Raw genomic sequence first — 72089 nt, forward strand, 5'->3', positions numbered from 1 at the left:
ACAACACTAAAACAAATTACAATTGGAATAATATATTTATATATGTAAAATAAAAGAAGATAAGATAAAATCAAAAATAAACTAACCAGTCGCAAGCCTAAAAAGATGAGTTTATAGCTGTTTTTTAAAAGACACCACCAAATCCGCAGTCCTTATACACAAGGGGATAGAGTTCCAGAGTCGGGGAGCTACTGTTGCAAAAGCTCTATCACCCTTAGTTTTCAGCCTTGTGTGATGTACAGCCAGTGTACTCTCTTTCAGACTCTATCCTTAAAACTGACTCAAAGTTTATCTGTTCTTTCTTTCTAGATGAAAGGACTAAAGGAGCTACATCCACTAATATTTACTTTTCCTTCCCATATAAAGTACTTCTGGATCAGTGCTTCTGTATTCTTTGTGTGTCTCTGCTCTGTTCTCTCAAACCCCCAGTCGGTCATGGCAGATGGCCGCTCACATTGAGCCTGGTTCTGCTGGAAGTTTCTTCCTTTCAAAAGGGAGTTTTTCCTCTCCACTGTCGCTACATGCATGCTCAGGATGAGGGATTGGTGCAAAGTCAATGCCAGTGACTGTCCACTGTCTCTACATGCTCATCAGGGAGGAGTGAATGCTACAAATCTCTGACTCGATGCAATCTGCTGGGTTTCCTTAGATAGAAAAACTTTTTATCCAATTTGAATAAATAACTGAATCTGACTGCACTGTTCAATGGTTAGGATTAATTGGAATGTATGTACCTGACTGTTATGAAGTGCCTTGAGACAACATGTGTTGTGAATTAGCGCTATATAAATAAACTGAATTGAAATGGAATTGAATTTGCATTTCAGGTTACTTTTTTAAACCACATTCCAAGGAACCTGTAGTTCATGCATGATTAGTTTTAACCCAGCATACACACTGATCAGTCAATACAAGTTGTAATTTAGTCAATAGATTTTGTTTATTATTGGATAGCATCTATGCAACTGTGCTCTTGTTGAAAATAAAATTTTTTTTCCTGTTTTTCCCACAGCAGTATCAACATTGTACTCTAGTTTGATGCTACTTGAATCATGCTTTTACTTGTGCAATTAGGCTAACTCAAGTCTTGAGGACTAATGGTAAGACGGTCGGCTCAGGGGATTAACTTAGTCATGTTGGAGAGTTAGTGGAGGGTCTGCTCATGAGAGGCCCATTGTCCTCCCAGGTCACTGATCTAGGCCTTCATACCCACTCAAGATCAAGACTTTTCCCTCTTTCTCTTTCCACTCCAGAGAGCAACAGAATTGGTGGCATTGTGTGATATGAGGTGGAAAAGAGTTCACTGCCCCACCCATCCACTTGGATCCTAGAGTGTGTTTTGAACAGCACTTATCACAACACTGGCTGTGCACATGCACACACTCATACACACAAATGCACAGTTGTGTCCCATCTCCACTCTGAAACCTAATGGGAAACTCCAGCTGGGAGATCCATTGATAGCTTCGTAACAGGTCAATTGTTTCCTATAGGAGAAGGAGTAGTAGGGTGGAGAGTGGGCAGTTCACAAACTCCACCCATAGGCTTTGAGTGGGACTAGCAGGTGAAAACATCCAGAACTTTAATTTTATGAGCGGAGACGTGGAGAAGAACTCCCAAGTCGACACAGGATGCTGCTTCGAAGGAATTGCGAAATGAAAAGCAATGAGAAAGACACTCAAGAAGTGGTTAGGCTGGTCACTTGGGCCAGGTGTTCTGCTGTTAATATGATTTTCCCTGCTGTGAGTGGCAGATAACCCCTCTATTGACCACTGAGTTTGGATCACACACTGATGACTGAGCAGCTATAGCACAAATTTGGAGTAGCAGCTCACACAGCTCACGCAGGAATTTCTTTTCTGGCATCTAAAACACTTGTCAGCAAAGAAAACCTTATATGATTGGAAAGAAAAAGGATCCCCCATGATATATCTCTATTTTCTTTACTATGAGCATTCTATCCCTGCCAAATTTTGAAGACGATTTTCCACAAGAGCTTAGTTTGTCCATGAATGGGCCTCTCAGAGAGAAGTTGATATATATTTCAACTGCTTGTGTTGCACATGATGCATACTTTTTGGGTATCGCTTTTGGGATTATAGAGTAGAAAGAGGTAAATATTTTAACCGCCATGCTGTTTATCCCCTAGTTCTACACCCTCCTAACACAAGTCTATTACATAGGCCAGTTTGGAAATGCTTAACCTGTTTTTATTCTTTTTTTCCAGCACATATAAACTCATTTTCCCCTCCCTCTTACTTACTTTTTGTCTTCCAATGCAAAGAGGATGAAGCCAGGCGAAAGAGAAGAGCTCTATTATTGCTGTATTTTCTTTACAGAGAAATGTTATTTACTAGAAAGATATCATCCCAGCTTTTAATCCTCTTAGCGGTGGATTGTGGTTGTATTTACAGCGCCATGCACCTGCTAAACTGCCTTCTCTTAAAGCTGTATAAACACAGCCGCAGGAGCATTGCCTTCAAAACTGAACCCGTCAGCTTTTTTTCCTTTTTTTTCTATGAGAGTTAGATAGACGTAGGGAGCTTACACAAAGTTTAGAGGACAACGAGTTGATGGGATGATGCTTATGAGAGTAAGACATGCCCTCTAACATGTCAGATGTGGTCAGACCCCAAGAGCGTCAAAATGACTAAACAAAAAGAGGGCAGTGTGAGTAGGAATGTTTACATGAAGCCTGTGAGCATGTTAACATATCTTCATAGTGCTTGTTCAGAGGAGAAGCCTTCTTTTGCCTGGATTATGAGGCACTTAAGGGAATCTTTTTCTCCATTGCAGCAAAGTGACTTTAAGTTTGTGGCTTTTGTTCAGAGCTGACATGTTGTGATTTTACATTTACAGGCCACTTTTTTGATACTGCCCTAATTCTTAATGGCATTCGAAAAAAGGTGTCAGAGAATGGAAAGAGAGCAGACTGATCCCAAAGGTGTTCAATTAGATTGAGATCTGGTAAACGTGGAAGAAATTGTTTTACATCAAACTTGTTACCATGCTAAGAAAATCAATTTTAGATAAAATGAGCTTTGTGACATAGTATCCTATTTGAAGTAGCCATCGGCATATCGGTACATAAAATGATGTGCATGGTAGGCAACAAAACTCAGGTAGAGTGTGGTGTTTAAATTATGCTCAACTAATACTAAGGGCCTCAAAGTGTGCAAAGAAAATATTCCACAGTGCTTCATACCACCGCACCTTGAAAGAACAAGCCAAGTTGTTTCCATGCTATCTTGTTATTCACACAAAATTCTGGATGTCATAGCTGAAATGAAAAATCATCATACCAGACAACATTGTTTTGGTCTGTTACAGATCAAATTTAGTGAACCACTGTGAATTGTAGCCTCAGTTTCCTGTTCTTATCTGACTCAAACGGCGCCTGGTATTGTCATCTGCTGCTATAGCCCATCTGCTTTAAGGTCTACATGTTGTATGTCCAGAGATGATGTTAGTCATGTGTAATAATTCCAGAAGATCATCAGTTTCTGAAATACTTAAACAAGTCCGTCTAGCAACAACAAACATACTACATTCCTATCCATTTTTTATGCTTAGTGTAAATTTCAGGAAGTTGTATTCACCATATATAGATGCCTAAATGCATTGAGTTGCTAACATGTGATTGGCTGATTGGATGTTTGTGTTAGCAAGTAATTGGACAAGTGTATCTAATAAAACGGCCAGTGAGTGTAAGTAAATTGCATTGAATACTTTCTTGATGCTGCATCAGCTCATCTGCAGCTGTTTATGAGGCTAAAATAAGCGTTACTTCTGAGCTTGTGTGTATATTTAGAAAGTTGAGATTGAGGTGTGTTTTTATTTTCTTCTGCATAATCCTTCTTCCTCCTCCTTACTAAAGAACATTATGTCTTGCTGGCATGACAGGCGCTGCTCTGTGTTAACATTACCTCCTCTTTTCTAACAGGGTTAGAGAAACCGCTTGTACTCTCACTCCCTTTTGAGATAGAAGCTGAAAGTATAGCGTAGACAGAAGAAGACAGAAGCAGAAAAATAGTAGCCTTATGCGTCTGAAGTGTGTATATATGTAGACTGAAGGGAGGAAACTTGTACCACAGAAAAACAATATCGAATATGAAATATTGGCCGGTGTAGTGATTGAACATGACTCCCTTATCACTGGGTTGCCAGGTTTTCCAGCCATAACGATGACTTATCACTGGGCTGAGGAACGTGGAGTATATAACAAGATTCCTTGACATGACAAACACTGCCCTGAGGAGACACACCACACTCTCCAGACCGACCCCATCCAGGGCATCTGGCTCTGAAAATGGAGGATTCTCTGAGGACTGAGCACAGGGCTAAAGTGCATCTGAGAGCAAAAAAGACTCCACTATGTTTGCTTTGTATTATTAGTTGATATGGCAATTGCAATGCACACTGATAAATGTTACAAGTGCAGCGACATTTCATAGAATAACAGGAGTATAATGTATGCTTGAAGTTTTGGTCAGGTTATTTGTCACTGTCAGATTTGGAAGCAATTATTTAACAAGGTGTGATATTTATGGCTTTTGTTCCCTGACCTGGGGTCTGTTCTTTTTTTTTAGCAATACTTATACATGTTTAGAAATGACTATGAAAGAGAACATTGTTTGGTAAAAAACAAAAAAGTGAAAAGTTAATTTATTTCAGTAACTCCATTAAGTGAAATCTTACTTTTCAGATTAGAATAGTATCAGACCAATAAAAATATTAATAAAGAAATTTGGGCTTGATGAAAAGTATATTCAAACCTGCTATTATTTTGAAAAATTACTTTTAGTCTGACAAACTGTCATCAGAGCACATTGTCTAATTTATGGAATATTACTGTTAATATATTTTAGTCAGCTTTATTTGCCAAGTTTGTGCACACAAACCAGGAATTTGACTTGCTCTCAACAAAGACACTTTAAATATACATATTGTTGTGTTTCTAAGTCACATTCTGATTCTTCATTAAAATCGTATATTAAATTACATTTTATCAGTACTGGATGGTGTGTGTAAGTATTTTGATTGTGTTGCACTCATCTCTAGGAAGGCCTCCCTAGGAAGGCCTATACCAGGGTGTTGAAAGGAGAAGCTGGCCGATAGTCGAACCTTGGCTTCAGAGCCGGACCAGTTCTTCACCCTTACAGGGTGCTCAAGGGTTCATGGGAGTTTGTCCAACATGTGCATTGTGACTCTTTCTTAGGGGTCATCCGGTCTCCGTACAAGCAGAGGAGGAGTTTGATTTGTATTATTGGCAATCAGTTAGACCTGTTCCCGGTGCTTGTTGGACTCTGGCAGGGCTGCCCTTTGTCACTGGTCCTGTTCATAGCTTTCACGGACAGGATTTCTAGTCGCAGCCAAAGGCGAGAGGAGGTCTGGCACTGCAGCCGAGTGCGAAGTGGCAAGGATGAGGATCAGCTCCTCCAAGTCCAGGCCATGGTTCTCAATAGGAAAAGGGTTGCTTGCCCTCTCCAGAATGGAGGCAGTTCCTGCCTCAAATGGAGAAGTTTAAGTATCGCAAGATCTTGTACCAGTCGGTCTATATTCATAAGCTCACCTATGGTCATAAACTCTGGTTTATGACCATAGCGGCTGTAATGAGCTTCCTCTGCAGGGTGGCTGGGTAGTCCTTTAGAGATAGGGTGAGGAGCTCGACCATCTAAGAGAAGGTTAGAGTACAACCACTGTTCCTCCACATCGAGAGGAGTCTGCTGAGGTGGCTCAAGCATCTGTTCTAGGCCCAGGACATTTAATTTAGACAGGGGAGAGGTTAGTTGTATTTAGGGTTGAGGATCTTGTTTTCCATTACTGATGGCTATTGTGGCTCTTTACATTCAGCCACTGTGATTCTAAGTGATGTTTTGTTTTTACCTTGAAGTGATGGATATGACATGACAATCCTAATCAGTTTAATAACTTATTTATTCTTAGTTATTTTTCCTATCACCACCTTAAATGCTTTTTGTGGACAATTTTTGGTTTTTAACCCCCGGTGGTTGCAGCTTTTGTAATCAATGCCATGTACTCTAGTTAAATGTTACTTTGCTTTCATATATTTCCATTGTGACTTGAAAATTAATTGCCCATTGGAACATGAATAAAGATCTGAATCTGAGTCTGGAAACTGCAAATTAAAAGTACACATGATTCATATTTTTTTTCAACCAGCTGCATGTGCTTCTGTGGGTCCTCTACCATACCAAGCCACTCAGTTGCCATAGTTCTTAAGGCACCATCCCTTCTGTATCCTGTTACTGTGCCTTTTTGGTACATTTGGATAGTTAATGTAAAATATATAGTAAAAAAATAAAAAAATGTTATTGTTAAAATGTTCCTGTTAAATATGCCTGTCTTCTTTCAGGTTCATAAAGTTAAAAACTAAACCAGACTCAGGAAACTTTTTTACCTTTTTTAACTTAAGAAAAAACCAAAAGATAAAGTCTCCTTTGTTTTTCTATTTATTTTATTTTTTTTTATTTTCAAGTCCCAAACCCAAATGAAGGAGAAGGATTGAAATTGACAAGTATTGATATTGATATATGTGTAGCTCTCAACATAGGTAAGGACCTTTTAGACCTATTTAGATAATGTCTCTCCTTTCTCCTATTACAATTACATAAACATGTCAGATAACGCATTTTGACTTCTCATGAATTTTAGGACAGTGAATAGCCACTACTTTTCTCAAAGGAATTGGCAACACCAAGCTTGGGTCACATGACAAAGACAGAGAAAGACAGGCTCTTTCACACTATGTGGATTTCATCATAATGGATAAAAACACTTTCAGGGAAACACCAGATTCATTTGATTAACAAAAGAGCACAGCTATTAATACAGCTTTGCAAACCATGCTGATGAAAAAAAATTGATAATGCTATGGGAAGTTGTGTTTGATACCTATCATTTAAAAAAAGCCTTGATCAGGACCCCAGGCTGATAACTGGGTTCAGGAAATCCCTTGTTCAAACTAATAATAGCCTTGTGTAGAATCTATAACAGCAGGCTTGAAACAATACATTTTACACTTATCTGCCGTATTAAACTTCATGGTTAATTATTTTATTCTAAGATATTTTTTTTTACCATGTGTTTCAGTTTCTTTCCTGGACAAAAATACTAAATACATAATCTCCGTCTGTTGTTAACTTCCCTGTCCTGATACCTTTTAGCTTTGGTCATTTCACCTCTGTGTGATTATCATCCTGGGTTGAATATCATAGGTAAACACTGATTACAACTGTGGATTGAGAAGCCATTTAGACCATACATGGTATAAAACATAATATTATAAACTCCTGTCTATAGTTTAACCTAAAACTGCTGATCAAACATTCTTCCCTAGGTAATAACCTTGCTCCTTTAAACCTGGAAACCATGAACTTTCACCTTTGGGTTAAAAAACAACAGATCCCAAGCGAGATGATTCCCATCTGGCTTTGAATACACTGGTGAGGGATTTTTCACCCCATTCACTTTGGTGTTATTACTTCATCTCCTCCTCCTCCCTCATTTCCCAGCTACTAATACTCTTTGTGATGAGAGAACCACCCCCTCACTGTCTCCTTTTCTCTCATATTTTCTTTAAGGAGTTTTGATTAATTAGGTTCCTTTTGGCAGAAATCTTGTATGCTTTCTCTCTTTATATATGTACAGTATGTGTTGCTGGCATCGAAATAGATTTGTTTATAGTTGTGACCTTTGCTGCTTGAAGTCTTAAAGCAGCTCTGCTGTCGAGAGCCAAAACTCTGGCAAGGTCAGCTCATTTCTGTTTACTTTTTCAGCACTATTTACCCTCTGGGGCTTTTAAAGCACTTCTGCAAAACATCACTAACAGGCAGGCAGGAGGGAGAATGGAAAGGAAGAGTGGAAAGAGAACAAGGATTAAAAGAAAAACTGAGAGGATGGTGATAGGATTCTGGTCTTCCATCAGACACTGTCATACTCCCAGGAAATTTTTGTAATCCCTCCTCATGGTGTATCGAAACATGCCGATTTATACTACCTGCAGTAGTATAAATAGTATATTGATATAAGTATGATACATTAAACAGAACAAGTCTAAGATTCTAAGAGTCTTAGATATAAGTATATATACATATACATATATACATATATATATATATATATATATATATATACATATACATATATACATATATATATATATATATATATATATATACATATATATATATATATATATATATATACATATATATATATATATATATATATATACATATATACATATATATATATATATATATATATATATATATATATATACATATACATATATACATATATATATATATATATATATATATATATATGTATATATATATATATATATATACATATATATATATATATATATATATATATATATACATATACATATATACATATATATATATATATATATATATATATATATATATGTATATGTATATATATATTAAGAGAGAGAGAGAGAGAGAATGATAGACCCTGAGACTGTTGCCTGAATGCAAAGCCATGGACTTGGGATTAACCCATCAATAATCACTATCTGCCGTGCCATGCATTTGCCCCTCCAGAGCTAATGATTAATCTCCCCTGTATAGGGCTGATCACTATCAGATTGATGAATGCACCGACCAATCATGTTTCGGCAAAGCCACAGCATGTACATACAACAATAAGTGATGATGAACAACTTGCGTTGTTGGTTATTTTTTGTTGGGCTGCTCAGAGTCCCTGTGGTTTTGGTAAACATATGTGGTCACACTTTGTTTATTCCTACAGGAGAGGTAGAATGTGTACTCTTTGCTGGTGTTGAAAGGTGTTGACTAATTTAATACAAAGTACACCTTTGAAAAGTGATTTTAGTTAACCCCCGATTCAAGTGCCTTCAAAAGAAATTCACAACTCTGTGTCAGGTTACAACCACAAATGTTATTATATTTATTGCTATTTTATGTAATAGACCAACCTGCAGGTTTATTGTTGACGTCCCAATGAATGGTGAGCCTCTGGTCCAGTCTATAGTCTTTTGCAGCCTCTCACAGGCTTCTTCCAGTATTGCCTTGTATGTGGTTACATACAACGTCCCATAAACTCTGATAAGTTTTAATGTTCCTGCTAAAGAAAACTATCCTCACCACATGATGCTGCATCCACCAGAGGGAATGCTGTGTTCAGAATAATGGTATTTGAGTTTCCCAAGGTATATAGTTTTGCATGTAGGCCTAAAAATAGGACTAATAGTTGCCCTGCCAACAGGACTACCTGAGGTATGGATCTCCCCAGTGCCTCCAGAGTTTCTATTAAACGCTTGACTGCTTCTCCATCCAATATCCTGCCTCTTGGTTTAGGAAGATGGCAACACCTTTATACACTTCCAGTTTTGCCATTCTCCTACCATTTTCAAATTATGGATTGAGTTGTTTGTAAGATGATCAAAGATGGGGAAACAGTTTTATAACTGTATTTTAAACTTCCCCATAAATTATCCCAGACATGTCTGGAGTGTTTCTTGGTCTTGTGAAAATGCTTGTGCACTAATGTTGTCTAACAAAGCTGTGAGGCTTTCACAGAACAGTTGTACTTATACTCACATTAAATAACACACAGGTTTACCCTGTCTACTAAATAGTTGACTTCTAAAGGCAGTTGGTTGCAATGTATTTTATGTAGGGGCATCAGATGAAAATGTTCTAAATATATATGCAGTTTCATTTGCACAAGATTTTAAAGTATGTATCATTTTCATTTCACTTCACAAAAAGCCACTATGTATCTCATAAAAGCCAAATAAAATACATTAAAGTTTTTGATTTTATCCTGACAAAATGTGAAAAAGCTAAAGGGTTGCAAATATGTTTTCAGGGCACTGTCTAACAGACCAATAATATTAGGTGCTCACTAATTCCAGTGCCCACCTTGTTTCTTAAAATTGTGAGGGTCTTTGAGTAAAATTAAAAGTAAAGCAAAGCCATTATGGAAATGTGTGTCCCTCTATGTAAGATGTACTGTATCTGCCCCTGAATGATAGATGTAGATTTTGTCCGTGTTGCTTGTTGCTTTTTCTTAGCCTAGGCCTCCGTGTGTTCCATGAAGATGTCCTTGTATAGTCAGACTTGGGTTTATTTTCTCTGGATACGACAGAGACACCTCCTCTTGAACTTTTACAGCCCCTCTTAGTGATGTGTATCTGAGAGAGTTGACCTGGGTCACCAGGCTTTACAGGCTTCCGCCTGCTTCTCATCCCCTGCGTTTGTTTTTTCTTCCGCTTTGTTTTTTCAGATAATTTCTTTTCACATGTTTGCACATGAGTAGAATAACAATGACCAAGCAAAAATAAGAGAAAATGTGAGTTTTCTGAATGTTTTAGCTTGTTTGATTCTTTTATACAATCTCGGCCATTTCAGAGCTGAAATCCTAATAAAGATAAAGTGCACAGCATAAAGCCTAATAAATGCCAAAACCAGTAATGTAATTGAGAATGAACAGGATATGAGACCCCACAATGTTAACCAGCTCTTTACCTTGCACCTAAAACCTTGAGCAACATTTATACTTCACTCTCCCAATCTTTGAATACATTTTACAACTCCAATCACTCACATAGGTCGCCCCTCAGAGTCACAGAAAAGGACCCCAAGGGGAACTGTTCACAGTTGGGATACTAAATCCAGTCTGGGAGAATTATATCCATATTACAAAACAGTATTTTAATACAGAGCCCTCCTAATACAAATTACTCAGTCGACACAGGTAGCTGAGACTCTGCAGGCCCAAACTAAGGTGACAGTTATTGGCCCCTTCGGCCTAGAAGGAAAGTCTGTTAAGCCATTTGCTGTTGTGTCACACACACACTTGAGTTGGGAATGTATAGCCATGCATTTGATATGACCACATTTAACCATGCACTCATGAGTCTGGTCCATAACTCTCCTCTTGCTGAAATTTATAACACAGAGCTGCAATATAAGATAGTCCTGCATACCAGCCACAAAGCACTCCCCTGTCTGCTGCTGACACACAATAAACTGTGACACAAATCTCAAATAATTGTCCTTTGAGTTAGTTTATACCCTTTTCTTTTTAATAGGTAGAAGAGACATGTCTTTATATGTTTTTCTTTACCCACTGAGATGGAGAAAGATTGACAACAATCTTAAAGAAAACACGAAAACCTTTGTCATCATGTACAAAAAGTAGAATGTGTTGGACTAGTATTTGAATGTGTGCATTCAATGTTGTTGCACATCCCAGATCTTGGCCTTGGCAGTATCCTGCACTCATTGCACCTGAATATGGAGGACCGATCCTGACAAAATTTAAAATAAAAGCAGAAATATATATATTTTGTTTTTCCTTTTCTTTACACCTGCGTTTTAATCAAGAAATGTAAATGTTTTGTTTTTCCTTTTCCTTAGACATGCGTTTTCATCAAGAAATGTAAATGTTTTCCTTTTCCTTACACATGCCTTTATTCTTTTTACATTCCCTCGTCTCTCTTTTTCCTTTACCGTATGCATTTCTGCTTCATTATGCAAATGAGGAGGGCTGCCTTCTTCTCTCCAGATCCTCTCCTATTGGTCAATATACAGGAAGGAGGAGGATCCATGTGCAGGCCGAGGGTGTGTCCCAATTCAGGGGCTGGATCCTTCCAAGTGCGTACTTGTGGGCTGATTACATCACAGCGCGGCGCATAAGGTCTGTCAGATGCTGCCGACAAATGTGTCCTTCTTTTGCCCGATTTGAAGGATGCGTTGTGAGTATCCTTCGCGGTCCATCTTTTCCCATGATTCATCATGGGTCGAAGCGGTTTGGTCAAACAGGGGCAGCCATGGCGGACCACACTGGCAAAAGCTGTAAGTAAACTGTGAAAAATTACACTTTCTGTGACACAAATGAACTTTTACAATGTTTTTAGTGCGGGAATATAACTGTGTAGACGTGAAAAATCTGCTTGATTTATCAAGACATCGCTTAATTTCAAACGTGCTCCGACGTGTTCGGAGTTTTCCGCTCCCACCGTAGTAACTGCCAGCTTGCTTCGCCAGCCCTACCGGCGGTGGGGCGAGCTAGACCCGGTAGAGATCTGACCGGACTATCGGCACTGAGCTCCTGCTGCCAGTCATCACAGTGAACGTTAAACACAAGTGATTTCTAACAGTTTATGTTAGTGTTATTTTAATGTATTGTGTCATTTGTTCATGTAAGTCGATTTGACATTACAGGTGATATTAAAGTTAACCTGAATAAATGGACGATTTTATGTAATCCTACTGTATCGCTGGAGAGTGTGATTGAGAATAAATAAGCCTTTAAATATTCATTTTTGATGAAGAAATGTGCTATATGTGTTTTTAAAAGTATATTTATAATTCAGCTAGCATTATAATTCCAGGTACAGCTGAAGAGAAATACACTTTCAAATGCAAGCAAATCTCAGTGAAGAAGTGAAAAGTTTGAAAGAGCTTGTTTTAGGCATTTGCATATAAATATTTTAATATGTTCTGCAAATTAAGACAAATGTAAAACAAAAACAAAAATACTTTTTTTACACTGATATTAAGCAAGATGGTTTTTTTTGTTGTTTTTATTGTTTAGGGACAAAGGAGCAGACGGTCCACTTTATTAAGCTCAGGGGTGAGAATGACCACCTTTTTACTGGAGCTAAAAACTCAGTCACCGTGGCTTGGAGGTACAATAACAACATTCTTTGCAGTCAGTTTCTGTCCAGTTTCAAAAACTCCTATCTTTCTAACTTTCATAAATATCCATCCAGTGATTAACATACTTCTTTTGGTTTTCCCTCTTTCCTTTTGCTTGTTTAGGACAGTTCTGGAGAAGATGGGCCAACAGGGGAAGGTCACCCCCTTGCAGGCCAAAAAAAAGTGGGACAATATGAAAAAGAAATATAAAGTTTGTTCAGAACTTCTCATGTCACACACAAATCAAAAAAATATTTCTAAATGTCTTATTGGTTTCTCTGTTTAGTCAACTCTTTTTTTCTTCCTTCTAACTTTAGGATTGCAAGTGTCCAGGCTCAGGAGAGGGAGTTAGTGAAAAGCCCACTGCTGCTACTTGGCCCTGGTTTGTCCTTATGGATGAGGTGTTGGGACAGAGGCCTTCCACAACACCTCCTGTCCTAATTGCCTCCATCCCTGAAGACACTCCAGGGCCAAGCGGAGCGGTGGGTAACCAGATGGAGAAGGAAGACAGTGAGCCAGCAGGAAGGAATCAGAAAAGAAAGAGGGACAGAGATGATGGAGTTGATCAGGGAGGACATGAGGGCACAGAGAATGGACAGACTGTTTTCCATCTTAGAAAGAATGCTACCGAAATAAGGTGCTATATAAGAAATAATATTAAGTTTTGTTCAGATAGTTTCTTAAAGTTTTAAGCTGTTCTGATAAATTTCAATATTGTTTTTGTCACCAATGTATTTTATTTCCATTTGACCTAACAATACATCAACTTCATTTAAATTTCTAAACAGTTTATTTTGAAAATTACAAACAGCCCTTTAAACAGAATGTGGAAAAAAACAGCATTCAAACAGATCGAGATTACAAGACAAAAGGCATAAAATAAAACTATGTACAAGTATTTACAATGGCGACAGCAGGATCAACCTGAGTGACCGGTTCCTGGAACACCTCTTCAACAGAACAAAAAGGCAGATGTCTTTCTGAACAGAAAGTCTCTGGCTGTGACCAAACCGCTTCGACCCGCAATGAATCATGGGAAAAGATGGACCGCGAAGGATACTCAGAAGTCATCCTTCAAATCGGGCAAAAGAAGGACACATTTGTCGGCAGCATCTGACAGACCTTACGCGCCGCGCTGTGATATAATCAGCCCACAAGTACGGACTTGGAAGGATCCAGCCCCTGAATTGGGACACACCTTCAGCCTGCACATGGATCTTCCTCCTTCCTGTATATTGACCAATAGGAGAGGATCTGGAGAGAAGAAGGCAGCCCTCCTCATTTGCATAATGAAGCAGAAATGCATACGGTAAAGGAAAAAGAGAGACGAGGAAATGTCAAAAGAACAAAGGCATGTGTAAGGAAAAGGAAAAAGAAAACAAAGGAAAAGGAAAAAGAAAACATTTACATTTCTTGATGAAAACGCATGTTTAAGGAAAAGGAAAAACAATATATATATATATATATTTCTTGATGAAAACGCATGTGTAAGGAAATGGAAAAACAAAATATATATATTTCTGCTTTTATTTTTAATTTTGTCAGGATCGGTCCTCCATACCTGAAAGGCTACACTGGTGAAAATATAATTATAATAATATTTCTCAAACTTTAATTTACATTCCACTCTCCGCAAAATCCAGATCATTCACTAGGTCCACATACCTAAGAACAAAGATAATTCCCGGTCAACATAGGTCTGTCAGATCTGTCAAAGCAAGTGAGGGAAACCAGCTAATAATGAATAGGACATGTTTAAATAATATGCATCTGTTTTGTGCACAGAATAAATTTGAGAAATTGTAAAGAAAGCATGCAAATATTATTTTATGAGATACTTTTTGAGATAATAGGGATTTTTTGGTCAATATGTAAAGGAAACACAATACAAAATCCCAAACATCCCTTTTTTAACTGCTTTTTAAGCTCCTCACTGTTTCAGTGGCTTGAATTTGTTTTGATATTTACACTTGCCTGAGCAGGGCTTTGGTCATAAGAGTTGAAGAAGTTAAATCTCAGGATAATTGTTTATAAATCATAGTTTCATTTGAGTTTTTCTTTTTTTGTCACATTTACAGTTATGGTCAAACATCAACATATAATAATCAGGAACATGATTGGCATTTTCATTTGAGGCTTTTTTTTTTTCAATTTATCTTTTTTAGAGGTTGGGATATTTTTACCTCATAGATGTTATGTATAAAAAACAAGAATTTGAATTTTGCTTAGATCTTATCCAACCAACACGGGGTCAACATCAGGCTAACAAAATAAACTAAAAAATATCTGACATGAAAAATTATAACTTGACAAAGCCAAGGCCTATTGAATTCTTGCTGGTGATCATGACTGACTGCAGCTGGTAGTTTGTCTTTGTTTGGATAAAAATAATTTGTTTGACTGTGGTCACTGGATTGATCAACGCTCAAATATTCATCATTAGTGCCATGAAACCAATCAATTTAAATAAACTCTACCCATTTTACAGAAAAGAGTGGACACATATCTGGTTAGATTTTGGCCAGAAGTTTGATGGTTAAATAAGCTTCAGTTTCCTACTTGATTTGAGTCTGTGTGTAATAAAATTGAGCATGTATAAACAGGAGAAAATCCAGAAAAAAATGTATCATTCACACTAAAATCTACTTGATACAACTCACTGAAACCTTATGTTGTACAATCATTTCATTGTGGAAACAGAAGTGTTTAATTAATAACATTAATTAGAGTGCTAAAAGCAATGTGACATTTTCTGATCATGGGGATTGTACATATCGCTGCTGTTGGCAAGAAACAGCAGTGGAAAATGGAAAAAATCATCATGTTTCTAATTTTAAATTCAAACTGTTTGGTCAAAATTAAATGCGGTCTTGATAGTTTTTACTGAAAATGTGCCACCAAAACCCTATAAAGATGTGAAGGTTGATCAATAGAGTTGATTTTTACAAGGAAACAAAAATGAATAAAAATGGATACACAAGGTTTTTGGCAGACAGTGATGATATTATTCTGTCCACAACTGTTGAGGAAAACAGTTTTGCAATGTTCCATGCAGTTTGTCCACAAAATGACATAAGGATTCTGCCTGAGATTGGGTTTAAGCTGCTGATCATTTTTTGGTATTCTTGTTGTTTGTTTGAGTTTCCATGTTCAAATTAAATTAATTAGCATTCAAGTTTAAAAGTTAAAACAAAGTTAGATGACCATTGCATGTAAAGTGACACCAACAATAAGATTTATTAAACCTTTTTAAGACCACTGACTTCACCTTAAGGGTCATGTCCCCACAATCCACATATGGATTTAGTGCTAATGTCCTTCTGCCAGACACACTGGGACAGCCACAAAGACTTTGTTCTCACCAGTCAAAGCTCCTAATTGATTATTTGTCCAGCAGACCTCTTTAGGCCTGAGAAGGAGCTCATCAAATTGGGCCAGGTGTTCATAATGTTATCACTGAATTAATGCAATGTAACCTATGGGCTTGAGCCATTCACAATACCTAAGCTGCTACATGCAATGTTTGTTGCTGGCAATATGGTGTTTCAATTTCACTCTTTTCAAGTTCATTCTAACCCTAACCTCAAGTTTTGTTTTGATTGTACTTTTGCACTTATGTGGCAGTCAAGCACTATCAAAATCGGACAAAGACAATACATTCTTACACAACTGATGATTGAAGGTTCATTGGTTTGAAAAATCAACAACATTTTTCCTCAGGTCCCACGTATGCTTTCTTCACATTGCTGTGCTGTACCCTCATTGTTGGTTTGCACACTTTTAACACTTTTTTTGCATGCAATCTTCTGCTTGTTTAACAAGAAACACACATTGTACACACATGGACACAAACCCAACCATGCACACTGCAATTAGACCACATCTGAGGAGCATTACCCATCCCTCCAGTGTTTACACAAGGTCAGTCTTGACGAGATTAAGTGGGCGGCACAGATATTATTGTGACACTCACTGTAATGCCTTTCTGTACACTCTGGCTTGCCATGTGTTTTCCCTGGGGTTGGAGCGGGTATAACTTGATGTTTAGTTTAATGAACATCAATGCTAACTGACAGCTCATACAATTTACAGATGAATGAGGAGTTGATCAGTGCTTAGAAGTTTCTCATTCGGACATGTTTTTTTCTCGAGCTGTGGTTTTTCAACTCATAACAAATAAAATAAAATAAAACGTTTATTTAATTAGACCAGTTTTTTCGTTACACAAATCTCTTTCCTCATTAACACATACACCCACTCTTTGCATAGGGAATGCTTGGCACATTGGAGACATCAAACGCATACTGCTCATTGGATAAAAGCTGTATGTTGTTGTCATTATCTGTATGTCTTCGAGATTCATTATCTGACACGAATGGAGAATGACTCCTTTTCAAAGACAAGTTAAGTATCTGGGGGTGGAAGTAATCTGCTCACTTTTTTGAGGAATTTCTAATATGACAGTTGACAAATAGAAAAATTGACATCAACGGAAGAGTGACGCTAGTTTTTTTTTATCACAATCCATAATGTTGCAGTCATTATATACTATTTTAAACAGTTTTTGACTTAAATATCTGCACAACAAAATCTAAAAACATCCTGGCAGTCACATACAGAGAGTTTTGTCTCTTACTGTCCCCCTTAAATCGATTGAAAGAACAGGACAAAGAGTCTGAGGAATTTACCCTTTTCCATCCATCCATCCATCCATCCATCCAACCATCCATCCATCCTCCCCATTAAGATTCTTCACCCCATTCTGGGAAATTGCAGGACCTTCTCCAGCCAGAAAGGATCTATAGTTTGTCCCATTGTCTGGGTCTGTGATGGGGTTTACTACAACAGGGCTGAACCCAGAATATTACCAAAGGGAGGTGCCCTGGAGGGATCTTAATCAGATGCCAAAACCACTTCAACTGACTCCTTTTGATACAGAGAAGCAACAGAGTTCCTCATGGAAGATGGAGCTCCTTAACCATAGGAGTTTAGCCACCCAATGAAGAAAGCGTATATCAGCTGCTTGTATCCAGGAACTTGCCTTATCCAGTTTTTTCAAAACACTTGTTAATGAGAAATCTGAAATCTTGTGACCATTTCAGAAATATTTTGAGCATAAAAATCATGCTCATTATGCCACAGCCAGGATGAAAGCCACATTGTTCCTACTAATTTTGAGGTTCAACAACTGGTTGAACCTGTTCAGCAACCCAAAAGGCACAAGGCATAATTTGATTTCTAGTGCTGGGTACCGTGGAAGACTTCTAGAGATTCTTGCGCATGCTGTGAATGGTCAGAAACATTTTGACTTATGGTCTCTTAGGCAGGTGGTCATGAGGTTAAGGAGGATCATTGTACATGGAATTGTCTACTTAAGGATGCCCATTAAATTTTTAGGAATGATGCGAGGATCACATTAAAGCATGATGATTAGGAAGCCATAATTGTTGTTTTGGAGCTTTCCACTCAAGCTTCAAAATGTGCTACTTTACAGCTTCCATCCTATTTTACTTCCACCTTCTCTCTGCAATTGCCCCTACTTTTTTCTCTCTATTTCCACCAATCCTTGACCTGGTTCTTGATCCCTTCACCGTGATTGAATACTTGTGATGAGAGTAATATTTTCAATACTTTGATGTCAGGAATGTGCTTCACAAAGACAGAGTTGATGAGGGGCAGTGGGCATAGAGAGAATAACACACAGAACAAAAGAAAGAAAGGTATCAAGACTCTTGGGGAGAAACTGGAAAGTTTGCAGAGGTGTGAACTATTGTATAATCCTATGTGTGTGTTTATGAGACCAACTATGTGTGATTTTGCATGTGATTGTATGTGTGTGGGGGCCCCTCTTGGCAGTTACCAGTGCACCTTCCCCAGGCTGTGTTTGCAGAGGCGTGTCATTGTTGCTGGGGGCTAGTGGAGGTCAACAAGGGGGTACAGGCAAGGCTGCTGCTCCTCACTGGCTCCCAGGCAGAGGCTCTGGCCTTGCCCATTAAGCCAATCACTCACAACCAGCTGACCCCTGACAGCCTATCAGTTTACTTGGCCTGGAGGCTGAGAGCAAATAGACAAAGGCAGAGGTGTCGGGGCGGGGGGGGAGTTATATTATTGGAAAGGAGGTCGGAGAGAGATTCAGTGAGAAAGAGAGAGAGGGAAACAGAGAGAAGAAGAAGGAATATGACTGTTTAGCCCAGCTGTAGCAGAGGAGCCAAAGGTGAGAGCAAGTGGTGGGCGAGAGAGCTCTTAATCTGTGGCTGACGAGGGCACCAGGAGCCTCCATACAATAATTACATTAGAGTCAAGTAGATCCCTGTATCTGAAAGCAACACATTTATGCCCTGCAGGAAGATCCCTGGCTAATTGTAATCCACCAGGACGGAGCAGGCGCAAGAAGTGCCTGCTTTCCAAACTGAAGAGATTTAGGACAGTGCTTTTGTGCAAATTGCTGTGTGCATAAAGTGCAAGTATGTGTGTCTTTCCTGACCCAAGCAAAAACAAGCACCACCAAAGGAAAAACTGTTGTATTTATGAAACACCTGAATCAGTTCATATTACATGTGCATATCGGCACATCCAAATGCACTTATGTTTACATATATTATGGTTTTTGTGGCTGCAGTGTACGTTGGTAGATTTGCTTCGAGCATTGCTTGGGGGATCGGTGGGTGGTGGAATGACAGGATGGAACGATAGACTAAAAGGGAGATGGTTGGTTGGAATTAGAGGAGGGGGTATAGTATATCTGGTGAGCATAGCCAGGCATAGCCAGAGGGGAGGAGAGGTTGATCTGTTTAGTGTCCATCTCCTGCCAGCTTTCACTGGTCATTAAAAGCAGGCTGTTATCAGACAGTGCAGGGAGGACTACCCAACCAGCCAGCACAGTGCTGCGTCTTCAGGTAACAGCTCCTTATCTGTTCACTGATTGCCTTCACGCTCCCAATCCGTCTGACGTTGGCGTCTCAATCAGTCTTTAAATAATCTGCCTCCTCACAGCAAAGCAAGGAGATCCGCCTCCACACCACCATCTCGGTCTCTTGCTTTCTCTTTACCGTTCTAGATCTTTTTCTTTTTGTGTATTATACAAAATATTTATGTGCCTGTATTATGCACTTATAAGCAATAAACAAGCCTCAAAGCTTGTCTGTGCTCCCTTAGAGCATGCTAAGTTTTGTACATCTTAGTACTAAAGATTGGTGCACTTAGTTTTGCACTACAGAGCAGGTGAGTTATGCAGCGGCGGTGTTATTTTATTCTAGGCCTTGGATTTAAAAAGATTACTGACAAATGCAGCTTTACAACCAGAATGAATGGGATTATTTTAAACTATTGCTTTACTTTGAAGTTTATTGTAACATGTACTCTATACGCTTGCCAACCTTTACATTGTATTATGGATATTTTAAAATCAGTATGATTAAAAAAATCAAAGCAAATTTTGGTCAGCCATCACTACCTTCACTATATATATATATATATAAATTTTATTTTTAGTTTGTAAAACTAAACAACAGGATTTTACTTGATTTTGTAAATCCTCCAGTATCTACAGTGTCTAATGCATGGCTGACATGAAGCACCAAGCCTCTCATCACCTACCTCAGGCCTGCTGTAGAGTACTACTGCCACTCTCTCTCTATGCAAGTGGGAGATACAAAGTGCTAAAAGTAGTAACAGGACACATTAGTAAAAATAAAAAAAAATTTCAACTTTTCTTCAACTGGGTGATTGTAATAGGAAAGTACTTTATTGATGTTACATTTTGCCTCCATCACAGATCTGTGGGAGTTTATGGAAAATATAATTTCATAGATTTTAGGGATGTCCCTATCAGGATTTAAGACATTTATGGATGTTTTTGTATGGATCATTTTGCATGGTTATAGTGTTAGGCTACTGCTAGCATATTTATTATGTTTCGATATAAATCCACCCTCCCACTGATGACCCATATATTTTGATTCACCATAAATGCAAAACATTCACGCTACATATTTTCAGCAGAAACCCTTAGATATTTTAGCAGAACAATACAATATCAGTGTTAAACTACTGAGAATTGAAATCCTGCATCAATCAAGATTGGGAAAACATTTTGCTATGACTATAACTACATTCACTGGTGGACTCATTTTTTCCTAAAAGGGTCATTTAAAGAGAAGCTGATGCAACAAAGTGGTAATCATGCCCTTTTACTCTTTGAATTCTACCATGTGAGAGATATGCCATTAGAATAGTGAAAGTTTTATTTCATGGAGTTAAAATGTACAAATTGAATTTTCCAATTATGACCTGCAACTAAATCATAATAGCTATCAAAAGTATTTTTTTTCTTAATTTAAAGTTGGACAGTGATTGGAAAGTATTTCTTTTAGCAGCTAGTGTAGCAGCTCCAGTAGATGGTGTAATAGTGACTGTACATATTGACTGTACTCGTACCTCAGAGTGAGTCAGATAAATTAATGTTCCACCTCCGTCACTACTTCACTGCTGATGTCATATGGGATTTTAGACTGTAGGTGACAACCGAGTAATAACTCCTCTATCTCTCCACCTCAGTCTCTCTTTCTTGCTGGGTTGCTGGATCTCTTCTTCCTCTGCCTAGAAAGCAGAGTTCAGTTAGTGACTTGGACATCTTTCTCTCTCTCACTCTCTGGTTTCTTTCTTCTTCCTCCCTTTCCATGCCCCTGCTTCTCATCCATGTGATGTGTGATATGTATCATTGGTTAAGACTACTCCTGGCCGGCATGTTGACATTCCCCCGTGCCTCTTCATCTCTCCCCGCAGAGCTGAGTGCTGTTGAGTTGTGTTGATTAATGATATTGATCGCTCCTCATACTGCTTGACTTTCAGTGAACGAGAGAGGGAATGAGAGACAGAAAGTGAAACCAGAAGAGAGAGAGAGAGAGACTTTGGAAGAAAAAAATGGCTCACTCAATCTAGATACAATATTTTTTTCTGTTTCCATGGAAACCATACTATAGGGAGAAAGATGGAGACAGTATCTACGTAGATGCATAGAAAAGGGGTGAAGAGAAAAGAGCAAGGTCGGTTTACAGGTATTTAGCATCAGTTTGTTGTAAATTAGTCTATCTATAAGAGTTCATTTAAAGTAAATATATGTGCAACTAGTGAAATGTGAGTAAGTGCCATCATGATATGCAACAAAATATCAATGGCACTGAAAGCAGGTTGTCAATAATCCTTTCAGGGTGATATACTTCACAACTAATGTTTTGTCAATAGCAATGAAGGAGTCCCAACAGTTTTTAAGGTTGGAGACTCTTGTTTAAGTAGAAGAGAATGTTTACAGCACCCTGCACAATCATTGGCACCCCTGGTAAAAATGTGCAAGAAGCACAGTGAGCATTTTTACTTATAAGATCACATGACAACCAGAGTCATAAAAGGAAATGAAGGTTTCTCTTGGCATGAGATATCATAAAATGCTATAATTCTTGTCAATGTGAAGTCTGACCAGCAAAACCTATTCTAATGCTGTCCATCTGGTAAAAAGGATTTAATATTATTATGAGCCCTGAACATGAAAAAAGAGTGCTGTGAGCTTGACACCCTCTAATCATCTTAAGACTCCTATTTTGAGGTAAGAAAAGAAGTAGTTCTTGACTTCCCCTGTTGGTTTAACAGAGTAAGCTGGTCACGAAAGCATAGAAGAAGCCTCCACCACTTTCTAGTTGTGTGACTGCATGTCCGTTAGCTACTCAGTAGAAAACTCTGTTACTGGATAATTCTTAGATGCTAACAGCACAAAAGTTTGCACTTATGTTCCACCTTCCTATCGGCACAAAACTAAGGGATTATTTTACGATTATTCATAACTCTGGAATACATTTGATCCTCTCTAGTGCAAAATCTAAAGTGCTTAGACTGATCAATTTGTAAATGGATTATTGTACACTAAGGAACGATATATCAAAATACAATTTAAGGCCTATGAAGCCTAAACAAAAAATGGACATCTTAGTTACTCTAAAAATGTTGCAAAAATCTAATTTCAACTTTTAACTCATTTCAGTGTATGGTTCATTACACCTCAAATCCCTTACCCTTTTCTATACTCTCCAGAGTGGCAACATAAACTTAGATAGTAGTCTTCGTTTGTCACAGTTCTAAGACAGGTAATTTAATTGGGATTGGTGGTTATATTTACAAGAGAGACCTGTGTTTTTAATTATTGCTCTGATTGAGACTGATGAGCACATTTAAGTGAGAAGCTGTTTTCTTGGAGACATGTCCTAACATGAAGATCAACAAATAATCTAGACTTACTCGAATTATACATTCCCTTATCTCTCCCATTTTGAGGAGCTGATGACAAAATGTAGGCTTCTTTGTCACAACTTATTTATACTCTAATAAAGCAGAAACTCATGGATACATTAACTAATTTGAATTATTGAACACTCTCATCAGCCGAAATTAAAGTACATGTTAAAAAAAAAAGCTTAAAATACATGAACGTACAGCAATTTTTAAGGATGTCATTAACTGTGGTACTTTGTAAAAACTTGTTTCTTAAAGAGGGAGTGTTGACCCACTAAATAAATTTACTTAAAGGTCCGATTTAACAAATGTTTTGGGGTTGAGATTTTGATACTGCCATAATACATTATTTCTTTTATATTTACAGATCATAGGCGTGCCAATAAATGTGGAGGGTACTGTAGATGATGATGATCTCATATTTGTACATAACTTCATTGACTTAGGGTTTATTTTTCTGAAATGATTTTCTTTGGTTCACAGACTACCCATTTAATTTGATTTCTTATCTAGTTTAAATGTATATTTTGTTTTGGAAAAATTACCAAAAGCCTTCACTGCTACATTTAAAGTAAATATTAAAGGGCAGTTTAATGATCACATAGAAGGATAAAAAAGGGAAAGATGGTTTTCAAAGTATTGTCAAAATGAGGTGAGATCCTTCCATGTAATCCATGCAACATTTTGGAAAAGCTCACAGTTAATTCAATAAAAAAGTTAAATGAGTATATCTTTCTCTATCAGTGTGGGACTGAAAGACTGAAGAGGCCTGTATGGAGTCATACATTAACCATGTTATCTTTTACAGACGTACATCTATAAGTGGAATAAAGGAAATTATGTATGCTGATTTTCTACAGTACTAAATGTAATGAGTGATCTTTGACCATCAAATTAAAACATACACTACCGGTCAAACGTTTAAGATACAATTTCTCACTTAATGAGTCTCTTTATTTTCATGACAATTTAAATTGTAGATTCTCACCAAAGCCATGGAAACTGTCAATGAACACAAATGGAACCATATAGTAAACAAAAAGACTATTTATGATGTGGGGTTGTTTGGTTTTAGGTTTTTTCTTTATATGTTTTTCACAGTTGAAGTTTTGAATCGTTCTTCTATTTATTATTGTTATTATTATTCTTGTTAGATTTTTGAATCGTGTTTCTGTTTGTTTTTGTGGTCATGCTTTAGTTTTTGTATTCATGTTTTGCTAAGTTGTTTTCTTGGATTGGGCTTCTGGTTATGCTTTGGTTTCATGTTTTTCTAGTTTGATATTTATTTGTTTGTATCCTTGAAATTCTGTTTTGTCCCTGTCATGTTGTGTTCTCCTGTCAATTAAGTTTATTCGGATCAACTGCACCTAGTTAATCTGTCTCCATGCTTCACCTGGTTCACATTCCATATATACACACCTGTCCAGTTTATTCCTCACGGAAACATTTTTCTAATCATGCTCAAGTCTTGTTTACTGGATTATGCTCATGTCTAGTTTTCTTTTGGATCATGCCAAGCCTGTCTTGCCTGCCCATTTATTGTTTTGTTCCTGCCTCTTCAATGAGTGAGTTTTTTGTTAATTAAATCCTTTTGTACTTACCGTCATGCTGCCTGCTCGTCTGCATTCTGGGGTCCAACACTACACAAGTCATAACAGTCGAACCATTTAAAAAGTCTTAACACTTTGCTTCTCTTGACATTTTCTCCATGAGCTTCATGAGGTACTCGTACTCGTCGTCTTCCGCTTATCCAGGACCGGGTCGCGAGGGCAGCACACTCAGCAGAGACGCCCAGACGTCCCTCTCCCCAGACACCTCCTCCAGCTCCTCCGGGTGGAGCCCAAGGCGTTCCCAGGCCAACCGAGAGACATAGTCCCTCCAGCGTGTCCTGAGCCATCCCCTGGGCCTCCTCCCGGTGGGACGTGCCTGGAACACCTCCCGAGGAAGGCGTCCAGGAGGCATCCGGTATAGATGCCCGAGCCACCTCAACTGGCTCCTCTCGATGTGGAGGAGCAGCGGCTCTACTCCGAGCCCCTCCCGGATGGCCAAGCTCCTCACCCTATCTCTAAGGTAGTGCCCAGCCACCCTATGGAGGAAGCTCATTTCAGCCGCTTGTATCCGGGATCTCGTTCTTTCGGTCATGACCCCAAGTTCATGGCCATAGGGTAGGAATGTAGACTGACCGGTAAATTGAGAGCTTTGCTTTTCGGCTCAACTCTGTCTTCACCACAACGGACCGGCACAGTGCCCCCATTACTGCGGCAGCCACACCGATCCGTCTGTCGATCTCCTGCTCCATTTTTCCCCCACTCGTGAACAAGACCCCGAGATACTTAAACTCCTCCACTTGAGGCAGAAACTCCCCTCCAACTTGAAGAGGACAAGCCACACTTTTCCGGTCGAGTACCATGGCCTCGGACTTGGAGGAGCTGATCCTCATCCCAGCCGCTTCACACTCGGCTGCGAACCGCCCCAGTGCATGCTGTAGGTCTTGGCTAGGGGGTGGCCAGCAGGACCACGTCATCTGCAAAAAGAAGAGGCGAAATCCACTGGTCCCCAAACCAGACCCCCTCCAGCCCTTGGCTGCGTCTAGAAATCCTGTCCATAAAAGTTGTGAACAGGACCGGTGACAAAGGGCAGCCCTGCCGGAGTCCAACATGCACCGGGAACAGGTCTGACTTAGTGCCGGCAATACGGACCAAACTCCTGCTCTGCTAGTACAGGGACCGGATGGCCCCTAATAAAGGGCCCCCGATTCCATACTCCTGGAGCACCCCCCACAGGGCATCACGAGGGACACAGTCGAATGCCTTCTCCAGGTCCACAAAACACATGTGAACCGGTTGGGCAAACTCCCATGAACCTTCGAGCACCCTGTAGTGGGTATAGAGCTGGTCCAGTGTTCCACGGCCGGAACGAAAACCACACTGCTCCTCCTGAAACCGAGGTTCGACTATCGGCCGGACTGTCCTCTCCAATACCCTGGCGTTGGCCTTACCAGGGAGGCTGAGGAGTGTGATTCCCCTGTAGTTGGAACACACCCTCCGGGGGACCACCACCCCAGTTTGCCAGTCCAGAGGCACTGTCCCCGACCGCTGCGCAATGTTGAAGAGGCGTGTCCACCATGACAGCCCAACAACATCCACAGACTTGAGGTACTCAGGGCGGATCTCATCCACCCCCGAAGCCTTGCCACCACGGAGCTTTTTAACCACCTCGGTGACTTCAGCCTGGGTGATGAAAGAGTCCAACCCCGAGTCCCCAGCCTCTGTTTCTATCCACGGAATGCGTGATGGCAGGATTGAGTGAAAAAAGAACAGGGTCACTGGGGCTTCAGCGCGTCTCTGGAACAACCTCCTGACAATGAAGAACAGCAAACACAGCCAAAGGAATGGGCAGGGCCCTGTGAGTTATAGCAAATCAAGATCTAGCTTTAGAAGACTTGCCTGACATTCCCAAAAAAAGAGGCGCTCGGTGTGCAGGATTGTACTACTTTACCACCAGCCTAGACACATGGGGCAGCCATGGGGCCAGACCCAAACAAAATGTTGGGGAGTTCTTTTTGACCTCTGAGGTCTGGCATCGCGACAGGGTGTTGCAGATTCCAGGAACTGTGGCTTATGGGATGGACACATCCACTGACTGTAGCTCCACACAAAAGGTACAAATGGCAGTGCAGATGGTGATAGTGTACTCAGTCAGAGCAACAATAACAGTCGTACCGGAACAACAGCAAGCAAACCCCGAAAAAGGGAACGTTGCAGCAACATAGGAGAATAAACACTCACATTCCTGGCCTTGGCCCTATCTGCCACATAAGTGGAAATGGACAGACCAACAGTAACATGAGACTAATGTTGACAATCATCATGAACAAAATAAGCACGGGGGGAAAGATATGCCATGCCCAGTCGGGTTTCCATAACTACAGAAAAATTTAAGTCAGGCCTAACATCTGAAATGGCCTAAAGAGAGGAGTTCCATGTCTAAAATTGCCATCAGGATGGGTTTTACTAGATATGTCTAGAGTGGATTTCACCCCTTTCTATCAACCTCAGAAAGTTATTTTGTTTCCAATGTAGAATATAAAAGTGGCAGATCTGCATGATAGAGAACACCAAGCTCTGCCATGGAATTCAAGTGGCTTTTTCCTCTCCTATCACACAATGTCCTGGCATGGCCACAAAGGGTGAGACTCCCTGAGTATCCAATCTATGGTCTCACTGGAAGGGCCAGAAAGCCTGCCATGGATATTCAGCACAGACCATCTTGAAGTAAGAGGAATAATTTTGGGAATCAGATGGGGACCACATTATCAGAAACAATTGCAAGGCATGTATTGTGAAATTTCAATGGCTGGAACTGTAATGCGGGCCACTTCACCCACAATGTCAAGAGAGATCAGGAGAAGAGAGTCCCAGCCTTGCTGTTATATCTTTAATAACACTCAATTACCTATTTTAGTAAGAGTAAGCATGGTTTATCCTAACCCTCCACACCTACACCGGACCATTCTGGCTCGTTCAGGCCGTCGGGTTGAACTCAGGCTTCACAGCCACCCCCTGTACATATCAGTCTGTATCCTGTCAGAAGTGGGGTTGGCTTACCAACAGTATAAAAAAAGACGAGCCATAGAAGGATATTCTCTTGTTGGACCACAGATACAACCCGACTACTGGATAGTCTACCAGTGGAAGTGGGTGTAGAAAGGGTTGAGGTTAGGATTGCCCTACCCCTCGCCCATTTATCAGACTCTGCTCGAAGGACGAGTGAACAAATTTGAAGAAGCTGATTAACTGGAACTAGCAGGCTATTCCCAAGGCTAACCATGCCTAGAACTCATTCTGATATCATTCCTCTCAGCTATTTAGCGAATCCTGATGTCTGGGACAAAGAGCCTCCTGACGAGCCTGACAACACAAGTCCCTCTAATTGACCTGAGCTATGGAAATGGATAAAGATAACAGATAAAGCATCTTGTTTAAAGACTTTGCTCAAGCTGCTTGCTTTGCATATCGGCATTATTTTTTGTTAATCATACTTTACCAGGCTGGACTGCGACCGTGGAACTTAACTCACGTTAAAGTTGCTCATGGTTCTTCGAAGTATTCCAACCTCAGCTGCTCAAACACAACCTCTTTGAATGTCTTTTTGCCTTGGACAGAATGCGCTCCCATGCAAAGCCAATCTGCGTTTTTCTGTGGAAACCAAAAAATCAATTACACCGGGCTGAAGAAGATTCTGGAGAAAAGCCTAGCATGGATTAACGACTCCACTACCCAAGAACTTGTGAACCGCACCTTGTCTATCTCAAACCTTGAACTCACTGACGAAGGAGTAATAATATGGGTGAGAATCTTGCACTGACACATTAGGCGTTCTATTCGCTGCACTTGGATACATCTCGACTGTGAGGTAGCTGAGTGGCACTGCGATAGGGCCTGTCGAACCATTGGGAACCTGAAGTCATCTACAAGACTCCTTCAAGAGCTTTGAGTTTCCCAGCCTGGTTCCCCCACTGGGAATTTGGGGGAAAATATCAGTTCATTTGTGACGAGAATGTATCTGCTAAACTTGGCACAGCATGACAAAAGGGCTGACAGATATAGAGAAGAACAATTTTAAAGAATTATTATTATATAAATACCTTACAAATTACAACAGCAGTGTATTTGATTACACCTTAAAACCTAGAGTTTGTGTGCATGGGATACTCTTTAAATTTAAAAATCTATATTTCTTAGTTCAAATGTAGATTTTCTTATAAAAGAAAATAGAATGGAAGAATGGAAATATGTATTTATACTTTTTCACTGTCTCACTGTTTTTCACTCAGATTAGTAATGATTTTATCAAACACTTCACTGAAAGATTATCTGTGATGAAAAGATTGGACATTTGTTGACAAAGAGGGAATTTCCTGAGTGATACTTACTAATGGAGCTTCCTCTCTCCCAGGCCTGACTGGACACATGGGGAGAGTCATACCACAACTGTGGTGGGGTTTGCAGGCTCCCATGAGAGCCTAAATCCCAGGGAAAAAATATTAAAACGTTGTTATGAAGTGCATGTGTCTTTGTGTGTGCATGTTTATTATTTTGTGTCAGAGCAGCACAGGATGCAGAGTGTGTGAACCAGGGTTTGTCCCAGTAAATCAACTGGTGTCCAGGAAGAGAGGAAACGTAACGAGAACAAGAGGATATTTGAGTGGGCAGTGTTTTGTCATTTCTCAGTGCAACTGTGTTTTTCCGTGTGCCTGTGTTGGTTTTAAGGGTAAATGAAGGAGGTGTATGTGGTGCACACTTTTCCTCTCATATCCACAGGCAATTCCACATACCCCCTGTACAAACAAACATAAGCAGGTGCCTGTATTCATTCTGCCATGTTGAGGGTAGCAGAGCAGGCTGTAAGCTTTTTAAAATGTGTCACCACTGGTGTAATGCCTGTACACTCCAGTTTAAAGCAGAAACAGGAAATAGTTACAGTAACAAACGTAACATCCTTACACATGCACAAATACCCTACTTGATGAAGGTCTTTGGCTTCCTTTTGCTAGTGCACTCAAATGTGCACACTGCTAAATGTGTATCTAAAACTAATTATTTTTATCATGCGATAATACTTTTTAGTACACGAGTGCGTATGTGCTGCTCATGTTGTCTTCTGTCTGGCCTTCTCTTGTTGCCCCAGCTGTCCTAACACTGGTTTGTGTTGACAGTAAACACAGCTGCAGGTCACAGAGGCCCTGCTCTGGTCAGAGACAGTGCTCGGAAACCCAATGGGGGAGAGAGCACACAGAGAGCATGAAGGCAAGAGAAGGTACACCAGGACTGAAAGACTTTGGTAAGGCACAGTTTACTAAAGAAGAACAAGAAATGCACAAGAACTCTTTGGTGCAACATTTGGTCCTCAACTCTTTCTTGGTTATAACAAAAGGGGAAACAAATAGATTAAATGGAATGGGCAGAGAAATACATGAATCACATGAGTAAAGAACTGCGCACTCAAAACTAGTGCTGCCATTATGCCCATCTGTACATGTATTATGGCATATTTAAAGTGAGAAAATTGGGATTTTGTGGACTATCAAATCCTGTCACGTATTTGAAGTAAGTGTTGTTGGGATGAAGGGTATAAAATTAATGATATTAAACTGTGTCCAGACATTAGCAGTTGCTTTTGCAGTGATTTCACTGTCTTGTGTTTATTTTAAAGATATATTTAGAGATTACTCACCTACTGGTCAGACAGTTATCAGACAAATTAATCAGAAAGGAGATCACACCAACAGTTCCGAGCATTCAGCATCCCGAGGGAAGCAAACACTCTGTGAAGCACAGTGTGAGTAATGGTAATATTGTCATTGCTGTAAAAATACCACTGTACCATGGTATTACACCAAAATAATTAAAGCAATAGTGTGTGATGGGACATACATATTTTTATTTTAACACAAAAAGCAACAGTTATTCTTTTTGCTGCAAAAGTAATAATATATTAATTAAGATATGTATAATAGTGTATTCTCTTACATTTCTTTTTTAATATTTGTATTTTGTGTCATATACTTGCTGCATTGCTCTATAACTCAAGTCAAACTGAAATTTGAAAATAAAGGAGTTGGGCAGTCTGCTCTGGTAGCCAGCCTACAGTCAGCTACACTGCATTTTTAGACATTTAAAACAACTAAAAACTCAAAATGTTTATATGTGTGGGATACAAAACTACCTTAGCAGACATTAACCATCTACACTTTCACACGAGACTGTTGTTAGGTTTGTTATAGTTTTCTCAGTCAAATGTCCACGGTACATATTTGTATGGCATTTTAGTGACAGGAACTATTTCCAAACCACTGACTCTCCTGTAAGCAAGAGATAACTGCAGTCTTATGCCAGCTGACTGGCAGTGCACAGCAACAACTGGGGGAGGGGTATTGCTTCATACGTCCAGAAAAACACTTAATTACCCTGACGTCTCTTATATTATCCATTTATTAAAGCTATTATAAGGAAATTCCCACCTAGGTTTTTAAAACTTGTCTTTTTGTGTTTTTTTAAAGAATAGTATTCCTATAATAAGTAACTGGTCCATGCATAGTTGGAAGCACAATACTGTTGACTGATTAAGGTACAAAGTTCTGAAAGGGTGAAAAGATATAGGTATAACAACTGAATAACAATCTTCTGTACTGTGGATTTCATGTATCCACAGGATCGATATATTGCTATAAATACATTGAGGGCTCCATAGAGCTTTTAACAGATAAAAATTAACATTGCTTACAAACACATTACCATTAGGAGTCTATGACCTTTGTATGTGGGGATTATATATTGTCTTCCCCTGTCCGTATGTCATGGCCTTGGTTGTAAGAGACACCTTTTTTTGGTAACCCACCTTCCTCTACGTATACAGTCTCCTGTGAGACTCCATGCAGGTGGAAGACACAAAGATATGCGGGGCTATATTGACACATAGATGAATGCAGCTGCACACACCAATTTCACTACTGACTGTCACTCATATACATCTGCAAACGCACGCATGCCCCCACACACCAGTGCCAAAAAAACACCCTCTTTTTTGACATGTTCTTTTCCGGCCCCTAAGGACAGATCAGGCACAGCTGTGACTTGGGGGGGTCACAAGGCTTGGAGGGGTCAGACTGAGCAGACTCTGAGAGAGCCCAACGCAGGGTCACAGGTCACTCCCAGCAGCCCTAGCGGTGTGAAAGGTCATGGGTCAGAGTCTCACCGCGATGTGTCGGCTGGATAGGGTTTCAAAAGGCGGACGGGGCTAGTGAGGAGCACAGATTTATAGATACTGAGCCTGGCCCCAGTTCTCGGCCCAAGGTAATTACACAGAATATGAGCATGCTCGTTGAGGCTTGGCGGCCATATTTCATTTCAACCCCAAGTCCCTGTAGACTAAAAAAATACATGAGATAGCTTGGGAGAAATGAGGAGCAGGACCATGGAGCAGATAGGCAGAGAATGGAAGATCCACTGATGCAGTCTGAGAAAAGGTTGAAAAAAACGGATATGCTGAGGAGAGAAGAGAAAACTTGGCAAGTTATCTCACTTTTGGACAAAATGCGAGTTTATTCAGAGTTAAAGGGATGAGCGGGAGACTAAGTAAAGGCAAAAGGTCATATTTGTGACTAAACAAAACTCCATTCTTAGCAACTGGACCTTTGACGTCAAATTCCAGTAAGACGGGGAGAAGGTCACTGGGATCATCCCCGGGGAATGCCGGGAGCCAGAATGACACGGAGCATGGACAGCAGGGAGTGACAGCCTCGCGATAGGAGCAAAGGAACAGATGGAGTAATGGGAAAGGGGAGGGAGTGAAAGAAAAGAAGAGCCCAGAAATTAGATTAGTTTAAAAAGTGAAGTTGTAATGCAGCAACCTTGATATCCTCCTCGGAGCAGTTTCCCGTGAGAAAGTGATCAGACCACTGCAGAATCATTGAGACAGTTCAAACATATTTACTCCTTGTTCAAAGGTACAAATTAAATCACACTCTTCAAAAAAGAGGGGATGTTTTCCCCTTCTGGTCTGATGTCATGGTAGAGGGGCATAAAGTGGGGGGTGGACCTACCCTGGCCTGCATGCATTTATCTTCAAGGCCATTTATCTTCCAATAACTTTCCAACCAGTTCTTTTTTTCTAGATTCCCATGATGTATTTTCTAAATATTATTTTAAAGTCCCCTTTTCTGCCCAGTTACCCACAGACATACAAAGACAAATGATGAAAATCAAAAACTGGTTGAAACTCTATTATCTTTACACTGTCCTTTACTCTATCTCATCTATTCTTCTCCCTCCTTGCACCCCCACCTCAGTTTCTCATCCTGTATTATTTGAAAACAGCATGTGTAACATTTGTGAGTATGCATCCTTTTGTTACTACTTTAACAATGCAATAACAGGCTTCATCAGATATCATTGCAGTAATTGTTTTATAATTGCATCGACATTAGTCTTGGCTGGGGCCTATTCTCTGAGCGAGCACTCCTGGATCCTGTTGCAGGCTCGATGATACACAGCAATATGTGACCTCAGAACAGGAAGTGGGTGTCCTTGTCAATTAGCCAGTGGCCCACCTGCCATCCCACAACATTCCTATACTGAAAAACAAAAGGAATAATAGCTGTTATCCACTGAATGCCTTGATTATGTGTAGTTTTTCTCTCCTGGTCATTAGTCTTTCTTTTGTCTTATTCTGATGTTAAGTTATTAACTAATGTTGTTGAATAATAAATGCTTCTAGATAATATTTGGAAGGACAATACAGAGGAGCTTTTACCCCCACCCTATCGTGCATATCTTGTGTTAGTAAAAGGCAGTATCTGCTTTCAATGCTGCTGAAATTTTCAAAAAAAGGGAGGCAGAACTTGATGTCTAAACCAAACATTTTACAGAAGGTATGTGCAGTATGCTACAGGAGGATGACGTTATCATGTCATGTGGACCAAAATGCACACAGAACCTGTACATTTGAAGAAGCCTTACAATGTCTTGCAATAGTATTTCTATCCTTTGTTATAGCCATATATGTCCTGACATTTTTTGGGATTTTAAGTAATAGATCAACACATAATAGTTCATAGTGAAGTGGAATCTTTTTGAAACATTTTCAAACATAAAAATATAAGGTGTGACATGCGTAGGTAGCCATCCAGCAAGAGTCACTGAACAGAAATGCTCAAGTCTTGGCAAAAATTCTGAATTGAATTTGTGTCAGGACTTTGGCTGGGCCATTCTAACACATATATATATTTCATCTAAAGCATTCTGTTTGTGGTCTCACAATATGTTTAGAGCTTTCCTGCTGGAAAAATGAACCCCTGCCCCAGCCTTCCTTAGAGATTGCCCTGTATTTAGCTCTATCCATCTGCCCATCAACTTTGACCGGCTCCCCCATTCCTCCTGATGAAGAGCACCCTCGCACCGTGATCCAACCCCGTGTTTCATGCCGGGAATGGTGTGTTAAGGCTGATCTACAGTGGATAATTTAACAGTGCTCTAAGAGATGTGACCTGTCTGGTGTTCCTTGATTAACATTGATTAATGCTTTCTCACAATCATCTGAGATCTTCACAAGACAGACTGAATTACACAAAGATGGGTTGTATTACTAGTTAGGTGATTTCCGAAGGCAAGTGGTTGCATTGGATTTTATTTTGGGGTACCAGATTAAAAGTGGCTCAGTTCCTTTTTTTACATTTTTATTTGTAAAAAAGTGTAAAAAATATATATAATTTTTTTTCCGCCTCACATCTTGTGTTGATTGATCACATACAATCTCTGCAATATACATTAAAACTTGTGTTTACAAAATAACATGTTAAAAAGGCCAAGGTATAAATGCAATTCAAAAGCACTTTATCTAATTCTATCAAAACTCTGACATAGACTAAAGCACTGCTGTAAGACTCCAGCCCAAATACAAAATCCTTGAGTCATGCAGCGAACAATAACTCAGTCAATTATTTACGATTGAACTCATTCAGAAAGGAAGCATATGTAATCTAATCATCCATGCTGAGAGACTGAGAGAGAGAGAGGAAGAGTGGAAGAGAAGGAGAAATGGGGTGTGTTCAGGGACAAGGCAGGTGGCCAGCTGAGAAGGAGTTCTGTTTCTGTTACCAACTCCCCGAAGAGAGGTGGGAACCAGTAAACAAACCGAGTGAGAAAGTGTTTCCTCCTTTAATGACAAAAGGGAAGAGGGCTAAGAGAAAGGCAGAGGAAGCATGGTTAGGAAACCGGCGCAGTGTCTCAGCTGTAAGCCTGTCTTAAAGTGTTTGTTTACGTGCGTGCATGCCCTCTTCACTGTTTGCGTGCAGGCCAGCAGCCTCCACAAAGGCGCTGAGCGGGCATATACACAGATGGGTAAACAAAGCTATTGTTTACTATTATGTCTTATTATGTGGTGAGAGTTCAGATGTTATTGATTTTTCTCAGTCAGGGCCAAGAACGGCTAAGGTTCGCAGTAAATTTTCCCATCGGATGCAGGGTCTTAAAGCGCACACACGCTCATTCACAAACTCAATTCCTGCACCACACCCTGCAACCACTGAGTCCTGTCACGCCCCTGTCAGTTCCTATCACTGTGTGTCTACCTGAAAAATGCAAATTAGGCCTTTGTGCTGCCTACCCCTGCCTGGGTGCCCATTATTTTGGGCTCAGGTCTATTATGGCCGGAGCATGGGCGGGTCACCCCGCACACACACACACACACACACACACACAAATAGGCGCACTCCTGGGGTCATAGCCTTTCAACCTCAGGGGCTTGACTTCTGCCACTGCAGCCTGACAAATCACCCCATGACACATACAAACAAAAATGCCGAGCCTTAGCATGAGTGGGGCCCGGTCCCAAGCCTTTCCTCCAATCTCAGCTCAGTTATGACTTACGGCGAGTTCAGTTGCTCCCACTGGATTTATACAAAAGAGGGGGGGAAGAAAATCAGGGAAAAGATGGAGGAACAAGTGAGAGATGGGAAGAGGGATGGAGATGGGTGAAAGAAAGAGACATTTGGGTTCTTTCAAGGAGGACTTTGATGAATGGCCTGGCCTTTAGTCGGTCTACGCTCCCCCAGAGCTCACTCTGGGCCTCCCCTGACAAGAGGGTCTTTGAGTGAGAGCGGACCCCACAAATATTGTTCTTTGTCCCAGACTTAGCTAAGCCAAGACCCCATTGCTCTGACTTTAATCAAGTAAAACCAGCAAAGCAAAGGTCTGCTTTTATGTCTGACAGTCAATCACTTTGTGTGTCTGTGCATGTTTGTACTGTGTGCGAGCAGATATAGAAGAGATGGGTGGGTGGGGATAGAGGGGAGAGAGAGAAGAGAAAAAAGTCCAGGAATGAAGAAAAGTCATTGCATCGCATTACTCTGGCATGTCTCCCCATTACTCCTCTAAAGACATTCAGAGCTTTGCCTTAGGGGTATGTGGGTAGATTTTGGGGGAAGGCAGAATTTTGATAACACCCTAAAGGCACATTACAAACTGACTCAGCGATCAAAACATCTTATGAAGTTAACCTCTAAAAAAGGGGAGGTCTTTAATGACAAAAATATCTGGAGAAAAAAAAATGTTCTCACACTTACGTTAAAGGAAACAAGTGCACGTACAGTGCCTTGCAAAAGTATTGAAACCTGTTGAACATTTTTACATTTTGTCACATTACAACCACAAATTTTAATGTATTTTACCCAAAACTTTTGACAGATTAACACAAAGCATATAATTTTCTAAAAACAAGACAAAAGCTAGATAGTTTGTAATATATTTGTAATATATTTTTGTCCCACTGAGTCATATCTTCTATAAGTCTGTTGTGGAAAGTGTGATCTCTTCTACCATCATCTGCTGGGTAAGTAGCATCAGAGCCAGGGACTTAAAAAAGGTCAACAAGCTGATAAAGAAGGCTGTTTTTTTTTTTCCATAATTGTACTGTTTTCAGTTACAACCATCTTCCAGTCAAGAATGGCATGCTTGTAACTTCTGTGGTATGGATGATTAGACCATGAGAGGAATTTTATTTTGAAAAACTGCAAGCATCCATCTGTTTCCATTGTTACATGAACCCCCAACATCCCAGCCCCACCAACCCCCGAGCCCCGAATGCCCACCTCCCAACTTTTACAATTGAGTTGGACTTTCCATAGGAAAATATATCTGGGGACCTATGGTCTATAATATAGAAGTGTAGTACAGAGCAGTGTGTGGTTGTAACCTGACAAAACATTGTTAGGTTGAAGAGATGTGAATACTTTTGCAGCATTCTCTACATTTGATATCTTAGGGTTGTAATTATCTAATTAAACTGCATTCAGCTGTACATTGCAAACAGAAATGTGTATGGTATTAAAGACTAAACAAGCTTTTTTTCAAAGATAAGAATTTTATAAACATTTTATGAAGATGGTCCACTGGTGGTAAAGGTTTAAAACAAGGTTTAAATACAGCAAAATCTGACTTATTTATCCAAACTGTGCAACTGCGTCTGTACTTTTGTCTCAAAAAGATTGTGTAACAAGGAGTATGTGAGGCCAATTTGGTGAATTGTATAGCATCGTGGGCGGAGAGTGGAGGTTATGGAGCTTTTTGGCTTTTGTCAATCCCTAACACTCATTTCTAAACCCTCCATTTCCTGATCCACTGCATCTTCCCTCAATGTCACAGTTGCCTTGTCTTTCTTTTGCCTGCAACCATTCTTAAAAGATGGATCAAAGTTTAAAGTTAGATCACCTCCTTGTTTCTTTTTAGTCAGAGCATCTGTATGTGTGTGCACATGCATGCCATCGTTTTTGCTGGTGCATATATAGATTCCATGGATGTGCACATTCATAAATGTGCACGTGTGAGATGAGGGGAAACCCCAGTGTCACGCAGTGCCACGGTGCCATAATCTCCGCCCTTGCCCAGTGGCCCAGATTAAATCCCAGCTTTGATCCACCCCCTAATCTGAGTTTTAAGGCTCTGGGCTGAGGGTGGGTGCGCCACTCTGCCTGCCAGCAAGATTCTTCTTGCTTCTTTCCTTCTTTCCTTCCTCCCCTTGTCTGTGCTGCCATATGTTAGCCACTAACATTTAGAGGTAACCAAGAACAGTGTCGGGCCTTACAAAGACTAAGGATTTGACACTAAAATTGTGCTGCAATTGCATGCAACATCGACATTTAAAGGGGCAGCACATCTAGTTAGAGTGTTATGTTTTTAACGAGCATAGTGTATTTATATGCATGCTGTACCCTACACTTTTAATCATATTAGTTGAGGGAGGTCGCTTTCTCTGGGCTTATGTGACATTTGTGCTTCTTGTTTTATGTTTTTTTTTAAATGGAGACAGGGAAGAAAAGAAAGGCAAAAGACTGAAAAGTGAAAAATATTATTTTATTTATGCATTGCCAGTTCATGAGAAATTTAATAAATGTGATGTCAAGTCACTTTTCAGGACAAGGAGGTCCAATTCACATTTAGAAATATATATTTAAATGATTCCAATACAATTAAATCATTTAGATAAATTCATACATTCCAGTTTGATCCAATGTATTTTAGTAATGTAGTCAGTTTATAATTCCTATTGGCAAAAAGTTATCTGCCATATGCACCAAGTAATTAACTCAGCAGCGCTCGCTCTGGCTGAGCAAACATATGGTCAAACATGTCATACTGGTCACAGAAGATTTTTCTGTGCTTCTACAAATCCCTAAAACTCAACAGCCCAGTGAAAGCAGCACAGTGCCACAATGTACTGTGTTCTCTTTTATGCTTTTTTCTGTCACTCGTCATACTCAAAATGTCAGTACTGAGCTTTAAGCACCGCTTTTTTTTCCCCAAAATCCCTGCTTCAGTAAGTGCAACAACATCCCACTCATGTTCACTTCAGTGTGAACATGGACAGGTAAGGTAATATGCTCAATGATCACCACAAACCACATAAACAAACACAACCCTGGAAAACGTGGCATGTAATGTACAGTACCTTTTGAAAAGCTCAAGCAGTCATGAGCTATCGGTCTCGCTTGTTGGCAGAGGTTGACCAATTAACGCCCCAATGTTAGGCCCAGATCACTGGCTCTCTACGTGGTGGTGGGGTGTGAAATGTCTAATAAATCCAGGGCAGAGCCCACAGCACATAAGGGTGGCACAAAGGGCTGGCACAAACCTCTTCGTACATTGGTGAATAGTAAAGTAGGGTTTGCAGTATTCGACAGGCTGAAGAAGTCAAATAAAGCCTCACAGTATTTGTTGCCCCTAGGTTGCGGCTTGATTCTTCGAAGAGTTTGCTTTTAGATAAATAAGATATTCAATGCTATGTTTTCTTTTAGTGCTTTTTAACGGGCAAATCTGAGCATTAAAATATAATCTCATCTATTCTAAGTGTGTTCTCAGACATGTGTCCTCAAACAGTCTTTTAACAGATAGAAGTTAAAGGTCAGGAGGTCACTTCACCCTCTTGTTCCTTGATAAGAGCTTCATCCATTTAGGGCTATATACACGTAGATGTAGATTGTAAAATTTAAACGGTTAGAGTTGTGTAAAAGGTCACGAATATCTACAGGTCCTTCTCAAAATATTAGCATATTGTGATAAAGTTCATTATTTTCCATAATGTCATGATGAAAATTTAACATTCATATATTTTAGATTCATTGCACACTAACTGAAACATGTCAGGTCTTTTATTGTCTTAATACGGATGATTTTAGCATACAGCTCATGAAAACCCAAAATTCCTATCTCACAAAATTAGCATATTTCATCCGACCAATAAAATAAAAGTGTTTTTAATACAAAAAACGTCAACCTTCAAATAATCATGTACAGTTATGCACTCAATACTTGGTCGGGAATCCTTTGGCAGAAATGACTGCTTCAATGCGGCGTGGCATGGAGGCAATCAGCCTGTGGCACTGCTGAGGTCTTATGGAGGCCCAGGATGCTTCGATAGCGGCCTTTAGCTCATCCAGAGTGTTGGGTCTTGAGTCTCTCAACGTTCTCTTCACAATATCCCACAGATTCTCTATGGGGTTCAGGTCAGGAGAGTTGGCAGGCCAATTGAGCACAGTGATACCATGGTCAGTAAACCATTTACCAGTGGTTTTGGCACTGTGAGCAGGTGCCAGGTCGTGCTGAAAAATGAAATCTTCATCTCCATAAAGCTTTTCAGCAGATGGAAGCATGAAGTGCTCCAATATCTCCTGATAGCTAGCTGCATTGACCCTGCCCTTGATAAAACACAGTGGACCAACACCAGCAGCTGACACGACACCCCAGACCATCACTGACTGTGGGTACTTGACACTGGACTTCTGGCATTTTGGCATTTATTTCTCCCCAGTCTTCCTCCAGACTCTGGCACCTTGATTTCCGAATGACATGCAGAATTTGCTTTCATCCGAAAAAAGTACTTTGGACCACTGAGTAACAGTCCAGTGCTGCTTCTCTGTAGCCCAGGTCAGGCGCTTCTGCTGCTGTTTCTGGTTCAAAAGTGGCTTGACATGGGGAATGCGGCACCTGTAGCCCATTTCCTGCACACGCCTGTGCACGGTGGCTCTGGATGTTTCTACTCCAGACTCAGTCCACTGCTTCCGCAGGTCCCCCAAGGTCTGGAATCGGCCCTTCTCCACAATCTTCCTCAGGGTCCGGTCACCTCTTCTTGTTGTGCAGCGTTTTCTGCCACACTTTTTCCTTCCCACAGACTTCCCACTGAGGTGCCTTGATACAGCACTCTGGGAACAGCCTATTCGTTCAGAAATTTCTTTCTGTGTCTTACCCTCTTGCTTGAGGGTGTCAATAGTGGCCTTCTGGACAGCAGTCAGGTCGGCAGTCTTACCCATGATTGGGGTTTTGAGTGATGAACCAGGCTGGGAGTTTTAAAGGCCTCAGGAATCTTTTGCAGGTGTTTAGAGTTAACTCGTTGATTCAGATGATTAGGTTCATAGCTCGTTTAGAGACCCTTTTAATGATATGCTAATTTTGTGAGATAGGAATTTTGGGTTTTCATGAGCTGTATGCCAAAATCATCCGTATTAAGACAACAAAAGACCTGAAATATTTCAGTTAGTGTGCAATGAATCTAAAATATATGAATGTTAAATTTTCATCATGACATTATGGAAAATAATTAACTTTATCACAATATGCTAATATTTTGAGAAGGACCTGTAAATATTGGCAGTTTTGTGAAATATAAAGGAGGGATAATAATAATTAAACTCATTGATATTTTTCTCAACAAATATATTTTTATGGGCTTATGGACATGAAATTCACATCAAATGTTGGTAAAAAAAAAAAAATAAAAAAAAAGAAATCAATTAACAAAAATTGGTTCATAAATTAAGTTGTTTAATGAAGTTGAATGACAAGCGGTATAGGTATTCAACACATGAATTGAAGAAGCTGCAAAAGTGTCAAAGAATGCCAAGGAAATAAATGAAACCCGCAGGTGTTTAGAAAACAAACCTGCTCCCTATTAATGCAAATTCATGTCAGCTGGTGAGATCTTAATTACATCTCACAAGACGTATCTCCTGATGGGTAAAATCAAAGTGATCAATGCCTTTGCATCCTTATCATTGCCGAATATACTGATGGTTACAGATACACAATATTGCCAAAGTATTTGTCTGTCTGCTTTTACATGTACATTAATTTTGATGACATCCTGTTCCTAATCTATAAGGTCTAATTTGTTTATGGACTCACAGTTGCAAGCAATAGTGACTTTAACTATTGTGTACAAGGCTTAGGAGTGTGTTTAAAGTTAGATGTGAAAATGTGCATTTTCCAGTATTTCAGCCACTGCTATAATTCAACCTCAAGTGTTCAAGAAGGTTGAGGTCAGGTCTCTGTGCAGGCCAGACAAGTTTTTCCACACCAAACGTTATACACTTGCAGCCACTGAAGTGACTGGAACACCAAAATTCATTGATATTTTTAACAAAAATAGGCATTTCTACTAAATTTCTAATCAATTTCAGTTAGTGTTGTCAGTATTTATTCCATGTGATATCCACCTTATTGCACTAAACTTAATTTCCGGATTTCTTAGGTTTTTACATTTGATGTGAACTTTATGTAAATAGGCCCATTAGCAAAACATTTACTGCAACGTGAACATTTTCAATAGTTATACTTCCAGCTGTATTGGCCACAGTATTACTACTGAGATCACTTTTGGTTTCATCATTGCCTGTAATGAAATTAAACAAGCATATGTTCTTTACATTTTGCTGTAGAGGCTTTGTAAGTTAGTGTGGTCATTGGCAGACATGTTGGCAGTTCACTCTTCACCTTGATTTTCACAGATGTTTGACCTCCACCTCTGTTTCAGAGCAGATGGATCCTAGTCTAATAGACAGGGCGTCCACCTAACATATTTGGCAGTGAAAATGGGGCACCCAGGCTCTCCTCACTAACACATTAAGGCATCACATTATTGACACTTAGTGACATGACTATAGATGTAAATTTAACTGAGTGAACAAAAGGACTGTGTAGGGTGTGAAGGTTGTCTATAATGCCAATAGCTCCTCATTTTTAATTTGGTTGACTACTGTGGTCTTGTAGAAGAACTTAACCTGAAGTCCCCACCTTTTCCTCCTCCTTTTCTTTGGAATAAAAATTGTGTCCAAATTACTTGGCAGCGATAGAATGCAAATGAATGCCGGGGGTTGCTGTACTTAAATCCCACCAAGGTCAAGCATCTAGCTGTCAAATCATGCTTAGGAATAATCATTTATATGCTTGTACCACTTAGTTCTTTTTAACACATTCTCTGTGTGTTTGTAACACACCTCCCTGGGTAACGCTGGCTAAATGTCTTGGCTTTTTTGAATCCACCACTTCTTGGTCAACTGTTAATAGCATTCTTAATAGCAAGAGTTTTTGTTATTTGCATGCTTACGTTTAGCTCTTACAGACTGTGGCCTTCATGTAGTTGCTATACCACATTTCCACAATGGTTAAAAATTATGAGACTAAATTACTGTGTTTCAAAGTAAGATGTCGCAATGAAATTAGCAATGTTTCTGATGTTAACCTTTTATTTATTAAAATAACACTAGAAGAGGTATAACAATACATTCGCCTCACAAGCTTTACAATATTAGAATTTTTAAACAATCTAAAGAATAATTCAGGACCAATTTTATTTTGACCATGTAATGCATGTTTTATAGTTTCAAATTCTAAGGTGGCCCTAAACCCAAATAAGCATTGAAAAGTATCCTGTTTGTGTATCTAACAAGCAGAAAAGGTTTTATAAATCTCAAACAAAAGAATCTCTGAGTTTTAGTTTTGAACTAATTGCAAGCTTGGAGCAGATGCTAGCAGTTAGCTTTTCAAAATAAAATGAAAATAATCTTTTCAGTCAGCTTCACTCATTAATGTTTCTGTTTCCTAATGCAAAACAAATATTATGCTACTTTATTGCTTATGTAACTAAGAGTTGTCAGAGAGACAATAACCACTCTTTACTATTGGACTTTGTCAACACAAAAGGGCAACTCAATAACTCATTACTTTCTTACTTCAAAATAAGAGACATTAACACAAGTTTGTTTAAATTCAATGGCTGCAGCCTCCAGAGACCACAAACACCAGATTAAGTTCTGGTTAACTGAGACTACAAGAGGTTTAAAATACCTGAAAATAAAACATTGATATATTAGAAAATGAAGTATTTTTCACCATGTGTTTACATCTCTTAATTAGCATCTATTTATGCTCATTATTTTTTGGGAAAATTATTTCATAGAAACATAGAATTCTTAGAAAATACTCCTAAACTCCCAAGGCAGAGTGTTAGCTCTTTAGCTGATATGTTTTAAACTCATGTAACCAGATTATTCAAATCTGTACCACTGACCTTTTGAGATATTTAAGCAAATACCTACATATACAAGCATAATCATCCTGTCAAGTAAACATGTTTTTATGGAGTCACCTTAGCCAGCCACTATCCTCTACCTGGTGCAAAAAAGTATGAAATATCGAAGGCTGTGAAGGATAAGTCAGATCCCTCCCTTTTTTGCCTTTAAAACATGGCTTTAATGCTGTTACACAGCTAAGAAATAGTTGTTTTTTTGCACAACTAATGTTTAATTGTATTTAAGTTTAATCACAATGAGGGAAATTATATTTGGGTTCAATTGTTAATTTGTTTGTGTTGTCTGTGTTCTACATAAAACACACTTAAAATTAGCATTGCATTGTCTGTATTTTTATAAAAGATTAATCTAATATATCTTTCTCTTGAACAAGTAAATACATAAGAAAATGGGGTAAATAAACAAAATACCAAAAAAAGAAAATGTTTAAAACAGTGACTGTTTGGATGTAAATTGATTTTTGTTCTTTTCTTTTAGGTTACCATCACCATGGCCATGGTCAGTGCCTTCTAACTGGTCACCCAGAGCCCTGACCCACCGCGTATGAAAGCGGCAGGTTGCGGAGTTCAAGTCCTTCGAAATGTGAATCGAAACAGCTGCCTCTAATCACTAGCACAAGCTGGGCTTAAGGGCTTCTCAGTTTCACCCCTCATCTGCCTGGAATTTTGAATTTCCTGAGGGGAGATCAAATGGCAGCCCGAGTCAGTGAGACCTTTGATAAGGGGACACCCATCTCGCGAGGGCCTTCTGCATTGGGATTTACGCTTGACAACACACTTGGTGTCACCTCCTATCCCTGTGGACACTCCGCAACCCCTGAAAACATTGAACTTCTTTGACGGCACAGCAGAGCCCACCCTCTACCAAACACCCACTACATCCTCCCCATCAAATGCCCAGCAGCTTTTTATTAAATTTGTTGTGCCCACCCTTGTATGGTTTCAGTAGACCACTTAGTTTTGGATTGCATCCTGGATTTCTCAATTATATGGTTCATTTCACCTGCTTGTGTTCCTTTACCCCCCTGTATCAAGGGCGAAGGAAACACATTTAATTATTTCAAAACAAGAAGTCTGAAGCAGGGCCCCACAGATCTATAACATCATGCTTTCCTATCTATTGCCCACATCACCGCTACTTTAACTAAGCAGCATTTAGACTGTTAGAAAAAGAAACTCTGTCCGCTGTCTCAGAACACCTCATTACTAGTGTCAATAAGAAAATTTGTCTACCTAACAGGAGGCTAAATATAAGGGCAGAATGTGGGATTTCCAGAATTCCTTGCTTGTTGAGTCTCATATGGAGCACATTAGTACCCTGTTTGATTGACAGCTGCTCCTGTGTATAGCCAAAAAGAGAAGCATTGAGATATAGGGGATTATTATATCCAAGGTAATGTGTATGAGCTGACCACAGCAGGCGTGAAGATGCTATCAGCAGTGGCTGTGTGTTAAAGGGCCTGCTTGACTAAACAAAGTCTTTATATCTATTTACGTGAGTGTTTATATAATATGTCTTTGTTTATAAGAAAGAAGTTGGACAACTTTTAATCTGTCAATTAGACATTTTATTTCCTTGGACTCAACATCCAAATAGGAAGAAAAATATTAACACTGCAATAACGTGTCATGTCACTTCTTTAATGCATTAAATTCCCTATTAAAGGTTTTCCTTTCAATGTTAGACTTACTCTTGGGCATCTACTGTTTGATTTGCTTCAATGTCAATTCAAACATTAAAGGTTAAATGTGGCTTTGTGCTGACAGAAAGTTATTTGTTTGAAAGAGTTTAAAATTTCTAGTACTTTTCAAGTTGTCTATGTCTCCAAAGGTGAACTATTTTTGTAGAATTAAACACTGCCAGAAAAAATGTTTATCATGAGTCATGAACTTATTGCAAACTTCAGTTGAATAGAGATAAAAAATAAAACATGTCCTTCCATCTAAACAGCATGTAAATATAGTTGTTAATTAAGATGCACAGACATATAGACAACATAAATGTGTTTGAAAAGTGCCTGAGGTTTTTTGAATGACCTAACCAAGCCGGTGTTTGGACGTCTTAAGGCTAAATTTGGATGAGTCCCATGGGCTAAAAAACATTACACTACACAATAAAAAAAGCAAAACAAAAAATAGAAAATAAATACAACTGAAAAAGGTCTATGTTCTGCTCCACTGTGTTGAACAAACAACACAAAAAACAGCTGTTTGTATCAATTTAAACAAGTTGTAAAACGGCAAACTGGGATAAAACGTGATAATAAAATTGTATTATGTTTGCCAAAACAAAAAGCTAAGGGAATACCAGATAAAAGAAATATAGTTATATTGTATGTATTGTGCTTCACTTGCACAATGACACCCACACATGCAGATTTTATATATACAAACCTTTTGATATGGAATGTGCACTCATTTAGAACAGAGAAAATACAATGAATGTTGTACAATGAACTGTCCTGATGATGTCTGTAGTAAAATCTCAAGTCAGTTTTTTGCATGTTTTTGTAGCACAGTTTTATTCTCAAGACAAGGCAAGTTTATTTATGAAGCACATTTTAGCAACAAGACAATTTAAAGTGCTTTACATGAAAAAAAGTACTTTGCAGTGACTGAAAAGAACATGAAAAGTACATTGTGGTGGCATGATAAAGGAAAGTATACCAAAGTAAAGAAATATTCTACTACAGACTAAATTGAATGAATTCTAATATTTTAGGGCTGAACGATCCGCCTGTCGGAAAATGTAATGTTTTAACCCATTCATTGATGCACTCTGTGATTTTCGGTGCATATTTTTTATTTATTTATTTAATTTTTTTACCATATTTTTTATCGCTTCCTTAACCTTTGTTAATGTGTTATGGCTGAATGACCCCCCTGTCGGAAAAATGTAATTCTTTAACCCATTCATTGATGCACTCTGTGATTTTTGGTCCATATTTATTACCATAAAGTCAAATGTTTTCTCAAATGTTTTTCTCCCTGGGGCAAGGCAATTCCTTAGAACTCTGCTTCTGTCCCATTTCAAAACTTTGCCTGTCTCCTAACAGAACTTTACTTCTATCCCGTTATGCATTTGGGTAATGGGGAGAATATGTTGTGTCACAGAGCAAATAACAGCTTAACCCTGGCCTTTACCCTCACCTTATAATTTGTAGTATTAGAGCGATATACAAACAGCTTAAAATGTCTAAATATGGAATATAAATTGTGGCTAAAAGGGTGTCCTTTTTAATGTGAAAAATCCTTGAAGGTGGTTCATTACATGTTTTAGACAAACTTTTTTGAGACTGAATAATAAGGCAATCTGCCACTAAAAGATGCATCTCTGATTAGCAACACACCTGAAAAACATATTTCTTAAATAATTGACAACTACAACAACTTGCACATGTATTGATAACCCCTTTTAGTTTGATAACCCCTTTTAGTTTGTCACATTTTGCCACACTATAAACACTATAAACACAAACTTTGTGTGTTTTATTAAGATTTGATGTGATATACCAACAAAACGTTGTGCATGATTGTGAGGAGGAAAGAAAACGTTTTTTTTGTTTTGTTTGCTATTTGTATTTTCTTTATTTAAAAAATCTGAAAAAGTTAAGAATTTTAAAAGTGTGGTGTGCACTTGTAATTAGCTTCTTCTAGTCAAAAATGTGTTGTTCTGCCTTTCGTGGCAATGATAATTTTTAGCTATGGCACAGTCCAATTTGATGAAGAGTATATATGAACAGCTATTTTCTAGCCTTCTCAAAGATTATAAGTTCTACTTTAGGTCTGGACTTTGGATGGACTATTTCAACACATGGATATGCTTTGATCCAAACAACTGCATTGTAGCTCTGGCTGTTGTCCTGTTGGAAGGTGACTCTCCACCCTAGTTTTAATTTTTTTGCAGCCTCAGACAGGATTGCTTTCAGGATTGCTTTAGAGCATATTTCCATCAAATCTGACAAGTTTCCCCTTCCCTGCTAAATAAAAGTGTCCTCATTGCATGATACTTCCATCATCATGTTTTAATGCTGGGATCATGTGTTCAAAGGTATGTCTGGAGTAGGTTCTGTCATATAGAGCACTTTGGTAAAAAACGAGAAAGTTCAATTTTGGTGGACTCTTTCCTAAATGAGTGACTTCCGATCGTACTTGATTGCACTATAGCTTATTTAGGGGTATCACCATAAAGAAGTTGAATGCAAGTGCATGCCACACCTTTCAGATTTTTCCTTGTGAAACATTTTTTAAAAGCCATACATAATTCCTTTTACTCCACAATCATGCCATGTGTTGTGTTGGGCTATTGAAAAATAAAACCCAGAAGTTTGTGGTTGTGAAGTGACAAAATGTGGAGTAAGGGTTATGAATAATTGTACAATGCACTGTAGGTATAAAGACTTGGTCAGCTTAAAAAGTGAAAAGGTAGGATGGAAGGATACAGAGAAAAACAAGTGTAATATAAAAGAGGCTGATTGAACAAAAATCCACCTTCAGTAAGAAGATTAATATGTGTTAAAAAAAGGAAGAGCTTATGACACAAAGAATATCGCTGCTTCTGCCAAAATGATGGTGGTTCTGTATATGTTTGGGTTCATGTCGGTGTCAGTGGAATTGGCAAAATTGCATAATTCATCATTTTCTTGCTAAGAAAAGATCAGTTAGCAACATATTGCACGTCTATGACAGATGTTGGCTCTGCAAGTCAAGTCACTATTGGATTAAGCTGCATCCCACTTGCTGAAGACAGACTATGGGCTGCAGGTCCTTCAGTTTTAAAGAAGAATTGAATATAAAAAAGGATGTATTTCTTCTCTGCTTTTGAAAAGAATTTCAGAGGCCAAAATTCTTAATTTTTTTCTCTATAACTGCATAGTCTCACTTTGTAACAATGTCTGCAATAGTTAAATTGACTATTGGTTCAGGGAAGCTAAACAGTGCTTTGCTTAAAAATGCCCCCCACAACATCTTGAATATGTTTGTGATTTAAGAGCCACCATCACTAAAATAATTCCTTCCCACAACTTTGGAGACTGCATGGTAATTCAGCTGGCTTTCTGTAGACCAAAATAATTGTTTTGTTGGGTAAAAAATATGTATAGTGTGAATGTATGTGCATGTCTGTGTTATATTTGTGGTGGTCAATTAAATCACTTAATGGTTGGATCCACAGGGGAGATGTGAATACTGGGACCCCACTAGACAGTTTCCTCTGGCGGAGTCATATATTCTTCTCAGCATGTGGCAGAAGAAATGCCACATAGAAAACTAGGGAACTCTGCTGAGTTTTGCCAGCAGAGCGTCTTTTCTTAACATTAATTTTACTAAACCTGTTAATCACATAAATCACAGGGGGAAAGAGGATTGGCTTTAAGACTAACCGGGCATTGGAAATAGAGGCTGCACAGTGACCACTTTCTGACCCTGGAGTGTGGGACCTGAAATGACCTCCAGATTAGGGTTCAAACGGTCAATTGCAGGTCACTGGCTGTGTAGCGGGTAAGGGGTGATTGACTCTTACTGTGGGACTGCATGCCACAGGGTGCAGAAAAGCTTATGCATGTGTGAAGGTTGCAGGGGATGAAGCCACTGATCACTAATTAATGCTCTGAAAACCTGACCTGAAGGTTAACCAGTGGCAAATAGAGATTTCTTACCTCATCTCATCGACACATAAAAAGTATGCACAATATCTAACCTTTAACATTGAGTTTGGATTCACCACATTTGCTATTTGGCCATACACCAGCTGCATTTTTATATAGTTTCTTTGACTGTCCCTCTTTTTCACCCTCTTTTACTCTGTTATCAATCTATCCTACTTGCCATCCATCTGTCTCCCCTGTCTTAACCACCAGGCTGGCTATCTATCCTTCTAATGAGCTCCATGGACACCTCTAAAGAGTTGTCAAACAGTCCTCACACAGCCATCACTTTTACTCGGCTCAGGATAAGGCATAAACAGCAGCATCCCCTTGGTAACAAGCTGGAGGAGTGAGCATAAGAATAAGGGTAGCCTGAACTGACTTTGCACTAAAATTCATCGTAGTTGACCAGATCGTAGGTAGAATCAAGCAAGTAAGCCACAGGTGAAAAAGAATGACTTTCGTCAAGTCAGACCATGCATCAATCTTATATTTAATGAGAGTCTTAGATTGGGTAAACTGGGTTTTAAACTTTAAACTGTTTTAATTAAATGTGAACACAATCTAAAGCTTCGGTGCTTTGAAAAAGTATTCATACATCTTGAATTTTTTTCACTTTTTATCAGGTTTCAACAACAGACTTCAAGGTATTTTATTGGGATTGCATGTGACATGCCACCACCAATGGTGCATGTCTGAGAAGAAGAAAGAAAATGGTTTTCAATTTTTCTTTTCAAAAATAGAAATCATTTCTATTCAGCCCCCTTCAGTCAATACTTTGTGGGATTGTTCTTTGCTGCATTTAAAGCTCCAAGTGTTTTGGGTATGTCTCTACCGGCACATTTTGGCCATTCTCCCTTGCACATTACCTTAAATCCACACATGTTCTTATAAGCTGTCATGTCCTTGCTGAAGAAAAGCTGTCCCACAACACAGAACAATACTGCCACTACCATGAGCACCTTGAATACACTGAGGATGCTGTGTTTAGAGTGATGTGCTGTGTTGCCATAAGCCTCTTTGCTTCTACATTGAATATTGCTCTCATTGCCAGTTCTGTTCATGAGATGATGGACTGAATAGTGTTTTCTGAGGTTTTTAAAGCTTGCAATACTCTTTCAGAGCATAACCACGGTTAAAACTTCTCCACAACTTTATCCCTCACCTGTATTGCTTAGTCTTCATAATGCTGATAACTAGTTGTTGTTTTTTTTACTGGTGTATCACACAGATGGACAGATTGACTCCATTTATCAAGTGATTAATCCAGCATTTTAGTTAGAGGAATCAGAGTCAAGGCAGCTGGATAAAAATACATTGATGTTTGTTGTTAAAACATAAAAAAATCCCAAAAAGTTCAAGGAAGATGAACATTTATGTAAGATACTGTACAGATAGACGTGTTGGAACTTTTCTATCTATGTTTTTGCTGCTGTGTTTCTAAAAACACAAGTCTAAAACCAAACAGGGAGGACAAATACTGATGATGTTAAGATGTTAAGAATCATAAATCATCAAGGTTCAAGCAGGACAGAGGAACATATTACATCTAAGCAGTGAGGGTGAGAGACTACAGAGAGCTTTTCCTTGCGATCTCACCTAGCCCTAATTTTTCCAGCCTTGACCCTCATGAGGCCAGCATGTGAACATCACTCACAGTGTCTGCACAAGCCAAGCACCCAGTTCATCAGAAACACCTTCCATGGCCCCAAACCTGACCCATTCTCTCCTGGGGTCAGCATAATAGGCTGCAGGGCTAAAACACTGGATGAGAAATGGACAGGGGACAGTGGAGAGAGTGTGTGTGTGTGTGTGTGTGTGTGTGTGTGTGTGTGTGTGTGTGTGTGCGTGCGTGTGTGTGTGCGTGCGTGCGTGTGTGTGTGTGGTTGCCTGCCCAGCTGCATTTAGAGTCCATGCTTCACTGTCTATAATGTATATGACTACCATGCGAGAGAGGGGCCTGTGGAGGTTACACAAACATAGAGGAGTGTTATTTAAACTTCTAGGAAATTATGGCTAGGTTTTTTGTCAGATCTGGCTCACAGCAGCCTGAATCTGCTGCGGTCTTGCACCAGTCTTAACCCATTTCCAGCCCACACAGAGCCTGCACTACACAGAGGAGTGAAACTGCTCTGCTAATACGGCTGTCGGTGACAACCCCAGTGGCTAAACTGTCAGTCTACACCTCTGAGTCCACCTCCACAGATGGTCCAGCAGTACTTAAGAATTCACCCCCAGGGTTTTACTGCTCTGTTGTATGGAGGACTGTCACAGCACTGGGAGCATGTGGTTTAGATATGGGAACAGCATCCTCCAAAAGCTCTCATGGCTTGGCACAATGAGACGTCTCCACCCCCAGTGAAAGACAAGATAGCTAGGCATGGCCTCCTTTATGGCAGGACGCACCAACCAGATTGAAGAAGATGAAGATGCTGAAACACACAACTGAGTATTATCAGTTTTAAGCTTTTCATATTTTAAGTCAGAACTTTAATTTTCACTAATTGTATGGTTCTGTGTGTGATATTTAATACCAATGTGGATGCAGTTTCCCTGTCAGCCAGTCAGAGAATGGTGATTTACTGTCCCGCATCCCCCAAAAAGTTACTCTTTCTGCAGCCACCACTTAAAATAAGGGAAAAAAGACACAAATCACAAGCCCTCCCTTAGAAATTAAAGTGAGGAGAGTGGGTGTAATAAGCACCCTAGGCATATCACACTTCTGAGCGAACTGAACTCATCCAATGTCAATGTTTTTTTTATGCTTTGTGGTGACTTAAACTCAATAACGAGTTGAGATAAACTATAGCCCCCGAGGTCAAATCACATAATCACACATGTCTTGAATGTGTTTTAGTGTTTGTCATATTGCATGCTTGGTGAAGTAAGTGATGAACTCGCTGATGGCATCTGGACAGATGCCAGTGTGAGTCACAAGCAAGCAGAGGGATTGAGTTTAAGGGTGAGGGGGCGAAAAGAAGGAAAGGGTGGCTTCACGTATGAGTGTTTCTGTCCTTGTAGGTCTCCTGCTCAAATTCCACTGATATGAATTTAATCAGGCATAATCTGCTTATCAGTCTCCTGAGGCACCGATCAGTGTAAAATGCTTAGATTTATATGCAGGCACCCAGAAGATGCTGTCACTGGAAAGCAAAAGGTGAACTTTATTACTGTCAAATCTAACTCACAAAAATAATCTTTGCTAAAAAAAAGAAACGTGTTTGTGTTGTTTTCTTCTTTTCTGCATCAATCTGTTAAACCTTTCTTGTAGTAAGTCCATGCTTATACATTGCTTATATGTAAGCACATAAAATGACCACAAGTATAAGATGAAAATATAAAGAGGAGCACTAATATAACCTTATTCATTAATAAGACAGCAATTTTTCAACTTTCAACCACAAAGTTAAATGTACTTCATTCTGATTTTATGTGATTTACCAACACAAAGCAGTACAAAACTGTAAAGTAGAAGAAAAGGATACATGTTTTACTATACAAATATAAATCTGAAAACTGTGGTGTACATTTGTGTTAACTCTGACACTCCCAAATAAAAGTTTAACTAAAATGTAATACCATGTGTTCAGTTTAGGCCTGAAAGGTTTGCTGGAAAACATTAATGAACAAACAGCATCATGGAGACCAGAGAACATGCCAAACAGGTCCAAAATAAAGTTTTGAGATGTTTAAATTAGATACTTGTGACAAAACTACGAGCTCTGGGCATCTCAGGGTGCACTATTCAGCCTGCATCTGGCCAGGCAAGGATCGCAATAATAGAATAGCAGTCAAGAGGGCCTTGGTAACTATGGAGAAGCTGCAGACATCCACAACAAGTGTGGAAGAATCTGTGGATGGGAAAACTGTTAGTCTTTCACACGACAATTATGTCCTTTACAGAAAAGGGGCAATAACGAAAAGAAAAGAAAACCAAAAGCAGTCCTGTTTAAAGTTTACCACAAACCATGTAGGGGACACAAAAAAATATTTGAAAGAAGGTTCTGTGGTCAGAACTGACCAAACTAAAACTTTTTGGCCTTCGTGTAAAATGCTAAGTAAAATGGACATGTCACCTGGCCTGAACACACAATCCACATGGTAATATATGATATTAACAGCATCATGATGTGTGGATGCTTTACAGACACTTACTTTTTCCAATTTTTACCTGTTGAAAATTCTATTCCACATCATAACAGAACAATCTTTGTTTGTTCCCATTGTGAAGTGGAATAGAATTATTGACCCAACATGCTATGGGGAAAAAGAAGAAAAACGTAATTGGGCACTGATTGTTCTCTCTTTCTGGCGTCCTTCTTCATGCATCTAAAACTGGGCAAATAAGTAAATGTAATGCTTGATGAGTTCACTGGCCGTGTCAGAGAACTCCTCAGCCTTTCCATCTCGCTATCAATGATTATCAGATTAATATTGATTCTTCTCATGGGCTAGCCTTTATTTTTTTTTAGATTCAAGAGATCACTGAGGTTGCTGCCAGGGTGAAAGTGTTCTGACCTCCTCAGTGATATATTCATTTAAACACAATGAAACTGGATTGGTTTCAGTTAGTGACACTTTTTATTGTTTTACATTTTCCTGCACAGAACCAGAATGGCTACTGTTGTTGCATCTTTGCATCTCAATGCGTCCACTGCTTAGTTATCACACCCGTTGACCTTTTATTCCCCTCATACATGTCTTCTGCACGAAAGTACTTCCCATGTTCAGTGTGATCAATACAAAGGGCAACGACCTTGCACACCAAGTGTCCCGCTGACTAAAAGCAGGGATTAAATGCTGGGGAAGCCACATGGAGGGTGCAAGTGCTTGATTGTGCCTTTGTTGCTGGGCTTCCCGCATATCCAAAATGGATATGGCTGTGTCCATGAGTGTTTTATGAAAAGTGTCGTATTCTAGAACTTGTAAATAAATATTGAGCTGTGAGATGCAGCCTGAAGAAGTTCTAAGTTCATGACCTCAGTCTGTGCCACAACAAAAGGTCTCTGCAGGTCAGATAAATGCACACACACAGGGATGTATTCGCTGTCTTTAAAGGAGCAGACAGAAGGTGGAAGGATAAAGAGATGGATTAAAAAAGATGGGCAGCACTCATATTATCGAGCTATTTATTAATATTAATAGAAATTTTATATCTGAATGGATGATTATTTTCTGGACATTGATTGTCTCTGATTGGCGAGGTCCGACTCTGAAGAGCAAAGTGCTGAAAAAGGTGAACAAGTGCAGAGACAATCAGTCATTCTAAGAACAAACACCATGCATTATTTACATTGTTTTTATGCTCTTTCTCTCTAAAGATATTTAAACTTCAATATGAAAAGTCTGAAAATGGATCCACACAATAAAATTTAAGAGGTACAACTGCAGTAATTCAGTCAGACTCTCAAGGATCTTTGAAATCTTGAAAAGCTTAGATTGTGGATGCAACATGTAATTTAGCAATGACAGCAATCTCAAAAATATACCTAAATGGCATGGCTCTTTCCTAGTGTAAGAGGTTTTCTAATAAAACTTTCAATGGACCAGTTGTAGATCAAACATGCAAAATGATCCCAAAGGTTAATTCAGTTTAAAAATTGAAAAATGGAATCTGGTCTATCTGATGCAACATTTTTCAATAATCAGTTTTATTAATGGAGATCATACAAATACTGATATGTCCTTGTAGTTTGTGTATTGAGTATCTAAGTTTGAAAAAATCCAAGATTTAAGCTTTTTCACTTAAAGTGAATGCAACTAACTGACACTATCTCACTACACTCTATTAATTAGTAAAATAATGACTTACACTTTGTTTTTTAAGGAAAACTTTGCATATTTGATGCAGAAAATAGCTGCAACATTTTCCCTTAAGGAGCCTGCTGGCGATTAGGGTTCGGGCAACAGATATGCAGGTCTGCTGTAGCTCACGTGGACAGTTTTTTGCCATCTTTCTGAGGACCCCTACATAGGCCTACTGTATGTGTCTCACCTCGCTTTGACTTGATTATCCTACCTTCTGTTTTGCTTTATACATCAGAATATGACTAAAGTCTCCAGACCCAACCCACATGAAGGTTAGGGTTTGAGTCTTTAGTTAATATTTTAACAGACATTTCCCAGAATTCAAAGTCATAGAGGCATTTCTTATAGGGGCTCATTAAAAATCTAAATAATATATTTCTTGTTATGTTTTTTAGTAGATATGCAGATATGGACAAATATTATTGTCAAGTCTTGTAAAGATTGGCAATAAACCTTCAAATAAATATATCTTTCATTGCAGGAGCATAATAAAAGCAAATAAAAAATAAAAATAAAACAAAACTTCAATTTGAGCACATTTATTCAGTGAGCAAAACAATACCAGATTAAGAGATAATTGTTTAAATCACTGGTGGCACAATCATTGGTACTGCTGCCAGTTTACTGGTAAAGTACTCTTAAAGGTTTCCAGTAGCCTGTACAAGAGAAGAGGTTTGCCAACATTGCATGTCTATGTTTGTTAGGACAGAAAATGGCAATGGTTAAAAGAATTGAAACTTTGTGTCACATCATCTTTATATGTAATATGAAGTTATGGATTAGTAATTAGTAATTAGTAATTGCATAAGTAAAGTATGAATTTGAAAAAAAATGCATTTATAAAATAAAACATAAAAGAAATAATTACATGATTTCAAAGTTGGACTTCTCACTGTGAGATTATACTAGTGCAAAAAACATTAACTCATTTTAAGGGGTTTTACAAATCTTTAACAGAGGTGCCAGTATATTTGTCTGCATCTGTAAATACATAAAAATTATACATACTTAAATTGTACACCGAAATAATAGAGAACAAATTCTTGTTGTCTTCCATCACTATTGTTTTTCTCAATCTCTCATCTGCTAGACCTTCTGTCTCTGCCCTATGGTTTTTACTGAGGGTCATAGGCCCTCTCTGCTGGGCTTATCACAGGTCAAATACACAAACCAACTTACACATGGAGACCAGAGCCTGGACACTTCTTAGCATAACTCGTCAGCACTGTAGCACAGCCTTTGCCACATGAGGTCCAGTTTGTCATTATATGCACTTACAAAGAGAAAAACCCACTGAAACTGGCACACATTCCTTCCCTATCTCTCTGCAACTCAACCACACACACGCACGTTTTTCCACTTTTGCCCTCTGTATTCCAACATACGTACTCCCAACTCCCACCTCTCTTGTCACCTCCCATCTCCCAGACCAAGGTCAGCTGTCCAGGCCTGCAGCTCTTGATGTAGAGGCTGTGACCCAACATGGCCACCTCTGTCTCTCCAGAGAGATTAGCACAAGGCAGGGACAGAGAGGCCGAGCTCCATGTGGCTTCATGTTATTCCAGCCACCCTCCACGTCTCTGCTCTCACTCCCCATTCTGTCTCAGAGAACTCCACATGTCTGCAGAATGGGGACCAGATAGAGCTACAAATTGAATATGTCTGGCAGGCAGATCTGTGAAGACTCATGTGTAATGTTAGCAGGAGAAAGAAAATTGTACGTGTCTATGTAATGTCACTCAACCAACATATATAGATAAATGTGTAGACAAAGATAAAAGTGGTTTATTATCTGACTAATCAATTGCATTCAAGTCACTTGTTTTATTTGTTTTTTTTTCACATTGTTGTAAACATTTCCCTTCAAGTTGTTGTTGACCTTCCCATTCCTTTGCAGAGTCCCCTCCTTGTTTTCTGCGGTGCGTTTGCCTCAGAAGTCAATAGGTTAAACAAAGTGCTGTGACTGTCAGGCTGAGTGAAACCAACTGGTGCTGGGCTATCAGAATATAATGAAGGCTAATAGGTAAATAATGGCTAACAGTGGGACTGCACTCGTTGGCAGATGATGGGGGGTCGGAGAGGATTGGTGTGGCCATACATTCGCACTGCAGGGTTTAGTGCTTTAGAGTTACCATTCAGAGTGAGGCACAGAAAATGATACATTGTTTTGCGATAATTTTATTAATAAAGCTCTGAAACATGTGGTGCGCTATTTACTAAATGGAATCCATATGCATGTATAAATACAGCTGTTTTGTGAAGGCCTCTGAGGTTTGCTAGAGAACGTACTAAACAAACAGCAATGTGAAGACCAAGAGCAACAGCAGGCATTTCAGGGGAAAAAAAGCTGTGGGAATGTTAGCACAGTTATATAAAGGAAAATTGTAAACTGGGAAATGGAAAGAGTATGGCACAAATGCAAAACTACCAAGAGAAAAGGAGTAACTACGGAGGAGCTGCAGAGATTTAGGTGGGAGAATCTGTTGACAGGACAGAATTTGTCATGTTTACATTGATAATGTGAATGAGTGGAAAAAACTTTGTTTACAGAAAGCCACAAGATGACCAGGAGACACATGTGGATGAAGGTGCTGATCAGATGATTCAGAAATTTAACTTTTAATTCTGCAGACAAAACACTCTGGTAGAAAACCAACACTGCTCACCTCACTGAACACACCATGAAACATGGTGGTGAAGAACCTACATGTTGTGAGAATGCTTTTCTCCTGCAGGGACAGGGAAGCTGGTCAAAGTTGATGCAAAGATGAATGGAGCTAAATACTGAATGACCTTGAAGAAAACCTGTTAGAGGCCGCAAAAAACTGGAGACTGGGGAACAGAATCACCTTTGAGCAGATCTGGGATGTGCAAAGCTGGTAGAGACGTAACCTAAAAGACTTGCAGCTGTAATTGCACTGAAAGAAGAATATACTTTAAGTACATGGCACACTTTTCAGATTTGTAAAACAATTTGAAATTAATCCTTTTTTTTACCTCCCAGTTTCACACTGTTCTGTTAGCCTATCACATAAAATTTCTATAAAATATGTATAAGTTTGTGGTTGTAACGTGACAAAATGAGGTATGGGAACTTTTTCCAAACACTGTAATATGGTTTTAGCTTACGTTAGTTAGCACGAGATCCTGTGACCCTTTTCTACTCAATTGCATCAATTTAGTACATGTTAACTCCTTAAGGAAGAGGGCAAAGTGTTACAGATGGTGAGTGTTTTTTGATGTAGTGTATTCATATGAAAATGTGATGTGAACTTGCGGCTAAATGAAGGCTAATTTTAAATGCTATTTCTATTTGTGGTTTTTAATTTTGGTTGAAAAAAAGATATTCTTTTCCCATCAGCATTACTGTGGCTTGTTTCCCAATGTTACTGGAAATCTCTTTGTTTCACAGGCTCAACGGTCAAACCAAAGTGTCCTTCAGGAACTTGAGCTGTTTGGCCATTTGTTGCACAAACATTATATGTTTAGAAAAAAGTTAAAGCAAATCACCAAGAAACATTTTTGTATTCCTTCTGAACACACAAATATAAAACATCCTTGGACCGCCTAGTAAAGTGGCATTTTTATCATTTGTTACAGTAAAACTAAAACTTGAATTGAAAGCAACCCTGGTGCTCAGGGCTCTGCAAAGCATCCAGCCAACACTAGTCCCTGACAGTGCTTGGTTGCCCTGTATCGCTGTCCGAAGACTCCCTCTTGTAAATAAAACCTCCTTTTGTTGAGGCAGAGTGCGTCAGAAACATCATCTCCAGAGGGCAAGAGGGATAAGCAGGAGCTGTGTAGGAGTGAGTGGAGAGAGTCGGACATACGGAGAGGGAAAGTGTTTACGTGGGGGGACTGACAGAGGTCTGGGTAATTGGAGCACAATGGAGATTGTGTTTGATCTCTGAGGTGTCTGGGCCTATTTAAGCGGCGGTGAATGTGCCAAGTGGAGGAATGCTGTAGTACTGAAAGACTGAGTTTATCAGGAGTTCAGCAAGTGAGCACAAAAGGGGAGGAGCATGGGGATGGGGCAGGGGGGTGACAGAGATTGAAACAGCCTCAGCTTCAGGGGTTAGCAAGGCTTTTTTTATTATTGGCTAATCATGTCCTAAAAGTCTCTTAGAACTTCACTGTACATGCTATTCACACATGTGCTTTATGTCATGTGTCTTATTCTTTCTGTATTTGAACTGAAGTGAGGAAGGCCAGCCTGGCCTGTGGTGCAGTGCAGCAGCAGCAGCCTCCTGATAGCAGGGCTAAACTGCTGGAGAGCAGAGAGTGCCCGCACAGAGCAGAAGGCTCTTTGAACTCTGTCTGTACTCTCTGCTGCAGAGCTTGAACTGGGTTAATCGCTATTAATATTTAACATGCTGCCAAAGTTCCAGCCCAGAAACTGTATCAAAGCCAAGAGCTCCATCCAGCAGAGTTTTTTTTCCTCCACTCCTCTATAGTAAGCTGGCTGGTATAAACACACTGAAACTGCCAGCATGAAACTTGATAATGTTATTTATTTCTGCTAAAAAGAAGGCAGAGATTCTTTCCAAGAGCAATCTATTTTGCATTAAGCTTTGTAACTGTATTTTATGTTAGCTTTCTCTTTGTGTGGTAACATTTCAAAATCTGGATAAAATTGTGGCAGCTTGTAGTTGCTAATATGTAGCCTATGGCTGAAAATATTTTTTATGATGGCAGCTTCAAGTGACATGACAATGTTTTTAATTGGGTTGGGGATCTCTGCTGTATAGCTGATACGATATGCAACTGAGTGCACAGCCAATGATTTATTACAATAAAAATACATGAGCGACAAAGAGCAATGTGATTATATTCCATTCACCCTCAACCAAAATACATGCTGATTCAGCATGTTTTAATCCCACAAAGCATGATACAATCTGATTAGACACAACATGATGCAATAAATTAGGATGAAGCAAGGAAATTATGAGAATAAACAAGTTCCCTACACAGTCTTGAAAATCCTTGAAAAGTACAGAAATACTTTTATCATTTTCCTTGTCTGGATAAGCATGGAAAAATCCTTCTTTTTCCAGACTTTGTTCCTACTTCCAATTTCCAGGACAAAAATTATATAATTAATCTAATGATATATATAAAATGTAAAGGGTTCTCCAGAGATTTATATTCAAATGATGTGATTTATGTTTGGTTTGCAATATTGCAATTTGATTTTAAAATCTTACATTATTTTGTATTATTTATTTAATTATTATTTTTTAATGTATAGGTAATAAACCTGATTCACATTGGAAACAGTTAGTATTTTGTACTCAAATGTCCAGCATTTTCTTAAATCTCCAGAAACTAATCAACATATGCATGACCCTGTAAAAATATGGAATCATGGAATTAAGGTTATGCAAGAACCATGATTAAATATTTCAGAAAATTGTTTCTTAATTAGAAAACTCTTGTGTTATAATTCCCTTACAATAAGCTTCAACGGAATTTGAAAAATCTGCCATGTATCAGTTACTGTTTTCTATATTATGAACCTCAAATAAAGAAGTTACATTTAAAAAAATACTGCAAGTTTTTACAACCATTCTTGTGAGAAAGTATGGTTGTAAAACTAGTCTCTTTGTTAAAATAATTTTATCAGCAAATTAGCTTAGCTGTGGTAAGAATCTAAAAGGAGAGAGACCTAAATAATCCAGAAAGAAATTGCGGACCACCTTGCAAGTCTAAATAGTGTACACGCTTTAGTATTGTATTAAATACAGAGGCCATACAATTATGTGTTTATTCACAAATAACAATTGATCCACATGAAGATGGTGAATTAAACTGAAATGGACTAATAAGCAAAGGTAGGTTGTTGATAAAGGATATATGACTCACTGTCCTGGGTGGTATGATCTGTGGGTCACCTCAAGGACTCAATAAATACAGGGGTTGGACAATGAAACTGAAACACCTGTCATTTTAGTGTGGGAGGTTTCATGGCTAAATTGGACCAGCCTGGTAGCCAGTCTTCATTGATTGCACATTTCACCAGTAAGAGCAGAATGTGAAGGTTCAATTAGCAGGGTAAGAGCACAGTTTTGCTCAAAATATTGAAATGCACACAACATTATGGGTGACATACCAGAGTTCAAAAGAGGACAAATTGTTGGTGCACGTCTTGCTGGCACATCTGTAACCAAGACAGCAAGTCTTTGTGATGTATCAAGAGCCACGGTATCCAGGGTAATGTCAGCATACCACCAAGAAGGACGAACCACATCTAACAGGATTAACTGTGGACGCAAGAGGAAGCTGTCTGAAAGGGATGTTCGGGTGCTAATCCGGATTGTATCCAAAAACATAAACCCACGGCTGCCCAAATCACGGCAGAATTAAATGTGCACCTGAACTCTCCTGTTTCCACCAGAACTGTCCGTCGGGAGCTCCACAGGGTCAATATACACGGCTGGGCTGCTATAGCCAAACCTTTGGTCACTCATGCCAATGCCAAACGTCAGTTTCAATGGTGCAAGGAGCGCAAATCTTGGGCTGTGGATAATGTGAAACATGTATTGTTCTCTGATGAGTCCACCTGTACTGTTTTCCCCACATCCAGGAAAGTTACGGTGTGGAGAAGCCCCAAAGAAGCGTACCACCCAGACTGTTGCATGCCCAGAGTGAAGCATGGGGGTGGATCAGTGATGGTTTGGACTGCCATATCATGACATTCCCTTGGCCCAATACTTGTGCTAGATGGGTGTGTCACTGCCAAGGACTACCGAACCATTCTTGAGGACCATGTGCATCCAATGGTTCAAACATTGTATCGTGAAGGCAGTGCCGTGTATCAGGATGACAATGCACCAATACACACAGCAAAACTGGTGAAAGATTGGTTTGATGAACATGAAAGTGAAGTTGAACATCTCCCATGGCCTGCACAGTTACCAGATCTAAATATTACTGAGCCACTTTGGGGTGTTTTGGAGGAGCAAGTCATGAAATGTTTTCCTCCACCAGCATCACGTAGTGTCCTGGCCACTATCCTGTAAGAAGAATGGCTTAAAATCCCTCTGACCACTGTGCAGGACTTGTACATGTCATTCCCAAGATGAATTGATGCTGTATTGGCCGCAAAAGGAGGCCCTACACCATACTAATAAATTATTGTGGTCTAAAACCAGGTGTTTCAGTTTCATTGTCCAACCCCTGTACCTTCTCTTGTTTCTTGTATGACAAGTCATGGAGAGTGGACACACTGCTGTGTTGTGCACAGTGCAGTTGTCTTACTACCACAACAGGCTGATAACGCTGAAGTTGGTATCTAATTCAGAACAGAGTGTCTGAGGAGAGGTTTGACCAGGGTGCCATTCATTCATTCTCCATCTCTCTCTCTCTCTTCCTGTCTACTTCCAGCACCAGGTCGATACTCACTGACCATACATTCTTCTTCTGCTGACATTCTGCTCCAATTCACGAATGGCAGATGAAGAAGAGTCACAAGAATTATTTCACTAACACAACAAATTTCACCTGAAAGGTCAGATTTTACCGATGCACACATAAAAACCGATGCAACTAGTTTTCATCCAATCAGGGCTTCTGTACCCATGCAGTCCGTCGTATGTGTGGGTGTGGATGAATTGGTTTGAATCGGTTAATCTTAACATCCCAATAGTATTCAATAGTATTTTGACAACGACGGAAAAAAAAATTACAGAGAGGGATACTTTGTATTAGAAGTGGCGGGAGGATGAGGATGGTCTTGGAACAACTTCAGGTCATCACAGAGTTGCTTTTTTGTAGCCGTTGCACATCTCTTTGTCTGTTTGTACTGTCAGTTCAACAAACTGGATTATTTCATCAGAGTTCAAGCCTCCATTGCCTCTGCCACTGCAGTCATTTTCAGTCTCTCTCCTTCTCTTTACATCTATCTCTCCATCTCTCTCTCTGTCTCTCTTTTTCTATCTCTCCTCTCTTTTCCTCTCTGCTTCCAGCACCACGACCTCAAACAGCATGGTTAAATACCCGGGCCAATGTGTCGCTCTTCAAAGAGACTCAGGTAGTAGATGTGCTGGCAATGGGCCAGGATCAAAATGAAGAGTTATTGTAGAGCACCGTGGCTGCCTTCACTTGGACCTCAGTTGAACCACATTAAGGGGCCACAGTTGGGCAAAAATCTCCCCGCAAGGCAGCTAAAATATAGGCCCTCGGTTCCTTTTCAACCCCTCTGAAAAAACCACTAATTCTACATAGGGACCCATTTTTATTTCACTTCATAAATCAGGCCAGTAGAGTGAGGAAGTTCATTTGGCATTGAATACTTTATGTTAGTTTTAGCCCGCATCGTAAAGTTCCCCTTCTCTTGGTGTGTCTGCTTGCTAGCAAAATCAACAGAAACCACTGGGTCTTTTTTAAACGGTCAGAATTAGCTTTGATTGCTTAAGATTTAGAAAATGAGTCCATGTTTGTTGCTATAAGTCCTGCTTGATAAAATATTAAGAGCTAGCTGAAGGGGAAGCTTTGTAGAAGACAGAAAGCTGGAAGCAATTTGTGTAGCTACCAAATTAAAGTTATTCAGCACCAAGGGTAATTTAATTACCATTCTTTAAATGTTTGAATGACTTTGACCTTTGGAGTACTCAGAGGTCATGCAGGTGTATTTACTTAAGCTAATTCTGAATCAGTAACATGAAACAAGGTCCCAAATCAAAAAGGCCTCCTCCCAGAATATCTGGTTACTGAACACCAGCTCTTTTGTGTTTGTGACTTAAATTAATATGCCTCGGCCTTGTCATTGGGTCCTTAAAACATTGAAATCTATCTTAAGCTAAATTTATTCTAAAAAGCAAGAGACAGCTTTGGTGAAGACAAATGAGAAAGACATAAACAACAGAAGAAAAAGAACAAGTTGTCACCGTTTCCCAGGATGCACCTCTCTGAGCATGGCTCATGAATGGAAACAGGTGTGTGTGTGATTGTGTGGTGGGTCTCGAGGATTCGGGTCTATGTGGCATGTCTACTGCCTAGGTGATTTGGGTCAATGGAGCACATCTGGTACTAGTCACAACAGAGTGAACACGTCCATGGCCATCAGACACCCCACCAGGCAAGTAGGGAGAGAAAGAGAAGCAAGGGCAAAGAAACATCTGGGTTCTCTTTCTTTCTTGCACGCATACACACACACACAGACACACATTCAAACATACATGCATTGGGGATTATGTGCTTTTTGGGCGCTGTCTTGAGTCCTCCAGGTGCATTTGGACTCGGATGGAGAAGAACAGGAATGGAGGCATATGTGTGTCTGTGGGTGGTGGTGGTGGGCATGTTTGACTGACAGCATTGAAGCCGAACGTTCCCCGAGCAACTCTCCTGTCATGCCCGCTGTCTTTTTTTTTTTGTTTCTTCTGAGGGTTCATCCTCTTCTTTTATCTGTGTTTTATAGTCTTTCTTTATTTCCTGCTATTCTGTATAATCTCAAAAAGGACTAAAAAAGTATTAATAAATAAATCAATACATTTGAATACCCCAGTAGGGATATTTTTAAGGGATAAATTATTTTTATTTCAGTAATTCACTGCAAGAATTTAATATTAGATTTAATTTAGATTCCATACACATAGTGTGATATATTTCAAATGTTTGTTTTTTTTATTTCATTATTGTTTGGATTATTGTGGGGTGTGCAGCTAATCAAAAACAAAATACAGTTTCTTAGAAATTTGCAATATTACATAATTTAAAAATGATTTCTGACACAAAAAAGTTATATAATGGTCATGATACAGACTATACAATTATGGTGAAGACTTTGGACTTGACTGCTGTCTAGCAGACAGTGACAGATATATGCAACATGGGGGGTAATCCACACAAGGCTTTGCTATAAAAGCTAACTGTTCACAGAAAGCTGTATCCAAACATAATATTAAAAGGTTAAGTGGAAGGAAAAAAGTGCACAAACAACAGTGAGAGATGAAGTTTTGAAATGATTGTGCAACAAAAAGCCTATTTAAGAGTTTGGGGGAATTTACAAGGCATAAACTACAATTGGAGTCAGTGCTTCAAAAACCACACACAGATGTATTCAGTAGAATGTTCTACAACCTCTTCACAAATAAAATAGCATTTTGCATTTCTTTTGGAAATCGAGGCCCCAGAATCTGGAAGAAAAGTGGAGAGGAACATAATCCAAATCCAATGTTTTGTTTCACAATGAAATAAAAGAAATCGGCACAGCTTTCTACCAGGAACGTTTAGTGCATGTTTCTTGCTTCCCCCTGCTGAGATGCTTTATGGAGATGCTGATTTCCTTTTGTAGCAGGACTTTGCAACTGCCTGCAACACCAAAAGTACCAGTACCTGGTTTAATGATCATAGTACCACTGTACTTGATTGAACAGCAAACTGCTCTTACATAAGCCCCATAAAGAAACGAAGTAGCACTGTCGATGAGAGACACCAAACTCAACAATGCAGATGAGCTGAGGGCCACTATTAAAGTAACCTGGGCTTCTTTAAACCTCAGTAGGGCCACAGGCGGAACTGCATGGAGTAATTCATGCAAAAGAAAAGTATTGAGTGTATATATATGTACAGTACATGGACATACTATTCAGTACTACTATTGGTTACAATAAGAGATATTCAAAATTTCTGAATTTGGGGTTTTCATTCAACTGTAAGAAATTATCATGAAATTAACATCAAAAGCTTCATTGTTCAATGAATCTATACATGCAGTATGTGTTCACATATTAAATTCAGTTACTCGAATAAATTATTCAGTTATGTTTTAACTTACTAACATGAATGGATACAGTTTATCTTACTTATATTTTACACTTAAATTAATGAAACAACCTATGACATTTGTCCTGAGTCAGACAATTATGCATGAAGACATGTGACACAATGAGACAGCAAGTCTATGTTTTGGTAGGAGTCTCAAACTGAAGTGGACCAGGTAATGATAGGGTAACTCTGTATGTGATGTGTTGTGATGAATTCTGATGGTGAGATTTTTCAGCACTGACAGCTCTCCAGCTTCTGTTCCTCATAGTCTTTCAGCCGCCTGGATCATGCCGAACTGTCCACCCAGGCAGGTGTAGATGTTGCTCTGACAACTGGCGTAACCTCATTCCCTCCAGAGGAACCCTTAAGCATCTCCCTCTCCATCGCCAACTCCAGAGCTGCACTGAGTGTGGCCGGATGAGCAAGCTGCGTCTGTATACGGAGCTCTTTGGCACTGAAGGCCTGCCGGAGCTGACCACGGGCGGGCTCTGTCTGAGCTGTAAGGGGCATGTCGTCATAAGCCCGACTGCAGAGGCACTCAATGTCATGGGCCAGAATATGCAGTGGCTCTCCAGGCAGTCTCCGTCTGTTGTGAAACTCAGACCTTGGTAGTACAGGTTGGTTATACTGCCCAAACCATCTCTAACTTGCCCCAACTAGAGCAGTATAGTCTCTCCTGTCTATTTCACTGCTTTATGTTCCTCAGACCAGCCAGCTGCAACAGCTAAAAGTTCAAACTGGGCAATGAACACTTCCCATGGTCTCTTGCCACTGAACTTGGGTGTCTTAATGTTTACCGTAGCTGGCTGCCCATGGGTGCCGCCATCATTGTTTGCGTCCTGTGACGGCGTGTCACATGACGTCAGCTCCGTCTCGCCAAAATGGTGATCATGGCGCATACGGCCCCCTACCCAAGACAATCCCGGGGAGAAGCCAGCCTCAGCAGCCAGCTGGAGTGTCGCTTCCCTCACCCGTGAGCGAGTCGGATATCCATCTGCTGCTTCTCCAACTTTATCTCGTTCCTCAGCATAGACGGACATCGTGTCCCTGAGCCGTGAGCAGAGCCGCTGGCAATAGGTCAAGGCGTAGTTCGTAGTTTAAGCCTCTGACGCCAGTGTAACATTCCGCTATGTCAGCCAAGCGCCAGACAAGGGTTTTGCTATCAACACTGTTTATTTGGGTCAGCATAACAGAACAGCTCTCACAGGGTACAGCTGCTCACTCTAGCTCCCGACAGCACTAACCCTAAAGCGACCCAGCATCCGCTTCCGGTTCAACCCCACAACACCTAACTTAAAGAGACAGTAACGGTCCAACACTCTTAACAATAACATCCATTACGGATCATTACAATATATATATATATATATATATATATATATATATATATATATATATATATATATACATATATATATATATATATATACTGTATGTATTACCGGTGAAAAGTTTTAGATACACTTTCTAACTTAATCACTTTATGCTCATGAAATTTTAAATGAACACACATGGAATTATGGAGTAAACAAAAAGTGTGTAATCACTCTAAACATTTTTATAGTTTTGTAGTTCATACTCTTCAAAATAGCCACCCTTTGCTCTGATTACTGCTTTGCTCTCCTGGCATTTTCTCTATGAGCTTCATGAGGTGATCATCTGAAATGATTTTCCAAAGAGTCTTGAAAAAACTTCCCAGAGGTGCAATGAGACATGACCAAAGGTTAATATTTCAGTCATCACTCAAAGGCCGGCTACATTAGGGAATCTAAAATATTCATCTCCTTCCATCTTTCCATAAAGTATGGTCAGCTTCTGTGTTTTCAACGAAGAAAAGCGTCCCCATGCTGCAACTACCCTGTTTCATTGTGGAGAGTAGTGTGGTCTGGGCAATGTGCAGTCCTATTTTTACCCTACACATAGAGATTTGCATAGAGGCCAAAAACTAGTCTTTGTCTCATGTGGCCAGAGCACCTTCTTCCACAACTTGGCTGTGCCCTCTATATGACTTTTAGCAGGCTTTAAACAGTGCTGCTTGTGATTTTCTTTCAACAATGGCTTTCTTCTTGCAACTCTTCCATGAAGGCCAGATTTCTGCAGTGTAAAAAATAGTTACCCAGTCAACAAATTCTCCCACCTGAGCTATTAATCTCTGCAGTTCCACCAGAGTTACCATGAACCTCTTGGCTGCTGATGATTAATGTTCACCTTGTCAGGCGTGTCAATTCAGGTGAATGGCCATATATTGGTATGTTGGTATGCAGTTGTGTCATACTCTGTCTGTTTACAGATCATGGACTAAACAGTGTTTTTTAAGCCTTTTACAGACTGGGATATTGTTTCATAACTTAAGCCTACTTCAAATGTCCTCACAGCTTTATGACTGATATGTCTGCTGTATTCCCTGGTCTTCATTATGTTGTTTGTTCACAAATAAATTCTAACAAAGTTCTGAAGCAGTCACAGAACAGCTCTTTTATAATGAGATAAATTACACATGTATGGACTCTATTGGGTGTAATGGTGCCCAAAATTATGGTTCAATACATATTCAGGTTTTTAAGTTATGGTTCAGTACATTTTTGGTAAACTTCAATAAAGAAAAACAATTTTTTTTTTTTTTTGCTTCAGTCAGCAGCAAACAAATGTTTTCAATTTCTGAAACTGATTTTACTTTTTGTTGTAAAACTTCAAAAAGTGTAAAAGTGTAGAACTAAGTGGAGATTTAGTTATTTTTGTCTCTGTTCTCTCAAACCCCCAGTTGGTCATGGCACTCACACTAAGCCTGGTTCTGCTAGAGGTTTTTTCTTGTTAAAGGGGGGTTTTCCTATCCACTGTCACTACATGCATGCTTAGTATGAGGGATTTTTGCAAAGACAATGTAAGCGACTGCCCACTGCCGCTACATGTTCATCCAGGAGGAGTGAATGCTGCAAGTCACTGACTCTGTTGGGTTCGCATGGATAGCAAAACTTTTTGACTAATTGGAATAATAAACTGATTTAATTAAACTGTTTTAATTGGACTCTATGTATCTGACCTAAAATCTGCATGATTCGATTGAATTGACTAAGTGCCTTGAAATATGTGTTGTGAATTGGCCTTTTATAAATAAAACTGAAATGAACTGAATTGGGCTGCACGGTGTCACAGTTGGTAGCACTGTTGCCTTGCAGCAAGAAGGTCCAGGGTTCAATTCCCGGCCTGGGGTCTTTCTGCATGGAGTTTGCATGTTCTCCCCGTGCATGTGTGGGTTCTCACCGGGTACTCTGGCTTCCTCCCACAGTCCAAAGACATGCCTGTTAGGTTAATTGGTCACTCTAAATTGCCCTTAGGTGTATGAATGAGTGTGTGCTTGGTTGTTTGTGTGTTGCCCTGTGATGGACTGGTGACCTGCCCAGGGTGTACCCTGCCTTTTGCCCATAGGCTGCTGGAGATAGGCACCAGCTCCCCTGTGACCCACTATGGAATAAGTGGTAGAAAATGACTGACTGACTGAACTGAGTTGAATTTGAAACAGTCAATGCTGGAGTTTAGAAACGTTTAATAAAGCTCGGCCCATATTTGAGAATAAAACATGTTTAAATCTCTTTGGCGTTATTTTGATATTTCCACAATCTAGTTTACCAGCTGTACCTGAATACCGCATGTGCATCTGCTGGGATAAACCCCATGCAACAACAGCGTTTCCTCCATCATGTACAGATTGAATGCTACAGGTAGATATTTGGATTTCTGCTGTTCCAGTGATTGTTTACATTCTTAATGGGGTTGTTTCAGGTGACTAATTTGGTTAAGTGCAAAGCAAGCCATGTACTGTACCTTATTGCTGTTAAAGTATGTGCGCTCTTAAATAAAGTTTTGTTTTGGCCTTCCATTTTTTGGCTGAAAAAAAAATCTTAATGTTTAAACAATTGATTGCACTCTGTTTAATTTAGAGTGTCCGAGTAATGGGCACTGAAAACATATGCACACCAAATGTTTCATTTACTATGAAAAATGTGATTTTCTTCTATTTCTTCTGGTGTTTTTCTAGGTTAGGTTGATCTATGTTTGTATGTTTTGTTGTTCTGTGTAGGGGTACCATTGTGACCAGACACATTCTACATCTATAGCTATGGACTGCAGCCCAGAAGAAGCCCGAATGCATTCAGTAAGCTATGATTCCGCTAAATATTTTTTACTAATTTGCCTGATTTGTGTCACCACACATGCTGTATGTCCAATACTTGAGTAGATTCACTGAAATAAAAACATGCAACAAGACCACCAAGGTAAATAATTTGGAAGAGGTTGTTTAATATATTTTTGAGTATTGCAGTGTTTCAGAATTGACAGTTTTTAACAGTTCTTTTAACAACACATATTCAAGTTGTTCATTTTGGATAGCTGGGAGGAAAGAAGATTACATTATGAGCAGTGGCGGTTCCTGCATGAATGGTGTCCTGGCTATAAGCCCTTTCTTTCTGCTGCCCCCAACCAATCAAAACGCAGGCAATTTTCTAAATTTTGTGGTGGAAATATGCACTGCAGTCCCACACAAAGCATGTAAAAGCAGGGGAAAAGCAGCAGTCCATAAGGCCCATATCAAAATCTGGCATTGATGATGAGCTGGGTTACTGGACCCACAGACTTCTTTCTGCACAGACTTGATGTTCTCAAGTTATTTTAATGGAAAACAAAGCTTGATGTATCTTCAATGACAGGAATCATTTCTGAACATTATACTAGAAAATGTTTAACCAATGATTTAGCCCTTTGGTAATCAGAAAATATTCATTCACAGAGATCTTGCAACTAGTCAGGTGGTGATGGCAGAGCTCAATAATTTTAGCTGTCTTGTTGCCAAACACCATAGCTGGAAATCAATAATCTTTCCTAAATGCTGCCTAAATATTTTCTTTACGTCCAGTGTGAGTAAGTACGTGAGTGGGTGGACTTTCTTTAATACAAATAGGTATAAATTCCTATCCCACAGAATATACAGATAAACAAAAAAATGTACTAACCTTACAGGTAGAGAAAAGACCTGCTGTCTAGCTAAAGCCCAACTCACCTTCTACTCATTATTCTTACCTTGAAAGCTAATTTCTTATGTAAAACACAAAAACGTACATATAAGTATATATTTTAACAAGCACTTTGTGCACACCTACACACCTAAGGACCTATTTGCCAAATGTCCCCAGACTGAAATTACCATGAAGGTGTAGGACTCAAGACAGGTTCACTGACTTTTGGTCTTGTACAATATGATGTAAGCTGGATGGACCTTAACAGTGAACTTTTGAACCCCTTCCATAAAAACAGCAATAATGTCCTGCCATAAGGCTGTTCAATATACCTCTAAGCTCCTCAGTAAGTGGGATTTAAAAGATAATGCCCTTATGCAGGCTGTTTACACAAGATCTCTGACATATAGGCCACTGTCTTGCTGCTTCAGTCCCCCCTCCTGTCGTAAATCATATTTCACAGGACCAGTTTGATCCCACGCCAGCATAAGCATACAATTGCTTTGACCTACACTTGCTTTGATATTATTAGTATTTGAAAATTTGGACTAAAGCTGTTTTTACACCTATGACCAGAGAATTTTAGATTTCTTAAAAGGATTTTATTACAACTATATCATACCAGTGACAGCCAAACATTATTAGTATTTAAAAAGTTTGGACTAAAACTGTTTTATACCAGTGACCCGGCTTATTTGAATGATGGGACCACAACTGCCTCATATCAGCAACCTCAAGGATTAATATTATAATTTTTCTTCTTGCACCGGATGAATTCCTTACCACAGAGGACTTAATGAGCTAATTACCTCTATTAGAAAGATTGGATTAGAACCAGCTCTTACCAGTAAACTCCCAAGGATTATTAGTGTCATTTGATTTGTTTTTCTGTTTTTGATTTTCTGTAGCATTGTAATGTTTTTCCTCATGTACAGCGCTTTGAGTACCTTGTTGCTGAAAAGCGCTATATAAATAAACTTGACTTGACCTTGGGTGAATTTAAAGGAGGTTAAATAAGATTTCACATTGGCAGTACACACATTAATAGTTTGTCCCATGGATTTGGTAAATTAGAAGAGATGGCAGTAGAGTCAGAGCGTCTGATTAATTGGGTTTGGACCCATCTACCACCTCCTCTGCTGCCCGAACAGGTTCTCCACATCTTTACATCCCACGATGGGATAAATTGTAAAATTCTGTTTAGGCCAATTCTCGTGTGAATGTACCTATGTGCACATGTGTTGTGCACATGTGTAATGTTGTCATTAAAACAAAGAAAATATAGTGTGTTTCAAAAGTACATCTTGATCTTTTTCACATCTCGTCACATTGCAACCACAAAAATCAGTGTTTTTTAATGGGGTTCTAGGTGATTGACCAACATATGGTAGTGCATGGTTGTGAAGTGAAAGAAAAATGATAAAAGGTTTTCA

At 39.4% G+C, this 72089-nt stretch overlaps 1 long non-coding RNA gene across 1 annotated transcript; it reads left to right on the plus strand.

The window, feature by feature from the left end:
• Nucleotides 1-27717: 27717 nt before the first annotated feature.
• On the plus strand, nucleotides 27718-45108 carry LOC124878334. Its single transcript, XR_007040720.1, has 2 exons — nucleotides 27718-29849; nucleotides 43903-45108. It is a non-coding gene; the product is annotated as an uncharacterized LOC124878334 (long non-coding RNA).
• The last annotated feature ends 26981 nt before the right edge of the window (nucleotides 45109-72089 follow it).

Source organism: Girardinichthys multiradiatus, chromosome 12 (genome assembly GCF_021462225.1).
Source record: "Girardinichthys multiradiatus isolate DD_20200921_A chromosome 12, DD_fGirMul_XY1, whole genome shotgun sequence".
NCBI classification, from domain to species: Eukaryota; Metazoa; Chordata; class Actinopteri; order Cyprinodontiformes; family Goodeidae; genus Girardinichthys; species Girardinichthys multiradiatus.